This window comes from Lotus japonicus, chromosome 1, assembly GCF_012489685.1.
Source record: "Lotus japonicus ecotype B-129 chromosome 1, LjGifu_v1.2".
In the NCBI taxonomy this organism is placed as follows: domain Eukaryota; kingdom Viridiplantae; phylum Streptophyta; class Magnoliopsida; order Fabales; family Fabaceae; genus Lotus; species Lotus japonicus.
Window position 1 is genome coordinate 96,465,474 of NC_080041.1, and position 60,948 is coordinate 96,526,421.

The following is a 60,948-nucleotide window of genomic DNA, read 5'->3' on the forward strand; positions in this document are numbered from 1 at the left end:
TGAAAGCATGTTTTATTCGTTATCATGCATTAAATGTTATATACAATAGAACTCAAGTAGAAAAACAGCAGCACATCTTGTGAGGTTTGTATTCACGACAGTAGCCTCCTCTATGAAAGCCTAGACTCATGCAATGTTGGCTGCAAATTGTATCATCATCATGATAGCAATACCCATAGCATTCTAGTACAGGAGGAATGTTGATGCCAATATTTGCATGTCCTGCAACCAAAACATGGTAAAAATTTCGTTGCACATACTAAAACCATTAATAACTCATATACCATAAATCACTCAACTTATTATTTTTTTTTGTTACATGGGAAGAAACTCAACTTATTATTAAAATTTTATAAAAATTTTGAAGTTCCTTAAAAACAAGCCTGTTAAGTGAACCCAAGATTTTTTTTCAATCAATGAACTAAGAACACTAGTGTATTGTATTTCATTTGAGTTAGTAAATTTTATATTGGAAATGGAACTCCACAGATAAACTATCATTTTGTCTTCCTTACCTGAAACAAATAGCCAAACCACAGCAATGCAGAAAATCCATGAGAGAAAAGATTGTTGGATGTGTAAAACCATTTTGCAAGATTCCACTTTAGGTTTTCTTTCTTAGCAGATAGAGAGCTAACATATCATATTAACACATATATAGACAAAAAGTTGTGATAAAAATAATAACTGCCCCACTTGTTGACCTCATTCAATTTTTTAAAAGCTAATATAATAAAATATAATAGAAAATAGAAAAAAAGTTGTGATAAACATAATAACTGCCCCACTTGTTGACCACATTAAATTTTTCAAAAGCTAATATAATAAAATATAATATAATATAAAATAATGTAATACAGTACTAGAAAGACAAATAATATCTTTTTACATAGGAAAAGAAGAAGACAAATAATATGACATAGTATACTTACCAAAAATATGACATCGTATAATATATTAATTTATTTTATATTTTAAGATAAATGATAATAATAATAATAATAATAATAATAATAATTCCTTTTTAAAATAAATTTTCAGAAAAAAGGAAGAAAATGTTGAAAGAAATGTAAATAATACGGTTAACTTTTTAAAACATAATATTTGTTTTCTTATTTTACCTTTTTTTTTGAAATTCAAATATATTAATTATGATAAGTAAGAGGTTAAGCTCGAGAATAAGACAGTAAGAATTAAGAAAAAAAAGTCCTGAACTATCCACATAAATACACATTCACTTAACTACTCTAAAAATATAAACAAAAAGGAACCTCCCAAAATAAAAGATAAAAATCAACGGAAGCAAAACCGAAGACCTAAACCAAAACTAAAGATAACACCAAGAGCAATGTCGGCACTTAGGGCAGCGACCACTTCTCCATTTCCTGTGCCAAGCCATTAATAGCCGCCTCATACCCACCGTCAAAAGTACAACCCACAAGCTTGCCAACCACCCATGCCTTCTTGGCTTAAAGTGTGTATTCATCCCTCCTTATTTATTCTTCTCATAGGGCCATTATATGAAAAAATATTAGTTAATGCTCTCTTGAAATTGTAAGTGAATAGTTATTATGAAACAATTTTTTCCTCTCTATTACCCTTAAAAGTGTACTTTCATCCCTTCTTATTTGTTCTTCTCATGGGGGCATTATATGAAAAAATATTAGTTAATGCTCTCTTGAAATTGTAAGTGGATAGTTATTATGAAACAATTTTTCTCACTAAGCGGACAATTATTTTGAAACGAATGGAGTAATAAGTATGTAGTTGACATTGATATATGTATAGAATATATGTTTGCATGTGTGATTGCTAGGTTTGGATTTGGACCAAGTTGGTTATAATTTGAGATGTTTAGAAGTCTGAGCCAATTAAATGAGTTTGGGTTGAGCTGGTTCTGTTTTCTTACTTTTTACTTCTGGACCCAAACCAAACCAACTTGACGTTGAATCAGTGGTTCGGGTTGGGTGGTCGGGTACAGAATTAAACATTATCATTTCAAAATTTGCCTGAAATTTATTTCAAAAACACGTGAAAAGAGAGGTATGGAGAGGGCAGAAGCTTGTGAATGTAGAGAGAAAATGGCTAAAAGTGGAGTGAATATATGGTGGTGATACCCCATCGTGGTTCCAATATGGTGGTGATACTCATTGGTTTGATTCTGGGTTTGGTGGTTTTTGCAAGTGGGGTTTTGTGAAAATTCTGCTGGTTTGATTATGGGTTCTCTTGGTTTGATTCTGGGTTTGGTGGTTTGATTCGGGTTTGGTGCTTTTTGCAGGTGGGATTTGGGTTTAATTGGGGCTGAGATAATTTAATTAAGGATTAATATTGATTTTCAATTAATCATAACATGTGGCATTATTAAGATTTAAAAAAATAAAAAAACCCACGTGGAAAAGGTGACAGTGAAAAAATTAAGACACATGAGCGGCGGCAAACACACTTTGTCCTTAATTGAGTTAAAAAAAAATTGTAAGGACCCAATTTGATGCGAAAGTTTTACAAGGATCAAAGTTGATTCCCGTTACAATTTCAAGAACCAAAAGAGTATTTAAGACTATAAAGTATGTTTTTTTTTCACCCTCTCTTTCTTACCTTTAAAATTAAGGGTATTTACTATTTAGTAAATTAATAAATCAGTACACATGAGGCATATATTGTTTTCCATTTCATTTGGCAAATGTAAAAAATTGTTTGGTTTTTCCATTTTCAACTGTAATTTTATTGGAAGATAACATTTAAGGTAGAAAAACTCGCCAAAAACAGCCATGTGCCCTTCTCATATGGTGATAATGGAAAGTGGTTGAGACTAGCCATTGTGATGGGGGTTTGTTTTCCAGTATAGAGGAAATTTTTAGGTGAATAGATCTTAACAAATACATTTTTGTGTTGAGAATTAAAGCGTGAGTAAGAAGTCACACATTGGATGATTAGGAAAGTGATGAGCACTTTATAAGTAAGATGACTCATATACACCCAAAGCCTTAAAATTTTGGATGAAAGATGTGATGTCCAATCCACTTGTGATGTGCTCTTGTTAGCCCAATGTGATGATCCCCGGAGTTTTATCCTCTTGCAGCCCAACATGGTGATGACTCCTTTTGACAGAAGTCTTCTTAGCAATGGTGGCTAGGTAACATGTTCCATTGATGAGGATCCAACGACGGTGCAAGGATCAGGAGGTTATTGCTTGAGATGGACTCACACTTATGAGGGAGATTGTTGGGAATTCAAGTGTGAGTAAGAAGTTTCACATTTGATGATTAGTGGAGTGATGAACACTTTATAGTGGAGTTGATCGGTGGAGTTGATCGGGGGCGATCCGACCAAACCTACCCAGGAAGGGGTAACGGAGGGGGGAGGACGGAAGATGTTTAATGTCGAGGATGACCGGGGGTGGAGGGAGTTGAAGGGAGAGGGGTGGTGATCTTTACCGGTTCGGGGTGAGCCCAGGAAGGGGTCCTACAAGGCGCTCCAATGCCTAAGTCAGCCTGGGTATCCAGTGATCAAAATTGTTAAGTGTAGAGAGAGTAAAGATTCAATAGTTACCTTGGCTCCTCGCGGTGAGGGGCCTTTTTATATCAGATAGAGAGAGAGGCTAGTGTAGCTCTTAATAGGGGTAATGAGGGCCTAGTATCGGTAGTAGCTCTCCACCGTTGAATCTGCTTGTTGTCTCTGTCAACCTAGGTGATCCTGCGGTCTAGGGATTTTAGTAACTGTTGACTAGGCCTCGAGCCTCGATCTCATGCTTCAGTTCTAGGGCCTAGGGTTCAGGATGTGACAACTGAGTTGATTCGAACCTCACCTGCCTGGTCGCTCAGCGACATCTTCAGTCGTCCCCGACTGCGATGTCCTTAGTCGTCCCACACTGTGACGTCCTCTATCGTCCCACACTGTGATGTCCTTCGTCGTCCCACACTGTGATGCCTTCAGTCGTCTCATATTGTGATGCCTTCATTCGTCTCATACTGTGATGTCCTTGGTCGTCCCACACTATGATGTCCTCAGTCGTCCCACACATCCCGAGTCGTTTCACCCGTCACCTGTCGCCCATGTAATAGTCCTGCGCTCAGCTTCTTGGGGGTGGTCGTCCCGTTCTGGCGCAAAAAGGGGGGCTCAGGTACTTTACCGATTCCCAGAACAGTAGTCCCCTAATTCTGGTCCACTGGGTCAGTGGAGCGAGAACTAATAACATGATCACCCCACTCTGGCGTGAGGAGGGGGGGGGGGGTTGGGTGCTTTACCTATTCCCATAACATGAGTGATGAACAAGCTTTCTTGACTTATATATGTTTTAAAATATCAAATTGCCTTAATTGTAATACAACTCAGACATGATATAGGTTCCAACAACTCAGGGAATAGAATCTGACAGAGGAGGAATTCTTTTGAGAGTAATTCGAATCGAAAGATTTATGTGAAATATTGTGCAAAACCCAAAGCTAGACATTAATTCTAGTAAAATAGAAAAAGGATCATTCATATTAACTAGAAAAGGAAAGGGGCGATGATCAAAGCGTTGCAGGTCCTTGGAGATAACATGACAACAGATAAATCTGCTCAAAGAGGTTGTGGTAGAAATTAAGAATAAGAAATCAATCAGAGTTCTAGCTCGGCCAAAAGAAAGTGTGATTAATAACAGATTGGCTAGAATAATATACTTGCATAAGTCCATTTATCAAATATGCTTATAACTTGGAGGATATATTGTGTATATGTCAATGAGTTTAGTGTGGCTTGGCCAAAACAAAGTGTGATTAAATTAATTGACAATAAATAATGTACTTAACAATTTTACTAAGCGAACGTGCTTAGAACTTGGAAGGGTATGTATATGGCTACCAATTAGAGTCCTTGCTCAGAATAGTTCTAGGAGAATTAAGCACAAAAAACATGCAGTATGGCAATGAGTGATTTGAGTGTATGGCAATGGGTGATTTGAGAGTAATTAGGCTTGTCTTGTCAAAGGGAAAGTCAACCAAAGCCAATGTTGCACAAAAAACAGTATGGAAATGGTTTTTTTTATAAGCTAAAATTGTACTATTAAAAGAAGGTACAAGGGGTACCCAACCACCCTAAATACATACGAGAGTAAAATAAAACTAAAGAGAATACTAGAAACAGGGGAGGAAAATAAGTGAACCAATAGCAAAAGAACCAGCAACAAGATGGTGGGGGCATCAGCTGTCAAATAATCACAAAAATACCAACAGGCAAGTCCACAGAGCAAATACAACCAAGCACGAGAAGGGAAAGGCACTCTAGAGACCATGGATGCAAGACAGTGGGTTAGTGTACCACTCATAAAAGGAATAAGTAAACTCCTTGACATTTGCATTGATCCACGCCCAGGAATGCCTCCTGATGGGGTGATTTCAGAGCAAATGATGAAGTCACATGTTAAGAAAGTGTAACCTCACAATCATGTATAATAATATCCTGAATAAATGTTGCAATACTAATGAGCATGTAATGATAAAATGACTCTTAAATGAAAACAGAGAAGATATGACAAAGCTTATAAGAAGGAAGAAAGACAAGAAATAAAGAGGGATTGTCTTCACTCTAATACAAATTCGGAAGGTCAGGCCTAGTGCTTTTGTGCGTGTTTATATTTCTGTTCAAGCTCGTTAAAAATACATTCACTTCAATGATATAAGAGACCTGAATTGAAAAAAAAACCACATTCAAGTTGCCTTTGAATATGCACAGCCAGCAATAGAAACACACATCTAGTCATTGGAAATTGGGAGAGAACACTTATTAGGAAACTTATCCTATAAAATAACATTCGATCATAATTGCAAATGTACATAGACTACGTTACAAGACATATGAATATCTCAAAATTACAACACATACTCAAATCTTGTAGTAATAATCAAGAGTTGCGAACAATGGCGGTGCGCATCATATCCTTAAACTCAGTGAAATCAACACGGCCGTCATGGTTTGTGTCAACTGAGACAATCATTTTCTGAACGTTATCGATCACGTTTCCTTCAACGAGCCCAAGCTTCCCTAGCACCACTTGCAATTCACTTGCTGAAATGTAACCGTCGCCGTCCTCATCAAACACCTTGAAAGCTTCCCTGAGGTCTGATTCATCCCCTTTCTCTTCTTCGACGAACCCAAAGAATGTGTCGCCTATGGATTCGTGCAATGCCATGAAGTCATCGTATGTGAGTCCCTCGTTGCCGGGTCTTATGTAGGATCTGGTTAGAGTAATTTTCATGTCAATACATATATTTATGAATGTTTACAAAATTTGATTGACATGTCTAATTAAATGACATTCTTTCAAATTAATTTTATTACATATGAAACATATTGTAAATAACATGTACTAAATGTTAGTTGTAAAAAGATAGTTGATGTGTTGATCGATTTTTTATTAATATGGTCCACCTACTAGATATAATTGGTAGGAAATGGTCATTCTAGTCTCTTAAAGTATGACGTTAAATTTGAAAATGAAATTAACATTGTAATTTCTGAAAGATAAATGATAGTCAACTTAATCCTGAAAAATATAGCTACTAAAGATTTTTCATACCAGTTCAAAAAAAAAGATTTTTTATACGGTTAACTAATATGTGTCAATTTGAAAAAGAAAAAAAAACTAATATGTGTCACATTAATTAATTAAATTTAATTATTTTTTTCTCATTTATTTGAAGTAATTGACTGACAATGTAAAATACTATGATTTTACATTTGATTGGTTGAGAATTTCTTACATTGTCTTTTCATGTACATTTTCTCTGAGTGGTGGGCTTAAAAGCCAATGTAGCTTTACTCAAATGTTAAAAGTGATTTTGGATTCAAAGTTAATCTCTTAGACTCTGTTTGTTTGGGTGTATTTTGTATGGATGGAAGTTGGGAGGATGAAAAATGAGTGGAAAACAACGTTTATATATGTTTGGATGGCATGGAAAACGAAGGGGCAAGGAAAATGGATTGACTACAGTGGCTAAAAAGTTTTCAGCCCATGTGAGCGAGGAAAACTGAAAAATGCTGTGCAATGATGTGATATTGTCCTTAAGTCCGTTTTTGTCTTTTGTGTTTTTTATATTATACCTTTATTTTATATATTTATATAAAAAGGTAATGCAGTAAACTTGTAAATACTACTCTCACTTTTCCTTTCATTCTTCCTTCTTTTTCTCTCAATCCAAACAACTTGAAAATCATTTCATTTTCCTTCTTTATTCTTTCCTTTTATATTCTTTCCACTTATATTTCTTCCACTCATTTTCACTTCTACATCTAAACAAAGCATTAAAGCTAAAGCAAACACACTACTAAATACTAATCACTAAAAGATTAAAAAGTTAAATCAATTTTAGTACCTGAAATAAATTGAATGCTTCTTTATCTTTAATAATAAACATAATTATTTGAATCATTCAAGGATTAAGTAATCGATCTCATATCCTATAGAAAGAAAAAAACAACTATTTACTCTATGTATAGTTAATAAAAAATTAAGATAATACAGAATAATGCTACTTGCTATGGAAGAATCTTCTATGGTCAAACTAATAATATTATTGGTAAGAAGAATAAAAATATACAAATTGTTCTTTTCATTAACTTAAACAACTTTTCTCTTGTTCAATAAAATTGTTTTGTTGTAAAAAAAAAACAACTTAAACATTACTCCAGTTACTATATATTGTTATGAATTTCACTTTTCCAGTTACCTTGGTAAGAAAATATGAATGCTCATGAAAATCACTATAGTATAAGCTTAGGCAATTAATTAATTAATTATAATAACTCACCTTATCATGGAGTCTATCTCAGCAACCTCAGCTTCCAACCCCAACAAATTCAGCGCCTGGCTTATTTCCTCAACGGTGATCATACAATCTCCATTTTTATCAAACATGTCAAAGATCCGCCGGAGCCTGAGTGAATTGAGACTAGGAGACCGGAGCCGGAACGAACGTGACGGCGATGTGAGAGTTATTTCCTCTTGCCCCATATGTACCATGCCACAACCTTAACCCCAAACACGATCAACAAGCAGCTAGCTTATTCCGCTTTGCAAACGTGAAGTAGAATAAGCAGCGGCAGGGAAGATAAAGGATGATGGGAAATTGGAAAAATGGTGTGGAGGGTGTTTAGATTGTGGATTAATAGATCTGAGATTGATTGCAAAAGTGGAAAATTTTCTTAATTAACCAGTGTTTGTATCGTACCAATGGCTCTTAAGTTTTGTTTTCTTTCATTGATTGTTGTGTGTTGTGCTATTTTATAAGTGATGCTGCGTGTTTAGTGGCCTGCCAAAGGGGACTGCATATGCTATATTTTATTATGGTCTGCGTTTGTCAATGACCGTTTCTCCAGTCAATACTTTTTCTCTTGTAGATTTGGCTCTTCCTCGTGAAGGGGTGTAATTTTCCTAAGGAAATTAAAAAGTCTAAGAATAGAAAAATTGATGTTCAAGACTTTTACATTTTGAATAAAATATAAATTCTGAAGTTTAAAAGTTTGTCAGTACTAATGGTGGTTAGTTCAAGTATATTATATAATTGAATTTGCTTAAGTAAAGACTTGAGTTCGAGTACTATAGATGAAAAAGTCTTCATTATGAGAATTACCTTTATTATGATGTCGATGTTTTCGCCTCGAAGTAGAGCATGACAAGGAATTAGTTGTACTAAAAAAAAAATTAATTGTAAGTTTAAACTCTCACTTGTCTCATTGAGATGAAGTACATGTAAATCTTTTGTCAATGGTTATTAAAGCTGATAGTTTTCTTTATTTCGGTATTTTTATCCATCACATTCACTAGAGTGTTTACACTTAATTTTATATCATTTTTTAGAGTATCTCCAATGGTAGTATCTAATGTTAAATAGATACTCATATGAGTATCTATTACTATTGTAATACATATTCAATTCCAACATGACAAAGATGAGTATGTGGGAATAGATATTCTACACTAGACTTGAAAAATGAGATTGTATTTATTACAACCACTTACAATGAATATAATTAGATTAAAATGAAGATAGATAATAAAATATACAAATGTGATGTTGATGGTGAGATTCACTATAGAAACTTTTAAGAGTTGTTGGGTTGGAGTAAAAAGTTAGTAAAATAGTGTAGATGATGTGATATTATGGGAAATTGTAAAAAATGAGTGTAGATATTTTAGTGAGTATGATGGATGTAGATGCTCTTACAATTTCTCATAGTGCCACATCATCTAAATCACTTTACTAATTTTATACTCCAACTCAACAACACTTAAAAGTTTTTATAGTAGATCTCACAATCAATAACAAACTATTTTATAATAATAGTAATAACTTTTTTGTTTTTTGTGCACAATTTGAAGAGACATAGTGTCTCCTGTAGACACTAATTTTTACAACATAGAAATTTCATTTGCTCTAATAGTGTGAGACACTCATCTCCTTAGATCTTTTTACTCCAAAGAAATTTTATTTATTACCTCGAGAAAAGATAGAGAAAGGAACTTAATCACATACGGAATCATTATGGTGTTGCTAATTAAAAAGGGGTGGGGGGACCAGCAATATTTTTGGTTTATACCCGAAATTGTAAACTAATCATTTGAGGTTCAGATATCACATTTTGTTATCTGCGTGGATAAGTATTTTCTTACAATTTTTTTATGCCTACTATTTAGAAATCAAATTTTAAACTACACCTTCTTAATTGTTGGTACTTTTGAAAATGTTCACTATATATAGCTAGTGGGTTCTATTATTAATCAGCAATATATGACTTTGAAAGTCTCCTCTTTGTAGATCAAACGAAAAGATTGAGCTAGCTTCAATTAATGGGTCATTGACTTGGAACGTGCGTGAAGCATCGACTTATTCTAGATTCAAGTCATCTGATGAGCTTTCGTCCTTCATGTGCCAACTTTGAATTGCATTTATGTCATTTAAACTTCTTTTTGTAAGGGGGAAATTCTGGACTCTGGAGTGGGACTGGGATTTGGGAGATGAGAATAATAAATGGGGACGGGAAAATTTATTATGGACCATTTTTTAGTGGTGTAAAGTTGCACCACCTCCTTTTGACCCACAATAGCAAGTTTAAAAAAAAAACTTATTTTCTTAATTTTTAATTAATTATCTAAACCTGGTTTACCAAAAATAAAAATAAAGTAATCCCTAAATTAATTCACTCATCTTCATCATCATCTTCTTCAACCCCATATCTACCAAAAAAAAAATCTTCTTCAACCCCACGACCTTTCCGCCATAGAGATTTAGGAGATGCTTCAGCTTCCGAATCAAACCCAACATGAATTAACCTAAAAAGAAACAGCACCCAAGTTCATTTTTTTCTTCACAGCGCATAAAGAAATCAGCCACACCAAGCTTGTACAAAATTCCTCTCCACTCCTCATGGCTTATCATTTTTCCTTTTTTTTCTTCTCCGCTTTTCTTCGCAGCTTCGTGATTTTTAACATGCTACTCTTGTTGTTAATGCTGTTCGAGATGAAAACTGAGTGGTATTGAATATGTTTTTATCATGAAAGTATAAATTTTGAAGATTTGTGTTTGTTGCCTGTGTTTTTGGATCTAGAGTTTGGTGATAGAATCACTACTGTGCCAGAGGTTTGTATGGGTAAATGGAGTAAAGGGAAATCCAGATCTGGAGATGGAAGATTGTGTTGAAGGGAGGTTGTATTTTTGGATCTGTGTTGAAGATGGTGTTGTTAGATCTTGTGGCTTGGGAAGTGGTGGTTGGGGTGGATGATGAGAGGATGAGATTGTGAAAGGTTGAAGATGATCCACTTAGATTTAATCATATTAATTATGGTTTTATTCACTAATTATATTAATTTTTGTGATTAATAAATATGTATTTTTATTTTTATTTTTATTTTTAAACCGGGAAACCTGCACTAGCAGGTCAAAAAGGGGGTGGTGCAACCATTGACCAGAAAAAATTGGTCCATGTTAAACGCGCCCTGATAAATGTTGGTTATTTAAATATAGGCTTAATACATCAGAAGACCCCTGTAATTGTAAGGGGAATCAAATTCAGGGCCTATAAAATTTTTGCATCAAATTGGATCCCTGGAAATTTTTTTTTAATTCAATTAAGGCAAAAGTATGCCAGCCTTCGATTTTATCCCAGTCATCAATTCCACGTGGCTTTTATTATTATTTTTTAATTAGAAAAATAATAAAAAATTATTTTTAATTCCAACTCAATTAAATAATCAGAAAAAAAAATTTAAAAACTTAATAAATAACCTAATCTAATAATTCTTAACTAAACAAACTAATAATCTAACTAATAAACTAATCTAATAATCTAATCTAATAATCCCTATAACCAATCTCAATCTTCCCCCAAATTAAACCCTAACTAAAGAGAGATTAAGAACACAGAGAAGTCTCCCCCTCTCTCCTAGCCGGCGGCCACCATCATCACCATAACCACCATCTCCATTTTCCCTCTGAATCACACCAGCACTGGTCCTTTTCTTCCTAATCACCTTTCTCGTTCCTCTGTTTCTCATGTCCTCAAAGCAACCCATCTATGTTGGAATCAAAGAAGGAATTCTGAGCTAGACTAAACCCAGAACCCACCCACCTCCACGCCACCCAGAACCTACCACCACCATCAACCAGAAACTCAAAAACCACCCACCACCATCACCAACCTCTTCACGCCACCCCAAACCCAGAACCCATCACCCAGAACCCACCACTATCCCTCAGATCCATTGAATCACAAGAAGAGGAACAATGTTGCTTCCAAGCAGCGCTCCCTGAGGGTTTCAAGATCATCGGAACAGTACGAATCAGAGAGAGGAAGAGCGTGATGGGGGCGAGAGAAAAGGACGACGAACCCAGCAAACCCATTCACCACCGCAAGCCACCACAAGCCTAGGACGACCACATATGATTTAGAGAGAGGGAGATGAGGGGCGGTGGTGACAAGGAAGCAGCGGTGGAGCGCGACCCACACAGAGGGTTTGCAGGGTTGGGGGTGGGGGGTTGGGGGTTGGGGTTTCGTTTGGGTTGTGTTGGGCTGGGTTGGGTTGGGGGTGGGGTGAGGTTGAGGGTGGGTATGGTGGGAGAGAAGGGAGGAAGATGAGAACTGAGAAGTTCAATTAGAATGATGAATAATTAATTAAATATTTTTTGAATAATTAAAAAATGAGTTGGAATTAAAAAATTAACTTTTAGAAATTTTCAATTAAAAAATAATTCCAAATGCCACGCGGAAAAGCTGAGTAGGCTAAAATTGAAGCCACTTCAGCATCAGACGCACTTTGTCCTTAATTGAATTAAAAAAAAAACTCCAGGGACCCAATTTGATGCAAAAATTTTCTAGGCCCTGGATTTGATTCTCTTTACAATTACAGGGGCCTTCTGATGTATTAAGCCTTAAATATATGTCGACATGTTATTTTATAATTTAGTACTCCGAAATATAACCACACTTGAAAAGAATTTCATAATTTGGGATTTAGATTCTCTCATGTGTTATTCTCACATGATCATAACATGTGAAGATCTGAGTTTTTAATTAAAAAAGTAATTAAAGTCTACATTTTTCACACGACATGCTTATTAAAAACTGAAAATTAAAGAAATTTATCACATTATATAAAATTTTAACACGTCATCTTTTTCCTAATTTTTTTAAGAGAAAAAGTTTGATGCACCGACGGTGTAAAGTTTTTTTACACCATCAACCAATCAGATTTCAAGGATGTGAGAAAATCTCTCTTTTTGTTTAATTTCATTAATTGACATGACACATCCTTGAAATCTGATTGGTTGACGGCGTAAAAAAACTTTACACCGTCGGTGCATCAAAATTAAACTCTTTTTTTAAAGCAAAAGTTTTATTGATTGAAAAATGTGTTGTGAACAAATCCTACCGACAAAGTATAAAGTACAACGCCAACAACGAAAAATAACCTAAGAAAAACCGCAAATGTGCAAATCCACATACAACATCGAAAGACACCACATGAAGCACAACGCCCTAATTTGGACGTACGAAGGAGCCTATAAAGCGTGATAAGAGAGACAAATTGTCATAACTTTAGGTGTGATAGAACTTCATGACCAACTCCAACAGCAACAACCCCCAGAGGACCACACGCACACTATGATTTGGAAAGACCAACATCTCATATACAATGAGATCAGAGCAAGAGTCATTGCCATCATAACACAAAACAATGCAGTTGGTTAATCTTGTCACAAATACTGGGTGTGCGAGAGACATAGAGGAAACTCAAGGCACAAAACGAGGCGTAAGCAACTGCAAGGGTGGTTACAACACACAAACTGAGATAACGACGATTCGATGATTCCAAATTGTCCAACGTCCTCCATCCTACTCCACTTCTTGTTTGTATCCACAAGTGATTAAAATAGAAAAATTACAGCACGATTTTGAAACAACAATCACGGGTATTTAAATGAAAGGCAAAGAGAAGGTAAAATCAAAGAAAGAAGCACAATGAATTTGGACGACAACGGGGTGTGGTCTAGCGTTGAGTGCGGCAACTGTCAGAAAAGGAGAGGCGCAACTCCTTAATATTAAAATAAATGGTTTCTAATATAGAGGTGAAGGGTCAAGACAACGCTGCCATTCTATTTCGTGTGTGCCCTAAACATAAAGGGTCAGCCATGAGGGGCCATGGAGAAATATATTCCTGAGACTAATATTCTTGAGAGTCTGATTATTTGGAATATTATTCATGTGTAAGACATAAATGTGTGTTTGGTTATGATTTAGGATTCCTAAGAATATTTTAAAATTTTATTTAATTTAAAAGTTCAAAAATTCAAAATGATAAAAAAAGTATGATGAAATTTGTGAGTAGTGGGAAGTTACATTCACTTCCTCATAGCCATGGGAATGCAAGATTCCCAACCCATTTAATGGGAATGCAAGATTCCCAACCCATTTAATTTCATGGGAATCAAATGACGGAAGTTATGTAATTCCTAAGAATATAATTCCCTACATCCATATTCTCGAGGATGTATTTCCCAACCTTGTACCAAATGTCCCTTTAAAGATGTTAAAATTACCTACATTCGCAGTTACCTACAGATAAAAAGTCATTATGGGTAAGATTATCCGCATCCACATATTTATTTAATGGATATTTTCATTATCCATATATTAATGAGGAGTGCAGATATTGAGGTATGGTATCAATGGATACCTACTCAATATATAACTACTAAAATACAACAAATAAAGTTGCATATAGTTTAGCTAGGTTTGAAATCAAGTTTACTATTTCCAATTTTATTGCCGCTAAAGGCAATATTTATTGCGGGCAAAATTGAGTTTTGGATATACTTTCGTACTAGTTTAGAACTAGAGATGGATGTAGGTCAGGCCGTCGACATGGGCCTAACCTACATCAAGCTCATGCCAGTCTAGGACACATTATTAAATAGATAAGACCAATACTTTTTTAAAAGCCTATTTAATTAAAAATGTCAGTTTGAGCCACACAAAAAGCCTTACAAGCCTAACAGACCAGCCCTTTTTTCATTAGATTTTTATTATAAATATTTTAAAATTATATACTTGTTGAACTATTTATATGTTTAAACTTTAAATATGTGAGACTATATAATGATTTAACTATATAAACCTCTTGGACCATATAATCATATTATTGTATTTTAACTCATTAGTTTATAAGTTTGTTCACATGCTCACAAGTAAAATTTTCACCCTACTTGAATGTATTAGAATGAAACAGACTTTTAAATAGGCTATCAGGTCAGACTAGGCTTCTAACTAGATCAGGCTCAGGCCTATAAAAAGCCTTTTAACAGGCTACAGGTCAGGCTCATGCCTTAAATATTTTAAGCAGACTCGACCTATTTAAGCAAAGTCTAGTAAAGCCCAGCCTACTTCCACTAGAATTCAGGCTTGGCCTTTCTCTACCCTTAGACTTACACAACATTTATATGAACTATTTTCCCAATATCTCTTGTCAATTTAGAATTTTAACACTTCTAATTATCAATGCTTCAATCCAAATAACTCTTGTGTGAAGGATAGTATTAGAGATAAAACCATTCACATGCCATCAACTAACAATTAAGTTTTAGCAAAGATAGTGTGCAGGTAAAGATCAATTGCACCTTTGTTATCAAACGAATGAAAGTTCAAAGTGCAATTAGCTATAGATTTATTTTTTTTTTGGTTAAAAATTAGCTAAGATTAAAGCGCAAGGAAATAAGAACAACTTATTTATCGGCATATATACATGAATTGACAGATAATACATCGGGAAAACCATATATTTTTATGGTAAAACGAACTGATAATTGAAATAAAAATTTGACTTTATTAAATTCTGATGATAAAAACCAAATTATTAGAACATGTACTTAATTTCAAAGTTGAGTTGAAATCAAGCTTTAAGAGTAAATCATGAAATTGGCAATATTGAAGTTGTTTGGAATTCTAACATAATCCAATTTATGATCTTTTTGGCTATAGTGGAGCAATGCTTGCGCCATCAGGACCTCCCCATTCTCAAACATCCACGTAAGAAACCGCATGGTAAAGCAAACTTTTTGAAGATTGTCACCACAAATGGAGAGCACTTTAGTCCAAGAGCCATTGACTCCGAACTCATGGGTTTTCATGTCCTCATCAGAAACACATAGGCACTCACTCAAAATCCCCAGATTTAAATAACGCATATAGCCAGAGACACACATATATATAAGGCAGTGATATTTCTACCGGCTTCTCAATATTATTTAAATCAAATGAGAAAATTTTGTCATCGGAGCACGGGTTATTATTACTAGAGGCTAACCAGTTAAGACTCCCATTCATATGAACACCTAGGCGAACTCTAACATGATTGATATGAAGAAGGCGTGGGTGAAAGCTAGTTTCTCTCCAATTGGTATCACCCATGCTAAAAACTTTTATTTTCTGGTTAAGTCTCCGATGATCTGGGATTACTAGCTCCTTATAAGTGTCACTTACATGATCATAGCCAAACCCATAAAAGTCATTGATGTCGTTGTGGCTACGGACGCCGGCACAATCCACAAAAGTAACTTTAGGAGACTTGTGAGACATTGACCTTCGTGGGATTCAAGAAACAGAATGAAGATTCTTTTTTAGAATCGTAAGAATAAGTTTCAAGCAAGCAGACCAACCCATTGCAGGTATGATACGGTGATTGCTTTCCAACGTGCATATCAAATCAGATTCATCCGTATTGGTGAGGAAGGATTTCACAGGAACAGATGAGACGTTGAAGGGTGGGAAATTTGATATGGAGAGCAAGCGCGGGACGTTGGCAGCAGAGCGTCGACGAAGGGTGTCAGAGATGAGATAGGTCCATGACTTGCACACCAACCCGAGAGAATCTCTGGGATGAGATGTTTGTTATGCTTGGGATGCATGGTGTGGCGATGAATTAAAGTAGCAGTTTCCATGTTTATGAATTTATGTAAATAAGCTATTAATAGTTTATACAGATTATCAATTTATATTTATAAGCTAATCAAAATAATTTAATATTATATAAACTAGAAAAAGTACTCATTCAAGAGAGAAACCTCAATTTATGATAATACAGTGCTTTTTAACACCAATTTAACATATAGGAATTTATAATTGATTTGTATTTTATCACCCTTATGTTAACTTATATTAATTGACATGAGTTGTTCTATCTTGCAAGCATATCAGATTCGAGTCTATGTGAAGGTTCACTACCCGGCTCGATAAAAAAATTGAAAGTATGTGTGAAAATAGGCCCAGGTTAGGCTTTCCATAACCCAAACCTAATATAGAATGTAATTTTGTGGCCCGAACATGATCTGTGATCAGTTATGGGCCAGCTTTTAAGGTTATAGGTCTAACCTAGCCCACTAGCTTGTTTAAGGGATTAATTAACATACCAGTTTTGTGAATTTGCAACAAATTACACAACAGTATCTTATCTTTTTGTGGTTACACTATTGCAATGGAAATTACACAATAGTATCTTCTCTACTAGTTTTTATTTATTTATTTGGACCTTCTCAGTCTTCTCCTCTGGCTATAAAGCATGAGCTTAGTCTCATAGTTTGTAGGGCTGATAAAGGGGGACTCAGTAAATCAAGTTACACCTACTACCGCCCGGAATGGTTTTTTCGCCTCTAATCGACTATTGGTGGACCCCGCGTTATTTGGAGGCTCATCTGGTAGCATGTATGGGCCGCATCTTGATCTTCCCCCACAGAGATGAGTCGTCGTTATCTGTCGGAAACTTGAGCGTGAGCCTCTCTATTGATATTCAAGCATCAAATACATTCAGTAAGGGTTGGTCTAAGATTGCATTGTATGAGGTTGTGCATCCACTACAAGAGTCAGTTGGGCCTCATAATAGCAAATGGGAGCGATATGCAGAACTCCTCCAGGCACAGTTGCAGGTTAAAGGTGATGGGGCAAATGCCCCCACATAAATTCCAAAAAATAGGCTAATAGTATGGTAAAATAATAGGATACTACATTACTACTGTATATTTGCCCCACACTATATAAAATGCCCCCACTATCATATCCATTAGGTAATACACTCTTTTACTTTCATTAATTTCCATTTGATAGTATCCATTGAATCACTCATATTCTTCTCTAACAATACAACACCATGTCCATCACTTCAGCCCTCTTCCATTTTTCTCATCCAGTATCACCCCTTCTTATTCCTTTTGAAATTTGTCTCATGTATCTAAATGCACCCATAAACTAAAACAAAGGCCAAAAAACTAAAACAAAGGCCAAAGAACTGCTCTTTCAAGTTCCTAACTCTTGCTTTTTTTTTTTGGGTCACACAGTTCCTAACCCTTGTTAATGACTATAAGTTATTAAGTTAACATCAAAAGCATAAACATTCATTCACACAATGTGAGAGATAAGAAGAGACGGTGGAGAAATGAGAGATATGATAAATAATGTGATAGGAAAAGAAGAGAAAGATATGAAAAGAAATTGAGTCAAAATGAAATGAAAAAGAAAATGATGGGTTTTCTTTATAGGCAAATGTTAGTTGTTAGTAATTAGTAATGTTAGTCCTCCTTAGGGTTCGAACCCTGGACCCTTCACCCTCTCAAACCCTTATATCTCCTAACTCTAACCACTTCAGCTAACCTTCGGGGACGAGAAAGTGATGTGTGAATAAATCAAAACACAACATAGAAAACAACTAAAAATTGATCCGCTCGTTGTTTCTAAATGCGATGAATACATCAAAGGGATTTTGGTTCTTGGATTGAATCAGTGGGAAAGGGGGGGGGGGGGGGTTTGCAACTTCTTCCTGAGGGGCTTCTTCCATCCTGTAGTTGAAGGTCCTCTACTTGCGAATCAGCCTGCAATGACCAACGTCTCTCTCTCTCTCTCTCTTTGAGGATGCTTGGTTTCCTAATCCTTCCCTCTTCGCGTCAGGTGGCCAACAAGAACAAGGGCTTTGTTGCCTGCCGCTCGTCGCGCACACAATCGAGAATTAAATCTATTGATTGTCGTATCACAAAAGGTAGGTTTCATTCCATGGGAGGAAATACTCTATTTCTACTACCTTCTTGTGTTTCCCACAATAGAGATAGATGGGAATACAATTTATCAGTTTTTTCATAAACGATACCAATGTTTTGACAAGGGAGCACCGAACACATGCATTTGCTCATCTTTCATGTTGGCCTTGAATGTGATGGATTATCTTTCAACATGCAGTCAAGAATTGATAGTAATATAGTAGGAAAAAAATCAAATACCATAAAAAAGCAGCAAATTAAAAATCTATATGTGCGTGCTCCCCCTACAAGTTGTTTATGGATGCGTTGCCAGTGTGTTCTAGGTGCAACCTGTACCCTGAAACGGTTATGCATTGTCTTAGCGATTGCTGGTTTGCGCACAGGGTTTGGCTACGTCTACGGCTTTCTCTGAGACATGGCTCTTTTAGCGTGTTGGCTCCGTGTGACTGGTTCAAGCAATTTCTTGGTGAGGCTGAGGCGACGACGTTAGCTTCTATTTGGGAGATTTGGACAGCGCGGAACAGGGCGATGTTTGATCAAACTGTGTTGCCGGAGGACCGCCTCGTACAGAACATTCTTGAGTTCAAGCGGCTGATTCTTCATGCTTGGCCTGTGGAGCAACATCCTTCTCAGCCGAGAATGGTGTCATGGATAGCGCCTAGTGCTTATGAGATTGACGTTAACTGCGATGGTAGCTCGCTTGGGGTCCCGGTTCGATCTTGTTTCGGTGGCTGTCTTAGGGATGAGCGAGGTAGTTGGCTTGCTGGCTTTATGGGCTATCGCGGGCAAGCATCGGTGTTGCATATGGAGCTGCTAGCCATATTTCATGGTTTGGAGCTCACTTGGTGTTGTAATAATTACTCAAGTAGTAATAATTACATAGTGTTCCAAAATGACAAGTGTGTTGATTTTGCATTGAATGGATTTGAAACAAGTCCCACATAGAAAGTGGAGCAACTTTTCAAAGCATTTATATATCATTAAATGTCAACCATTCAACAAAGAGACAAAGAGAGGATATAGTGTCACATGTGCATGGTTTGGTGGTCCCAAACTTTTATGTCACATGTTCCACTCACACCACCCCTCGCTGGTGTCGCCACCGGCGTGGGCGTGGGTGTAGAGGCGCTAGTGGCGGCTTGTAGACGGCACGACACTTGAGCACTTAAGAACTTAGACACGACGCAACGGCAACGCGATTGCCGTAACGTCCGTTTGTACTTCGCTTCATTTCGAGTTTTCATTAGTCTTGTGCAAACTCGAAACAAGGCTGATTATCCTGGGTATTCTTGCATCAAAACTCTAAGACAAAATTCAAAGAGTGCTTGAAATACTTTAAGGAAAGTGATTTCATCATGATCAAGTCTGTTCATTTCCAACAATCTTAAAGTATATTCAAATGGCTACTGATGCTTCTGTCTCTAGTATCAAAGTTATGAACCAGGATCTTGTTAAACTTGATCGCTTCGATGGAACGAATTTCACTCGCTGGCAAGACAAGATGATTTTTCTCTTGACTGCACTGAAAATATATTATGTGTTAGACCCTGATCTAACACCAATTGCTGAACCACAAGATGATGATTCTGATGAACTTAAGACCGAAAGAAAGAAGCGCAGAGAGGATGAGTTGTTGTGCCGTAGACATATTCTGAACACTCTCTCCGACCGCCTCTATAATCTGTACACAGACACTCAATCCGCAGTGGAAATATGGAAAGCATTGGAATTCAAATTCAAGGCTGAGATTGTTGGAAATGTATCAATTGAACCAAGGCTAGAAAGGGCTTAACTGCGATTCTCGAAAAAACTGTGTTGTTTCTGACCTCTAATTTGATGGCGATTTTTGTGTTACATGTTTACAACTCTTAACAAAAACCTTCAGCATGCTAGCTAATGGTACAAGTTTCAGTGTTATGACCAACGTTTTAATTCAAGGTCCACCATAGATGAAGTCACGATTCTATTCTCCGTTATTTGAATTAAGAGGGATCTTCATCCTCTACGAATTTAGATTCTCTGGCCATATGCAACATTATGCCACCAATCTATTGTGACAAAGGCAGAGCAAGCAAAGTAATTAAAATTCTCAAAATTAAATTAGCAAAATTTCAAAACTTGAACCAACTTCTAATAGATAAATCATACCATGAAGAAATATGCAAATACTAGTAGCGCTCATACACATGTATCATAAACTCCCCAAGTAATCAAATGTAAAGTGTGAACCTGACCACATATATATCCTACAAATCTACTCTATCCTGAATTAGTTCATAACTTGGCCTTATTCTTACAAACTTGACTCTTGATCTTCAAATCAGGAAAACCAAAAGTAAACTGACACCTAGACTTAGCAACAATATGCTTCTTAATAATTCCAAGGAAAGTCACTCTCCCAGGAACCTGAGTAACAGCCTCCATAGAAATCTCCCCTCCCATTAAATCCCCAATAAGACCAGTCACATTAGAAGCCAATTTATCCGCCTGCAGGGTGAGCCTGCAAGGAAGAGTAGCCGAACCCCTCGCCGGAATCAACCCCGGAAAAATCTCCGTCTCTCCAACCTCCTTCCCTTCATAGAGCAGAAAACTAGTCCCTTCTTGGTGCTTGAACTTGGCGTAGTTTCTGTTCTCAACAAGAATCTTGAGGTCAAGAGTAACGTTGAGTTGTATGTTAATTGCAGGAAATGTAACACGTGGTGAGATTCCCTCCAATGAAGCTGAAACAAGCTTTGTTCTTGGATCTTTGGTCTTGAACACGGTCAGGGCTAGAACTAGTGAAACTGTGACTAGTACCACAAGAAGTAACAGCACTATGGCAGTGGAAATGACACAGCAGTGTCTTCTTTTTTTGTTTGGAATCAACACCACTTGCTCTTGGTCATGCTTTTGTTCTTGTGACTCTGTCATGGCTCTGTGTTTTGGTGCAGACATTAACACAATTGAGGTAGGAAAATTAGAGAAGGTTAAGTATCTGGAAATGAGATTTGATAGCAATGTATGGTTTATATAGGAATTCCAACCATAATATTAATGTAATATCCAAAGGTAGTTGGTAGTTGTGGGGGTCCAATTGGTGTATTAAAGTATGTAGACTTAACATTATTGCGCGGCTAGCAATTGTCGCGTTCCAATTGCCAGTAAACACCTCTTTCTTTTAAATCCATGAAATTGGCATTTATTCAATAGAAGGCATTAATTAGGTTTTACGGTATATATTCCATGCAATTGCAAAATATTTACACGTGGCATTGAAAATAATTGGTCGCTTTGCACAGCCCAAGCCTTAGCTCCATTCTATTTTCACGGCCTAAGTGATATTAAGGTTTGATCTGGCATCTTAAATGGTCTGGCTTGCCATACTAATTTGTTTAAAAGACAATTTAACCGAAAGTGCTCTTTTAAAGAGGTCAATAAACCTTTCTACATTAACGGATACTCCCTCCATTCTTTATTATAAGTCACTTTCTAATATTTAAGAGACATTAAATATATTTTTTTCAAATTCACCATCATATTTAATATGAAAGAGACAATGAACTTTTAGAATATTAACTTGGAGAGAGAAAATCATGGGAAAGTAAATAAAAGTAATCTATGAAAGTTAATCATTTTCTTTACAAATTTATTACTAGTTACTAAATTTCTTAATCTAAGAGAATTCGTTATTTATGACTTATATACGATAACAGAGGGAGCATTTCATTTATGTTATATTATTAATTAATTAATGAAAATAATATTATGTAAACAGACTAACCTATCAGATTAAATATGTTTTTTTATAACATGAGTTCAGTCTTTTTAGTTAATCAAACTTAAAAAGTATGTGCTTGACATTTGTAACAAATGAGTCAGGCCAGATCAAACTTTGACGGTTATGTTATGGTCTCTGATGTGTCGTCTGACCTACTTTCACACCTTACTATAAAAATAAAAAAATAGTTTGAAATCTTTTTTGTTATTAACATCACAATAATAATGTAGAAAATTCTATCATCTACAATGCAACCATTTTCTGATAGACACCTGAACTGCCACAAATTGCATATAGGGGTTACTTTTTCTAGTAAACTCTGCAAAACTGTTACAAATTGCAGGTATTTAAGTATCTCTCAAAAACTGTTCAAAAAAAAGTATATATCAAAAAGAGGTAATACAGAAATTATTTTTCAGAAAGTCAGAAGTTTATCTAAACATCATTTTCAAGCAATAAAATAAAAGTGTTTAATCTAATAAATGAAGTCTAACTACTAAGTACAAACCAAGCTAATACGATTTGACAAATTATAACTAAACTCATAATTATATAAATTAATTAATTAAAGAGGTCTAAATCCGATTTTAAGGTTATACAAGAAATTAAACTCGTGCGTTGCACATGTTTGTTTTTAAGTTACGTGTCAATTATTTGTAAAAATAAATTACATAATATGAAAAATTATTGAATAGTAGATAATTAATAATATGATTAACATATGTAATGTAATTACATTAATGAAGTTCAATAAAAAAATTATTGTACACTAACTTTTTAATATTTTTTTTTGTATAAACATTCGGTATTGGTCACCCTTTGGATATACCGACAGATTCGAGATTTAGTCACATTTAAGGCTCCTCATCCCTCCTCCAGAGTGTATTGTGTGGGGATCAAACCCGAGAGCTCTTCACACGCACACACTCAGCCTGCGTTGTCAACTGAGCTACCCCTCTTGGGTTAATTTTTTAGTATATTAAAGTACATATTTTATATTTTATGTTTCTTTAATACAAATTATTTACAATTTATTTGGTGGTTATATGTTTAAATAGTAATGCGCTCTCAATATTAAGTAAAATGAAGAAAATACATAATTAGAGCTGGATAATTTAGTCCGTGTTTGTGTAAAATCATCTATAAAAGTAAAAAGACTTTTATAAAGTGGTATTTATCTCTTGCTTTCATGTTTTGGCCATGAAAGTAGTGTTTTTAGTTGAAACTTTATGGGAAGTGTGCTAATGAAAGTTTAATGTCGAAACATATTCTTAATCACACATATAAAAGTTATATTATTTATTTCATAATGAGTATTTAATTAGTTAATATGCAATTTGTAAGAGCATATATTTTTTAACTTAATTATAAATTGCTCTCTAAAAAAACTTAATTATAAATTAAGATAATAATTTATCTTATTCGATAAATTTTTATAGTTTTATAGAAAGTAAAAAATTATAAAACCTCATAAGACAATTTGCAAACACAAATCGCTCAACCTAATAAATGTCTATTACAGTGGTTAAAATGAACTCTTTTGGATACCTGAGATTCCGTCCTTAAGGAATTCATTTTATGATAGACCTTTAACTTTCACTACACTTGAGTAGAACATGATTCCCTCAGTAGACGATATATATGGGTAGCACAAATAAATTATAAGGACTTAGTTAATAATATTCTTAAACTCGTGTACCATAATAATGTGCAAAAGTGAAAGTTGGTTAAGAATGATTGTTATTTTTTATCAATGAAGAAATATTGTAGCTATATCAAATATAATTTCATTTAGGAAGTTTATTAAATACTTCATTGTATACTACATTTTTAGTCTATTGTAGATGAGTGCAACAATGATAAACCTCATAGGAGGTTATAAACTCATACTAAATATTATTAGAAAACATATTTTAAATCAAAATTATAACTATTATGTGGCCAATTTTTTTTTAAATTAAACTATTTTGATAGATAAATTTAATTAAATTATTCTATTATTTTTTATAACTAACATGACATACATAACATATTTAATATATATCTCCTAATTTAATAACTTATTTTTTAATATATTTAATTTATTTATCATCATATATGTAGTTAAATAGAAAAATTACTCTATGATAATTTTAACTATCAATAATTATTTAATAACAAATATTTATTAATTTTAAATCTATTTTATATAAATTAATTAATTAAAAATATTATTTATAATTAATTAATTTTAATATATTCTTAATATTTGTCAACTCAAGTTTTTTTTTTTTAAATTAGAACTATTATTATTTAATATAGGTATTTTTGTGAATATTTAATGTAGGAAGTTGAATAGTTTTTGACAATACAGTTTTTTTACTTCAGTTTTTAATCTTATTAGTTAATATATTTATTACAAAGATAATTTGTTATTACTTAATGCATTATAATACTTGCAATCTTTATTAATGTATATTTAATGTAATGGTTCAAGTGTGCTTTACTTATATATATAGAAGATATAGATTTTGAAGTTGCGGAAACCAAATTAAAAGAAAATGAACGTAATAGAATGGAAGAAGCTCACTTAAGAGGTTAATAAGTTTCCTATCTTAAAAATCCTCCAATGAAAAATTTAACAACTCGTTTGGATATCGGTTAGAAAATACTCCAAATTACTTGTTAGCTGTTTGTTTTCACATTATATAATGGATTCTGATGCATTCCTTTTAAAGCAACAATTTGCTACTTTAACAAATAGTGTATAAGAACGTGTTTTTTTTCTCTCCATATTTTCTAATGGCTATCCAAATGACTTGTTAGCTGTAGTTTCCATATGATGCACATAATACTCTTCTCTTTAAGTCTCTCCTTCCATAAAAAATCTTTCCTTTTCACAAATAGGCTCTAAATGATTGTTTTTCATTCTTTCTGTTTTGTTTTTTTCTTTTAGAAAATTGTTTGTTCAAACTCAAACACGTACACTCAATAGAGAGATAGGAATAGAAGATAGAAAAAATATGAGATATGATATGCGATGTGATAGAAAAAAATAGAGAAAGTTGTTGTGTGTCAAAGTTGCCTTTCTTTCCGTTCTCCGTATCCTAGCACAAAAATCAACATCAAATCTTACTCTTGTAGTGGCACATCTTCTCCACAACTGTTTTATCGTTAAGATTGATGCTAAAATCACAAGATGAGAAAGATTCCACATGAAACTTGATGAAGCCTAAGATGCTAACTTCACCAGCAATTTTGGTCACGGTGTTGAGGGGCAATGTACCCGATTTAGCATCCGAGAAATACTGAGGATTGTTGAAAAAACGATCAGCCATAACAGTGAGTGTCAAGTTCATGCCTTTACTCTCCCCAGAAGATATTTCACCACTAGGGATAGGAGCTTCACCAATCTTCTCCCCTCTATAACTAACTTCTGCAGTGCCATTCGAGTACTTGAATCCAAACTTGTTCGGGTTCTTCACGGTCACGTCTGCGTGCAATGTCACGTTCAAATCTATCCTCATTCTGAACATGTCAAAGTTCATGTCCATGTCCTGAAGCTGGATTGAGTCCACCTTGGTAATGGGGTGTTGTGGTTTGAACACTGTTAGTGCTAAGATCACAACTAGCAACACAATTGTGACCACAACACCACCTGTTACTGCCAGGCACACATTCCTCCTTTTCCCTGAATTTTCTTTCATTCTGAATTTTCTTCTTGTTTTGGATCTGCATCATCATGTAAATAGCATGTCAATTACCTGCTAAGTTTCACATACATAGAACTTCAAAGAATCATCATTTTCAGTAATGTGGATTGAGAAACTTTTGCACCTATGCAATGTACAAGAATAACAGAATTTGAGAAATGAAGTCAGTGCAAATCAGATCACGAATGTGAATTCGAACTAATTAAGAATAGTAACTAAATATATTGTCCATGTTTACAGAAAAATAAAACATTTATGCAAACCAGATTCACAATCCTAGCTTTTATAAAAGAAAGGATAAGGCATCATTGCTGTTTGACTCGATCGCGGCTCACTCTGGTCCTTGGATCACGTTTGGGTACGGATTAAAGAACACTTATTGGAGCTTGTCTACTAGAAAAAACATTGGATAAACTTCAATAAAAGCTCTTTGATCCGCATCTAAACAAGCTCGTCTGATATGTTTTTATTTTGGGCAAGTCTAACCAAAGTTCTAGAGATTCAACAGTCTATTCTCTTGTCCATCAATTATACTAGAAACATATGTACTGTATATATATAATGTATTTATATTGTGATATAATGGATAACAGATACTGAGGAAAAAACTGTACAGACTTTAATATCTTCCTAGGCTAACAATTTTGTCTTTCACCCTATGCTTTGCCATTTTTTTTCCTTGTTTAAGAAGAATCAGAGTCGTTATTCCCTTTAGTGCTAGCTCTGTTTCTCTTGTCTATCAAGTTTCAGGGAAAGCAAATATATCATGTTATTCCAAACGGCTGAAAATTGATATTATCCTGTAAACAAAAACGTGTATAATATGGTAGCTGCTATATATATTAGGTAAAATAGATAAAGGTAGTAAAACCACATTGAAATGATGATGTTTGGATAACCATTAATTGACACCGGTGCAAACGGATGTTAATACTAAGTAACTTCGAGATAAAAGGTGAACGAAACTCTTCCAACGGATGTTGATACTAACTTCAAGACAAAAGGTGAACGAAACTCTTCCACTCAACTATTATCTAAACACACTAAATAAATGCAACCGTTCACCAAAATTAAGTGATCTGATGTGTTTGATATCTGGCTTACCTACACAGCTAATGTTCTCTGAGGAAGTTTAGTTGTCAAAAGCTCCACTTGACAACTTCTCACCCAATGGTGTCTGGAAATTAACATGAAACATAACATATTAGGAGGTTAAAATAAAATTGTATCAGTATATAACCCTTAGTTTATATATATTAAATAACTCATTTACATACTGTTAAAAAGTATGAAGAGAGAAGAAAATAACACGTCACGATACACTTTTTGTTGAAGTAGGAAATAGGTACTTCACCAAAAAGTGCTATGGGATTGTGTCAATTTTTAGTTTTCATACTTTCTAACGTTAAAGTAAATGCACCGTTAATACGTTAATATGTATGTGTGTTTTGAAGTACAATCGTGTAAGGAAAAGGAAACAAAATTTAAAAGGAGTGAGATCCAAATTTATTTTGACTTGACACAAAACTCAGCCTAAGATTGCTTATGGATCAGACAAGAAAATAGAAAAATCCTTGATTGAGATTTTAGTATTCTGATTAATAACAATTAACACTTGCAAAGAAAATGAATTTGTCAAAGTTTTCTGAAGAGGAAATATACCTACCTGGCTACCTCTTCCAATTAATCAACTATGACAATGCAACTGAAAAGGATATGCTATTTGCTTTGCCTCTGATAATATAAATTTATCTGGAACAAGTCCCCACATTGATTATGTTTCCTGATAGCATGATGCATAGTCTCAGATCATAGCCTCAAATCACATAAATGTAAATATTCTTATTCCACCTTATAAAAGCATGTTAATTACAAATTCTTAGTGTTTATTCCAAACATGGTCACATGCATTGAACAAATTGCTCAAACCAAATTCAAAATTAGCATACATAGCTCTGAAATGAACAGAATAAGCTTTATGATAAATGTGAAATCCAAATCAAAAGAAAGGGGAAAAACAACATGACAACAATGATTATAAGGGTATATGTATGTACCTGCCAATTGAAGCTTGTCAATTGGATCCTCGTTCAATCAAAGGTTTCAAATCCCTCAAAATGCAATCAATTTTGAAATTAAAAACGTTGTAAAACAAATTTGACAAACCCTAACAAACCTTCAAAGGTTTGGTTTGCCAAATGCTTCAACAACGGCTATTCTTGGCTAATAAGTAAATGTGGTGGTATCCACTACTAACCAATAAAAATGGTTGCTAAAAACCCTGTGTTATAGGCTGTTTTCTATTCTATGTCTGGAAAGACCTATACTTTGTCTTAAAACATCAAATCCTATGTTGTAGGATTGTACCTGTCACCAGGAGGGAACGGGAATTAGATTTCCCACCCCCTGTTTTAGAATTGCCACCCTAGCCTTTTTTAAAAAATGTCGGGACTACCCTCCGGGACTTAAACCTCCATACCAGTCCAGAGGTTGATGTTCTGGACTAGTCCGAGAGTTAAAAGTTCGGATTCTTTAGTTACAGTTAAAATAACATGATCGGTGTCGTGGCCGTCTTGGAGGACTTGCCTAACGAATTGTTGGGTTGAAATGTTTGGTTTGTAATTGTGGTGGTGGTTGAGATTGTAATTGATGAATATGCCTTTTGGTTTGGTCTTAACTTACTGCATTCTGCTGCTTGGTAAGAGTTATCCAGGACTTTAAGTTTCGAATCTATCCAGGACTTTAAGTTTCGGATCAATCCAGGACTTTAAGTTTCGGATCAATCCAGGACTATAAGTTTCGGACTGCTTCATAATTAAATTTACCACCCCCCTTTTTTAGACGTCCGAGAGTTGAAAAACCGGATTAATATGAAACTTCAAGATTCGGATCTTTCAAATCAGATACTGTCACAAAGACAGAAACGTGAAAATGCAGTGACAATAATATGGGACAAACAGACCTCGTTACAATACTGAAAGAAAATATTCTTGCTAATAATATGGTTACAGACATGGTTACAGACATGGTTACAACATTACAAACATGAATCATATTATCAATCTTCTGTTATGTCTGTTAAATCAAAGTTGGTAATAACACGAGGACCAATCCAAACAGTGTGTTCAGCCATAAATGGGGGGTGGTTGGGTGGTTGAGGAGTTTATGCAGGCCATAATGGTGGTGAGGTAGGTGAAGCTATGGAGTAATGGTGCTGAAAAATGTGGTAGAATCTGTCAGAGGTGTCCAGAAGTTGAAGTTTCATACTAATCCGAAGGATGAAGTTTCGTACTGATCCGAAGGTTGAAGTTTCGGACTAAAACACGGAGGGGCAATATTGGTTTTTCCCCACTTTTAAATGGGGTGGGAAATCTAAAACAGGGGGTGGGAAATCTAATTCCCGGAGGGAACCGGGTGAGAAAAGGAAACACACAAACCATTGTTGCAAATGGTAATGGTTTTAGATATATAAACGCAAAGAAATTTTGTAGGTCCTAAATATATTGCCACAAATTTAAAGCTAAGTAAGAACATTCTTTCGTTTTTCAAAAAAGAAAAAAAAAAGAACATTCTTATACGATTTTTTACAACTATAATATTGTATCTTTGTACCAAAAAACTGTAATGTTGTATCTATTCTTCAATCTGGCGGACCTAGAGGCAATGTAAAAGTTGATAATTAATAGCTAATATAATTAATAAAATAACATAGTTATCAATAACTTATTACTCCCTCTATTCCTAAATAACTGACACTATTTTTATATGAATTTTGTTCCTAATTATCTGCCACTTTACAAAGTTCAAGAGAGCATTAATTATACTTTACCAATTGTACCCTTTATTTATTGGTGGTAGGAAAATTGAAAAGTTAGAATTAATAAGAGAGATAAAGGGTATAGTATGAAGTTAGATTGAAATTTTAATAAAACAAAAACATTAATTGCTATTTCTTAATACTTGTGTAATAACCTTAAAGTGTCAGTTATATAGGAACGGAGAGAGTATTATATCAACAAGCTCTAGCACAATTGGTAGATATAGCTTAGTTCCTTAGGCATGTAGTACAAGGTTCAAGCTCTGAGTGGTGCGTATGGGAGAAGAATTCGTTAAAAGGACCTGCACACTTAATGTAATCTTCGAGTCTTGAGAGGATTAGTCGCATAACTACCGACTATGAGAATACTTAGGAAACCAAAAGAAACTTATTACTTTACTCACATATAATACCCGCGCGTTAAACAATTTTTTATAATATTTTATAACTATATTTTTTATGTAAAATAAATAATTATAATTAAATATATATATATATATATATATATAGAAAAAATAAGTTTCACTATAAAATATAGTGAGATAAAATGTAATTATATTAAGATAAATTTCAATTTTTTTATTAAGTTAAAAAATTGTATTGTGGTACGAAATACTTAATATATTATATAATATAATACTTAAATTATTTTTTTGAACTTTTTCTAATTTATAATTTATATTTCACATAATTTTAATATTTAATATTTTAACGGTCACTTCCTAAATTAGGAAAATTGGATGGAAGGAACTTTGCTCGGGTTTCTTTCCTAGGGGCGCTAGTGAAACGTTTCAGAACATTGCAGTGGAGGCTGAAGTTCAAGGGTGTCGGTGAGTGGCGTAGGGTAAGTGAGAACAAGATGAGATGGGGTGATGAGAGGGGAAGAGAGCAAGTTTATTGACGAGGTCATTCTCAGCTTTTATTGATGTCTGGGAGAGATGAAGTGATGAAGATGATGAATTAATAAGGGGTTTTTGAATTACATACGATGTGCCACGCGAGCTTTTCCGGCCACTAGGCAATGTCATCGGAGCTAGGGTTGGCAAAATGGGTTTGGCCCGCTGGGCCAGCCCGTTTTGCCCACTATTTTTGGCGGGTTTGGTTGGGATTTTGAATCCAAATTTTAAAAGTGGGTCAGCCCAACCCAACCCGCATTTTGGCGGGTTAATGATGGGTTGGGTTGGGTTAGCCCGCCAACCCGTTTTTCACTTTTTTTTTGAATATTTTTTTATACTTTTATTCTTTAAGTAGATTATTGTAAGGCACGCATAGATTATGGCAGACCTAAACTAAAAAATAAAAACTATTTTGAAAACTAGTCAATGATGAACTTCCATGGATTAACCTATATAAGTTGCGGCTCTTATTTGTAGGTTATGTTTTGTCTAAAACTTTCATGACTACTCGACATTATCTTTTATAATTGTTGGTTAACTATTATTGACTAAAGTAAACTCTTGTTGATGATTGTAAAACATATCTATTGTTGTTAAGTAATATTAAGTGAGTGAATATCAAAGAAAAATGACATTTATCAATGATTTGATAAAGGTTATTGACACTTACACTTGATAGTTGCTAGTGAGGTTACAATTTAACAACTTTTAATAACCACGCATGATAAATATTTTCTTAGTATTACTATTGGTGAGACTTTCTAGTTGAAATCATAACATTTAAAGATAAAGAACAAGTATAATTCTAATTTTTTCATGTGTCAACGTATGAAAAGTGAAAGATTTCTTAAAATTCCTCATTGCACATTTTTTTCATTATACTACATTTTCTAAGTGGGCTAGCCCGCCAACCCGCAATCCCGCCAAAATATGGGTTGGGTTGAGACTTTGAACCCAAATACCAAAAGTGGGCTAGCCCAACCCAACCCGTATTTCGGCGGGTTAGTAACGGCCTGACGGGTTGGGCCTGGCCCGGCCCGCCAACCCATATTGCCACCCCTAATCGGAGCAGCGGAGCTCCACCCTCCGACGAATACTGCTACATTTTCGTATATAGGACATAAATAATTTTTTCTCAGAGGACGTAAGTCAAACTTTGCTACATTTACAAGGACCAAAATGATATTTAACCCAATTTTATTATTTAATGTTTATTCTCCTCACTCCTCAGCCAACAAAACAAGCAAGGAACACACCTTCACTTCCAAACCCAACCAAACCCCCAGTCTTCGCACTCAGAATTTCAGTTGCAAAACTGTTCAATCACCTTCCCACTCCTCACAATCCACTTAACCACCAACCACCACCGTCCACCGCCGGAAATGGAATCGTCAGAGTGGAACAATCAAGTGGAGGAAGGAGTATTACGGCGGGCGAAGCAGTGGCAGCAACGGAGCGAGCCACCGTCGGCATGGGTGACGGAATTGGTCGAATATCTCACCGGCAACGGCGTCGCGCTGCCGAGTCCGGAGTTAGCGGAGCTTCTGGTTTCCCAAATGTGCTTCGAGAAGGATCACCCTTCGATGTGGAAGTTCATGAGCCACGCCCTTTCTTCTCGCCTTGTTTTCCCTCTTCAGATACTCTCGCTGCTTTCTTCGAAGGTTATTCCTCGGCGACGCTCTCATCCTCATGCCTATGCTCTCTTTCTTCCGCTTCTGGACCAGCATGTGTTTTCATTTCAACCTACTGGTTCAGTTTCGTGCAATCTCAGGTTTGCCCTAACCTATGCTCACTGTAATCGCTGATTAATATGAGTGATTAGGTTGATTTATGATGTGTTTGAAAGAGTTGCGTGAATGCTTAAGCAGATGCTATGTATGGGAAATTTTGAGCTTATTTCTCAAATAAGTTTATGAACATGTATGTGAGAAATGCTTATGGATGTAAGTAATGGTTTATGGTTACGTCGTCGTGATTCTTGATATAGCGGGAAATTACGGACATATGTGGTTGATGTGGCTGCAGTTGTCGTCGCGATGTGGTTGCGGATTGCAATTTAAAACCGTGCTTAAGTTTCTGATTAAACTGATTACTGAAACCCATTTTAAGTGTATTTTAATTGCGGTCACGGTAACAGTCAGTCAATTGCTGTTGTGGTGTGGTTGCGGATTGCAATTTAAGACCGTGCTTAAGTTTCTAATTAAACTGATTATTCAAACCGATTTTAAGTGTATTTAAATTGCTGTCACGGTAACGGTCCTAGTCGCGTCATGGCTGCGTTGCGGTCCTTCGTATTTCAGGAAATATTGTGAATTATAAATGTGGCTGTTGCGGCCGAAATCACGGTCGCGTTGCGGTTTTGGAAACCTTCAATACCTTGATGTTGCGGTCAAATTCAGGGTCGCGACCTTGATTTACAACCAGATTAAAGCTGTTGCACTTACAGAGCTTATTCATTGTTTGCCACTAATGGCTCCCTTTGGGAGAAGTTGAGAGGAAATTTTATAGCAATGTGCAAGATGTGATATTATTTGGTGCATTTGGTTGGAGCATAACTGCCACTCATATTTTTAGTTACATTTCATCCGCTTAGCAGCTGATTTGGGTCTTGGGATGAGATTTTTTGTTTGGTTTCTATATGGTATTTAGTACATGGTTATTTGAAGAGGTTTTCCTTATGGATGGGGAAGCTATGCTCAGTTGATGTTTTTCCCTCTATTTTTCTTTGTTATTTTATTTTCTCTTTTACTCATTTATATATTTATTTTTGCATGCGAGATCCTTTATCCTCCAAGTTCCTTGCACTTTTATTCTTTTTGCCTGAATAAGTTTCTTCTTTTGGGAAAAATATACTAATAAAATTGCTATTATTGTCTTCTTGTTGGACAGTTGGTAACACAGGGCCACTACCCAAACATATTGGTGAATGGTCCCTTGAACTGTAGTTAATATGATAATAAGCTCTGTTATCATTTTTTTTTCCTTTTGTGATGGCAAATGGAGACTTGAATTAGTCTGAGGTGACAAATCCAAATGCTAATGTCTACTCCGTTGGTGATTTCTGTTCTGATTATGTGTTCTTGTTTCTAGTCCTAGTTGATATTTTACTTATTATACATGATAATACCTGAAAATTCTTTGATCAAACAGATCGGTGTGAATGGTCCCTTCAAACTGTTGTTAATATGGTAATAAGTTCTATTATTTATTTTCCTTTCTTGGTGGCTAATGGAGACTTGAATATGTTTGAGGTGAAAAATCCAAATGCTAATGTCTACTCCATTGGCGATTTCTGTCCTGATTATGTTTCCTAGTTTCTATTCCTGAAAATTCCTTGATCAACGGTGCCTAATTCTAAAAGTAACGTTTCTGTTTTGCAGGATAATAAGTTCTGTTGACTCTTCACTCCAGCTTTCTGAAACATATAAAATTCATGATCTGGAGCTAGGGCATGTATTTGTGCTGTTCTTTTTCAACATTATCATTGCTTTGATTGATAGCACATTGGATGACTGGGGATTACAAGTGACCTTCGATGAAAGATCGTGTTTAGTCCCTACTGGTGACCAGTATATGGAAATTGATCACAATGTGACGCACAATTTTAAAAAAAGTGAATATCATGAGCAGATAAGGAAGAGAAATTCTTTCACGGCCTTAGAGGTATTGGAAAGATTAACTGCAAGCAGAAAAGCAACTATTCTTCTGCAGTCTGTTCTCTTGAACATGTATTGTCTCCTACTTCTATATATATATATATATATATATATATATTGTCTTTCATGTATATGTCTTGAAAGTTTAGTTCAATATGTTATAATTAATTGCCTCCGAGTCCATTGCTATTATTATCTCTTGACATATTTACCATCCAAATAATCTAGCTGCTGAAATAATCTTTTAGCCTAATTCATTGAGCTCCAAAAAAATGATAGTTTAAGTTCCGCCATTGCCTGACAGAATAATGCAGTAACAAGGATTGAGGATCCATGCAGATCTTAAATCTTACAGTCTGTATGATGTATTACTTATAGAATACATCTCTACTCTGATGTGTCGACATTGATTGTGCTATTGATAGAAGCATTTATCTTTAGCTTAGAATATTTTCCCTCTACAAAAAGAAAATGATTCTTGCATTGTACATGCAACAGTACTTGAGACAAATCATCTATAGAAGCAATTTCCTTGTATTGTGAGTTGTAAATGCCAATAATAGTCCACATTAGTACAAAATTCCTATCTAAGAAAATATGAGAAAGATACACCACTTTATATGCTAGATCATGCCAAAATGAAAATTGAAAAGTCATTCCATGTTCCTTATTCCTTTTCACAATTTTGTCTTGCATCAATTGGTCTAAGAGCCAAATACATTCCAATTGGCAGTGGTCGATATATTGAGGATTGGATCTATTGATGTATGCTTGGAAGTTTCTCACATGCAATCATGGTTTGAAACAACAGCATCATGTGAGAGCCTAATTCTTCCATTCGTAGTTCAGATTGCAACCACAGTCCTATAGGCATTTTTGAAGTTAGTATAGGGCAAAAATCATTGTTGATTTGAGTTCTCCTCCAATCTCTGATATCCTCTTGATGAATGAATGCTGATTCTTGAATAATTCAAAAAAGAAAAAACTGTTTAGTTGATCAATAAAAAAAATCCTTCAAGTTGAAGATTTTGTAATATATTTAAAGAATTACCGAAAGTTATTCCTATTTCCCTCCTTTTACCTTGTGGCTTCTGTTAGGGTTTTCTAAATCCTAACAGCTTTCCTTGCCTGCTGATAGATTAGGTGGGACATAAATTGATTCCATTAACCGATGGGTTGGGAATTTTTTTTTATCCAACAGCGCTTATGAATATGCCTTAATTCCTAGAAACCCCAGCTCTTCTGTGGATTACGAACTTCTGTTCTTGAAGTATTCTAGTTTTCTTTATACAAAGTTACAAACTAGCCAACCTTTAAATCTAAGGCATTGGAAGTCAAGGAAATCCAAGATCTCACTAGACTAAGATCTTTGAGGCCTTGACAGAAAGCTAAGTTTCTACCCATTTTCAAGTTGGCATTGCAATCCTGCAGGGGTGTTTGAATCTCTATTATTGACTTATCTTGCATATCATGGTTATTTTGCTCCTTGGAGAGGTGCTGCATTTAATGTTTTGAGATGTTTCTCGGGTTTGGCTGCAGTAGGAGTGTATTTCAGTCCGTGCAGTACCTTTTTTTGTGTGTACAGAAGTGCTTCTTTAGATCTTGTGGCAGAGAAGAATTGAAAAGTTGCTGGGCATGTCCTAGATAACAGGTTATTGGGCCACATGTTAAAGTGGAAAGATCTACTATGGGATAATTGATGTGTCCATATTACTGGGTTATTGTGTAGTGGGTATTGGGTAGTGGCTATAGCCTAAACGACAGTAAAGGCTGAATGGAATAGTTAAATGAGTTTTCTTGTGTTATTTACCTTTGCTACAAGGTTAAAGCAGTAGAGGGGATAGAGATTTTTTATGTTTGATCTGTTACTCAAGACGTCTCTTTTGTGTTAGAAATAATGTAAATAAATGGGGATATCTTGTCATCATTATACTTGGGTAGCGTAATCATTATAAATAAGGAAACGATGATATCATGTATTTATTGTGTCTACTATATATAATATACTCCGTTGTGTATTTTAATACAAGGATTCAATCCAATGCATCTTAAATCTTGATTTCTTCTCATTCAACAGTAAGGTTTAGAATACACTTCTTTTGCTTATTAAAAAACATGTTGAATAAATTTATTGTATGCATATGTTAACTTGCTCTCTAGGATTTGTGCTCAGAAATTGACTTGAGTTCCCCATTTGTGTTTCATCATGTATGATAGGCCTGAAAAATTCAATTGCCTCCGGCAGAGGCTTCAATTTCTTGAATCCCTTGAATTAGGATCATCAGAGTTAAAATTAGTGAACCCAGTCCTCACAAAAATGTCTGCAAACATCCGTGGAGTTTCTAATTTTGATTACTGCCTCAATAAGCATCAGCTGGTTGGGAAGCTTGTTGATGTTGGACCCTGCAAGACATTGTTGAGATACAGCTATAGATCTTTTCAGTCTCCTTGTTGGGTTCCTTTAGATATTTATATGGAGAATGCTATGGATTCTAGACAAATTCCTATCAAATCTTCAATTGATGTGCTTACAGGTAAATCCTCTTAGAGAATTTTCATTGTACATTTTTTGCTTGCCGCTATTACTTAATATGTATTAAATGTTTATTTTTAGAACTGCTATGAAGATTCAGGAATTTCCTAATATTCGTGACCTGTTTGCAGAACAAATCAAGACCCTTCAAATAATTAACCAGGCTAGCTGGCAAGAAACTTTTCTAGCTCTTTGGCTTTCAGCCCTTCGGCTTGTGCAGCGAGTTGAGATTGATCCATGTTAATCTTTTGTTTTCATGGATGTATTGATCAAATGATTAATCCCCCCCTCCCCACCATGATTTTGCAGGAGCGTGATCCTCCTGAAGGTCCGATTCCTCATCTTGAGGCCCGTCTATGCGTGCTTTTATCTATTGTTCCCTTGGCAATTGTGAATGTTCTAAAGGAAGACTCCAAACACAATCCGTCTTCTGTTCAAATGTCTATGGAATCAGGATACAGTCATGAAATGAAGAATGATGGTTCTGGGAAACTTGGACTGATTTCATCGGTTGAAGTCCTTGGACACTTTTCTAGCCTCCTATGCCCTCCTGCATTAGTTGTTGATCCAGCCAACCAGGCAGCTAGAAAAGCAGCGAGATTCATTTATAATTCAACAAACAAAAATGGTGAACCTGTAACTGGAATTCATGCTAATTCTAATACAAAAGCAGGTTGATTTGTGGAACTTAATCTTTCGTTCCATGATTACATCTACATTATTTACAGTGATTACGGATTACTATCGTATGCTTACAATTTCATATTTATTTTGTTTGCATATATCTATGATACTTATAAAATAATTGATATCTTTCAGGCGGGAACTTGAGGCATCTAATAGTGGAAGCTTGTATAGCAAGGAATTTAATGGACACATCAGTGTACTTCTGGCCTGGTTATGTGTCTACATCTGTTATGTCTTCGTCAGATTCATCATCACTTGAAAAATCTCCATGGTTAACATTTATGGAAGGAACACCATTGAACAACTCCCTTATAAATTCCCTTACGGTGACGCCTGCCTCAAGGTTTATTTTTGTGTCAAATTGAGATTCAATTCTCGTGTTATCTCAACTGCTGATGATTGCTCTTCACAATTTTTCTTCTGTCCTAGCCTGGCGGAGATTGAGAAGTTATACTTTATTGCATTAAATGGAACAGAGGTGGAAAGGCCTGCAGCCGCTAAGATTCTGTGCAGTGCATCCCTCAGTCGTGGATGGTATATCCAGGTGATAAATCCTATTCCTAGCTGAAATATTGGACACTGGAAGTCTTCTCACTACACAGTTTCTTAAACGTGCTTCAATTATTTCCCTGGATGTATATTTCTAATATTATGTAGCCTAAATCTTGCTTTCATGCTAAAGCTCAAAAATCTTGTTGCTACAGAAGAGGGTAAAATCATAAATTTAGGATTGTTTATTTTCTATAATATAAATATTAGAATTTAGAACATGTTTGGGCTAACACAGCCCCTAAAATTAGCACAAGGGGGAGTACTTTCTAGGTCATTATAAAGGGTATTTTGACTATATACCTGTTAGTCTGTAGTTGAGGGAGTTAGAGTTAGTCAGGATTGAGGTAGTTAGAGAGGTAGGCTATGTTGTGTATAAGTAATAGAAAGGGATGTCAGAGAGACTACCCAGTCATTTGTGAGAGAATTGGGGCCTTAGGACTGGATTTGCAGACCCTTGAAGCTCTGCAATGTCTTATCTGTAACAGGGGGGCTTTTCCCTATTCTTTCATCTAAATTACCAAGTCCTTAACAATAATATTATTATCTCAGCTAGGAGCTCCTATACATTCAACTAAAATAATTGTGGGTGGTTTGGAATCTGCAGGATCTATTGCCATGGAGTTGATTGAAGGAGTCAATTATTATTGTAATATTAGGCATTTCATTTATTTCCAACTATAGTTTAAATTATTGTATCATTCCACTCTTGGCCTTCCCTAGCCCAAATAATACAAATGCACAATGGAGCATGCAAACACATGGAGTAGTTGTAGTTCAGACCACTAATTTTAATTTAGTGTTAAATATTGATAGAAATGTAATATAAAACCATTTATGTGTTTTCACCCATTAGCTTGAGCTTTTGAGATAGTTGATTCATGACATGGTATCTCTATGACTAAGTGGTCCAGAGTTTGGTCCTTGTTGCCCTAATTATTCTGGTAAAAAGTAGAATTCCAGCACATAGTAGGTGTGCCTGTGGCTTGTGCTTTGTCCATGCTTCAAGCCCAATGGACTCTTGCATGAGGGGGCATGTTAGAAATATATTATGAACCATTCATGTGTCTTCACACTACAATAATAATGCATGGACCTGGATTGTGAATTTTACTGATGCTGCACCCACTTCTGTTTCTCCTCTTTTCTGAACTGGGAAAATTTTATCATGCTTCTGTTCTTTGTTGTGATGACATTCGGAACGTAGCATTATGTGTCTAAACTTGCATTTACTCTGCTTCCTTCAGATAATTGTTCTGTCCTCTGTTCTACTTGCTTATGGATTAATAAGTGAATACTTCAGTTCTTGCTTCTGCATAGTTAATGCTGTGCCAAACTTTGTCTCATTGACAGGAACACGTGGTTCACTATGTGGTCAAGCTTCTTGCTTCTCCGGTGCCTCTTGGTCATTCTGGATCTTGGAGCCTCTTGGTTGATAATATGTCCATGCTTAGTGCTGTTCTCCGTGGAGCTTCCAGTGTTGATACTGTTCATATACTTTCTTTACACGGTGTAGTAAGTGAATCACTTTTATAATTTGTTAGATGGCTGTATGGATACAATAAGCATTTTAGATTCTGTCACAATTTATGAGAACTGAATATTTTTGGATTTGCTTGGCAGTTGGAAGCGGTTGTCTATATTAAACTATGTTCAATGCCTGTCATTATCTTCGAATTCAACCTTGGAATTAGATTTGGACTATTAAATCCCTAATTTCATGTTTAGCATGCCTTTCCGAATGGGTAAATCCAGTTCCTTATAAAATTCCAAGGTTGGAAAACAATTCAGTGAAGACCTTTCCAATTCTTTACCTAGACGCTGAAAACTCCTATTCCCAGATATAATTTGAGAGATGCAATCATGCAACTATATCTCACTTCGCTTCCCATTCTTGTGTAATTCAAACATTTCTTTAAAGTTCTTCAGACAATTGGAATTGAAATTATAATTCTAGACTTCGGTTTCAATTTTTTTTTTTTTACAAAGTGTGAAGAGAATTTTTATAGAGATAGAAATGAAGGTGGACATGATAATTATACAGAGATGGATACAACATTGAAAGGCTGTTGGTTCAATGCTGTGTGTTACCCCTGTCTACACCTTAAGTATGAGGAAGTGGAGGAATAAAACATGCTTATTATGACAATTAGTTAATCATCACCCGTGTAATTGAAAACATTTAATCACTCTATATTTACTTGAATATAGCTGTCAAAAGTCAACTTTCCTAAACTTTTTTTAATAGTTGTCTACATTTCAGGTTCCGTTCCGAAGCTATTAGGCACAAACTTCATTCTCATGCTTAATTTATTTTCCAGTCACATTTTAATGTCAAACCTTTTAATCAAAGTTCTTTTTGTAGGTCCCCACAGTTGCTGCATCTTTATTGCCCCTTTGTGAGGCATTTGGCTCAATTACACCGAATTCAATTAACACAGGAGATGAGCCTTCAACATCAACATACATGGCGTACATGGCTTTTTCTCTAGCATTTCTTTTCCTTATTCGTTTGTGGAAATTCTGTAGACCCCCTCTTGACCAAGGCATCACCGAAGAAGGAATTGCGGTTGGAGGTTTGGAGTATCTTTTGTCATTGCACAATAATCGTGTCATGTCTTCCCAAGACAAGTTAGAAAGCAATCAAAGTCTCTTTGAGTCTGCATCTGTGAAACCAGTATGTATTGATTCATTTCCAAAATTACGGGCCTTGTATTGTCAATACAAATCTTGTGTTGCTTCAGCCCTTTCTGGTCTTTCTACGGGAAATTCCATTCATCAAACTGCTACTTTGATCTTAAGCATGATTTACCAGAAGTTGACTAAAGGTGGTATTCCATCCAGTAATTCTTCATCACCAACTAGCAGTAATGCATGTAGCTCCCTCATAAATTCTGGTGAGGAGGCTTTTCAAAGGCCTGTGCTTCCTGCATGGGAAGTAATGGAAGCTATTCCTTTTGTCCTGGAAGCGATTTTAACTGCTTGTGTTCATGGGAGGCTGTCATCACGTGACTTGACAACAGGTTTGCTAGATGGTAGCATTAGTTATCTATGAATCAAGCTTTTCTTTGTTTTCATCAAATTGAGCCCACCTATCGTGTGCTTAATATATGATAACCAAATCATGAAATTTAAAGGGTCTCGTCGATTTCAATTCTTTGTTGTGGATATGTCAAAGTTTTGCTCAATTTGTAGACGCCATTATGATAAGTCATATCTAGTCCAACTCCGACTAAGATATCGTTAGTTTTGTTGGGGTCTCCCATTTACTAGAGATATAGCCAAAGAAGCTCTTATAAAGTATTAGAGTATATGCTATGGAGTTAGTTACTCTAGTAGTTAGTTATCTTAGCTGTCAAGTCTAGTAGTTAGTTATCTTAGCTGTCATGCTTAGCTGTCAAAGCTGAGCTGGCATAACAGAATTGGTTAGCTTCTTATGCAAGCTTGTAACTCTCTATAAATAGAGAGATCAGCAATTGTACTCTTTAGTTTTACAATCAATACAATTCAGTTAAACATTTTCAATATGGTATCAAGAGCAAGGTACGGTCCTTGAGGATTTTCTCTCAGATTTTTCTTAGGTTTTTCTTCTTCTTCTTCATCACCATGGCTGATGAAGCTTCTGCTCCTGCAACTCCTATACCTACTCCAGCACCAGTTTCAGTGGCTCTGTCACAATCGAGTGCATCTACACTGGTTCACAAGCTCACGCTGAAGCTTGATGATTCCAATTTCCTCTCATGGAAGCAACATGTTGAAGGAATTGTCAGGTCTCATCGCTTGCAGAGTTTTCTTGTAGATCCAGAGATTCCACTGCGTTTTCTCAGTGAACAGGATCGTATCAATGCTATTGAGAATCCTGCATATCAACTCTGGGAGCAACAGGATTCTGCTTTGTTCACATGGCTTCTTTCTTCTCTATCGCCTTCTGTGCTTCCTACCGTTGTGAATTGCAAGCACGCGTGGGAGGTTTGGCAAGCTGTTCTTGATTTCTTTCAAGCTCAGTCACTCGCGCAATCTACACAATTGCGATCTGAGCTTCGCACCATCACCAAAGGATCGAAGAGTACTTCGGATTTTCTCAAGCGTGTGAAGTCGATCGTGAATGCGCTCATCACGATTGGCGATCCGATCTCTTATCGTGAACATCTGGAAGCGATCTTCGATGGTCTTCCTGATGACTATAGTCCTCTGATGACGATTGTTTACAATCGGAGTGAGCAGTGCTCGATCTCGCATGTTGAGGCGATGATCATCGCGCATGAAGCGCGTTTGGATCGATCGCGCGCACGACAACTTCAAGCTTCTGCACCGGCGGCGCTTCTCGCTCACGCGACTGCACCACCGCCGTCGCCGGTGGTTTCTCCGTCTCCGGCGACACCTACTGCACCGTCTCCGGTGACCGTCGCGCCTCCGTTACCGGTACACACTGAAGTCAACTATGCCTCGAGCAACGTTGACTCTTCCTCAGCATCTGATGATCGTGGTAGATCTGGCGATTCTCGTGGCTCTGGTGATCGCGGTGGCTACAACAATTATGGTGCACGCGGTGGCAGATCAAATCGTGGTGGTCGTGGCTCTGTTCAGTGCCAAATCTGTCATAAATTTGGTCATGATGCTAGCATCTGCTATCATCGAGGAAATTCTTCTTCCTCTGGTTCTCAGAGTCAACCTACTATGTCTTCACAAGCTGCTGTTTCTTCTCTTCTTGGCTTGCTTCCACAGTTTGGTTACACACCTTTTCGTGGATTTCAGCCTTTTGGCTCTCCTGCACAATTTGGTGTGCCTTTTGCTGGCTCAGGCTATGGTCCTAACCTTCCTTTACAACAAGGTGCTATGTTTGCGTCTCCTGGCTATGGTTACACTGCTCCTGCACCTTCTGGCTTTGGATTTGGTTTATTTCCTCGAGCTCCAGCACAGCACTCTCGTGCACCTCAGGCTATGATTGCTTCTGCACCACAGGCTATGGTAGCTTCTGCTCCTTCCACTCTTGGCAGTTGGTTCCCTGACTCAGGAGCTACACATCATGTTACTCATGATGCCTCAGTTCTTTCAGATAGCATGTCAGTTACTGGCAATGATCAAGTGTTCCTGGGTAATGGACAAGGTTTGCCTATAAAGTCTATTGGTTCAGCCTCCTTTTCTTCTCCATTACACACACACACCACTCTAAAACTTCACAATCTTTTGCTAGTTCCTAATATTACTAAAAATCTTGTCAGTGTTAGTAAATTTGCCAGGGATAATGGTGTTTTCTTTGAGTTTCATCCTTACCATTGCACTGTTAAATCTCAGGACAATTCTAGGACTCTCCTTCGTGGCTCTCTTGGTCAAGATGGCTTATACACCTTTGATGGCATGCACTCCTCAACATTCCTCAAGGGACTTTCTTCTGCTTCTGTCCCCTCTACCTTTTCAGTGACCAAGTCTTCTCCTGCTGATGTTAATAATACAGTTTCTGTTTTAAATAATGTCCCTAATGTACCAAGCCACACATCATATGAATTGTGGCATTCTAGACTAGGGCATCCTCATCATGAGGCTCTGCAATCTGCTCTTTCCATATGTCAAATACCAATACCACATAAATCAAAGTTTTCAGTTTGTCAAGCTTGTTGTGTTGCTAAATCTCATAGATTACCTTCCTCTTCTTCTACTACAGTTTATACTTCACCTTTAGAATTAATATTTGCAGATTTATGGGGTCCTGCCTCCATTGAATCTTCTGCTGGTTATTTTTATTTTCTTACTTGTGTTGATGCCTTCTCCAGGTTCACCTGGATTTATCCTATTAAAAGAAAATCTGATACTTGTTCTGTGTTTCTTCAATTTCAAGCAATGGCTGAATTGAAATTTGGTCTTAAAATAAAATCAGTTCAAACTGATGGTGTCACAGAATTCAAACCTCTAGTTCCTTATTTTACCAAGCTAGGTATAGACCATAGACTGACTTGTCCTCACACACACCATCAAAATGGTAGTGTTGAGAGGAAACATCGCCATATAGTTGAAACTGGTTTGTCTCTCTTGGCCTATGCTCACATGCCTAATTCTTATTGGGACCATGCTTTTCTTACTGCTGTTTTTCTCATAAACAGGCTTCCCACTCCAGTTCTTGATAACATTAGTCCTTATCACAAACTCTTCAAAGTTCCAGCAGATTATAGTATCCTTAGGGTGTTTGGAAGTGCATGCTATCCCCATCTCAGACCTTACATTTCATCTAAATTGTCCTTCAGGTCTAGAGAGTGTGTTTTTCTTGGCTATTCTTCCTCTCACCAAGGTTACAAGTGTCTATCTAGTGATGGAAAAATCTACATCTCCAAAGATGTGAGGTTTAATGAGTTTAAATTTCCATATTCCACTTTGTTTAGTTCTGATGCTGTGATGTCTAGCTGTTCAGGAATCTCTTCTACTATTCCTGTTATTGCTTCAGTTCCTCTTGAGCAGCAACCTCTCTTTGCAGCAGCTCCTGCATCTCCTGCAGCTACTGGTTCTTCTCACCCTCTACAAGAGGCTTCTGCAGAAGCAGTTGCAGCTACTGGTTCTTCTCTTGGGCATGAAGGATCTTCAGTTCCTCATTCTCCTAATGAAGCAGTTACACCTAATGCTTCTCCTCCAGCATCTGATTCCTCTGCTGTGCCTCCAGTAATTAATGCTCATCCAATGCAGACTAGGTCTAAGTCTGGTATTGTTATGCCAAGACTTTTTCCAACTCTATTACTTGCACAAACTGAGCCTACCACTACGAGGAATGCTTTAAAGGATCCTAAGTGGTTAGCAGCAATGAAGTCAGAATATGAAGCACTCATGGCCAACAATACTTGGACTCTGGTTTCTCTTCCAAAGGGGAGACATCCTATAGGGTGTAAATGGGTGTTTAGGATTAAGGAAAATCCTGATGGATCAGTCAATAGATACAAAGCTCGCCTTGTGGCTAAAGGATATCATCAAGTAAAGGGGTTTGATTATGCTGAAACTTTTTCCCCTGTGGTAAAACCAATCACTATTAGGTTGATCCTTAGTTTGGCTGTCTCTAAACAGTGGCATATACATCAGCTAGATGTGAACAATGCTTTTCTTCATGGTGCTTTGCAAGAAGAGGTGTACATGCAACAGCCTACTGGTTTTCAGAATTCAGACAAGTCTCTTGTGTGCAAGCTTAATAAAGCTTTATATGGACTCAAGCAGGCTCCTCGAGCTTGGTTTGATAGATTGAAGGCAGCTTTGGTTAAGTATGGTTTTAAGGCTAGTTGCTGTGATCCTTCCTTATTTACCTTTCACAACAAGTCCAATGTGATCTATATTCTTGTCTATGTTGATGACATAATCATCACAGGAAATTTCTTGCCTTTTATTCAAGAGGTAGTACAGAAACTTAATTCTGAGTTTGCTTTGAAGCAGTTGGGCCAATTGGACTATTTTCTAGGGGTTCAAGTACACCACTTGCAAGACAGATCACTCCTCTTAACTCAGTCCAAGTACATAGGAGATCTCCTTGAGAGGGCTGATATGGCTGAGGCTAAGGGAATTTCTACACCTATGGTTAGTAATTCAAAATTGAGCAAACATGGGGGTGACTACTTTGAAGATCCTACACTCTACAGGTCCATTGTGGGGGCTTTGCAATATGCACCTCTCACTAGACCTGAAATTAGTTTTGCTGTCAATAAAGTGTGTCAATTTCTCAGCCAACCTCTACAAGATCATTGGAAGGCTGTCAAAAGGATACTTAGGTATCTAAAGGGAACCATTCATTATGGCCTGCTAATTAAGCCTTGTTCTTTGCATACTCCAGTGCCATTGACTGCATATTGTGATGCAGATTGGGGCTCTGACCCTGATGATAGAAGGTCGACCTCAGGTTCCTGTGTTTTCTTTGGACCAAATCTTGTCTCCTGGACATCTAAAAAGCAAACACTGGTTGCCAGATCCAGTACTGAAGCTGAGTACAGAAGTCTGGCCAATACTTCTGCTGAGTTGCTATGGATTCAATCACTGCTTCATGAGCTTCATGTTCCATTCATGACTCCAAGAATCTTATGTGATAATATGGGGGCAGTTGCTTTGACCCATAATCCAGTGCTTCACACTAGGACAAAGCACATGGAACTAGACATTTTCTTTGTTAGGGAAAAGGTTCTGAATCAGTCTCTTTTTGTTCATCATGTACCTTCAGTTGATCAGCTTGCAGATATATTCACCAAAGCCCTCTCTCCTACTCGGTTTGAAGCACTTAGAACCAAACTCAATGTGGCTGAGAAACTTGTTTCTCACCCACCTTGAGTTTGAGGGGGTATATTAGAGTATATGCTATGGAGTTAGTTACTCTAGTAGTTAGTTATCTTAGCTGTCAAGTCTAGTAGTTAGTTATCTTAGCTGTCATGCTTAGCTGTCAAAGCTGAGCTGGCATAACAGAATTGGTTAGCTTCTTATGCAAGCTTGTAACTCTCTATAAATAGAGAGATCATCAATTGTACTCTTTAGTTTTACAATCAATACAATTCAGTTAAACATTTTCAATATAAAGAAAAGTTGGTTTTTGGAATCAGACAAAAGTTGATGGTACTTCATTTTATCGCCGTAACTCTTGTGCCGTTTACTTGCAGGTCTGAGAAACCTTGTGGATTTTCTTCCAGCATCGCTTGCTACCATTATTGATTATTTTACATCAGAAGTTACTCGTGGTGTTTGGAAACTAGTTCCAATGAATGGAATAGATTGGCCTAGTCCAGCAGCGGTTCTTCAATCAGTTGAGTCAGAAATAAAAGCTATATTAACTCATGTTGGCGTTGATGTTCCAAAATATTCTTCTGGTACTTTGCTGGTTCATTATTCTAATATACCTGTTCAATGTTATTATTTACTATTTCCATCGAGTCCTACCAAAAATATATCATATGATATTTATTGCATTTGCATTGCTTACAAGTCCAGTCTTTGTTGTTTGCTAGGAGGTTCACAAGTAATGCTTCCTCTACCAATGGCAGCTCTTGTCAGTTTATCGATTACTTTTAAACTGGACAAGAGCCTGGAATACATCCATGCAATTACTGGAGCTGCTTTGGAAAATTGTGCATCAGGTTGCCCTTGGCCTAGCATGCCAATAATTGGCTCTCTGTGGGCCCAAAAGGTCCGCCGCTGGCACAACTTCATTGTTGTATCGGGTTCCCGTTCTGTGTTCAGACACAACAATGAATCTGTTGCTCAGCTGTTGAGAAGTTGCTTCACCTCATACCTTGGAACATTGTGCGTTTCGAACTCAAAGCTTACTGCTGAGTGTAATGTGAATGGCCTGTTGGGTAGTTCCATCACTGCTCCTGGTGCCTGTCCTTATGTCGCTCCCGGATTCCTTTTTCTTCGATCCTGTCGCAATATACACAATGTGCTGTATCTAAATGATGTACTTGTGGGTCTTGTGACAGAGTATTCTAATGAATTAGCTGGCAGAAGGGCCGGTCCTGGCTCTCGCCACCTAAAATCCACTGGAGCATCACTGTCCCTAGCTGCTCAAAGTGCAAAAGAGGTAGCAATGCTTGGTTCATGTCTCTTATGTGCAGCAGGTGGTATCCAACTGGTTCAGGAATTGTATAAGGAGACTATTCCTACCTGGCTGCTGTCGTCAAGGGACACAAAGCAGAATAATGATAGTGTTGTGTCTTATATTCTTGAGGGTTATGCTATGGCATATCTGTTGATAATGACAGGGTCAATGATATGGGGTGTTGGTACCAAGTTACCATCATCGACATCCACGAGAAGGAATCGCATCATTAGGGTCCACTTGGACTTCTTGGCAGAAGTCATGGAGAGGAAAATTTCAATCAGCTGCAATCCAATTACATGGAAAACTTATGTCTGCTGTTTAGTGAGATTAATGGTTAGTCTTGCACCAGCATGGGTTCAAGATGTGAAGGTGGACACTTTGAGGAAATTGGCGCGCGGATTAAGCAGATGGAATGAACATGAACTGGCACTTTCTCTGCTACAAAGAGGGAGGACAGCTGCCATGGGAGCTCTTGCTGAACTTGTCAATATGATTTAGTTTGAACATAGGATTTGTAACATTAATGGCAAAATTGCTTCATAGAAAATTGTAAGTTTACTTAGGACCACCTACAAGTGAAATGGGGCTTGCTATTTTCTCTCATTGCTGGTAGTGTGGACATTTTAGTCCTAATCATAATGTGATGCACCCTAATTCTAGTCTCATTTAATGTTCATGAAAGTTATTTATGCCTGATTTAGATTGTGATATTTGTTAAGTCATTGACGTATTACTTAAATAGCACCAATTTCATGCTTGGTGACAAAAAGAAAAGAGTAAGAAGTTGTAAACAGTGCATGTGGGTTAACTCACATGCGGTTGATCTCGAAGGTTTGATGTTTGAGCCTTGTGTATGTAGCTGCATAAAATAAGAACTTTCTTATCCCCAATGATCCCACCCGTCTCAGGTAGATGATACTTGTGGTCTAGGTTGAAAAAAAGTAACTCGTAAGTTACAAGACGTGTTAACCTCTTCTTGCTCACTCACCAACTCTCTCACAAACCCCACCTCGAAAACCCTCCCACTCCTCCCCTTTTGCTTCACCATCCGTGCTTCAATGACCCTTGTCCTGATCCCCATGATGTTGTGCCGCCGCAAACCAACCCCCTCCCTCTTCGCCAACTCTCACAAACCTCAAGAATGCAAGGTAATCATGACGTTTACTAATCTCAAGCGACTCTTGTGATAACGTCGACGAGCGTTATGTTAACCAAACACTAGGCCTTTGAAGTCGATAAGGTGAAGACTTTCCTTAAGCACATACCACAAATCATTGAGGTAGAGATTTGAGTTGACGTACATACAAAATATGGGTTGGCTAAATGACTCATGATGATTACTTTTTTTATGAGCACTCATGAGGGTTACTTAACCCCACCTCAATTGACCAATATGATTATTTATAAATGAATTAAGAAATAAAATATGAAAATTTTATTCTGCCTATCTTAAATGTGACTGGTCCACCTAGAACGATTGATAAATTTTGCACACATTTTAAAAGTAAAATAGAGTTAAAAAGACTATTTTCATGCGGTACGTCTAATATGTGTGTGTGTTTATAAGTGAATAAAATTTTGAAGCACAAAGATTTCTTTCTGTTACCCAATGGAGATGGATTAGATATTATATTTTCATTACATCTTTCTCATAATTGCAATTGAACCCGCCTGTTCTCTTAAAAGGGCGCGAGAATAAAGAGCGCGAAATCCGCCTTGACCATTTGGCATGGAACAATGATGAGTGAACATACATAACTCTTTGACACCCTTTTAACAAGCATGTAATCGGTAATGTTTGCGGAGGTTTAAAACTACCACAAATTTGTATGTCAGATTTTGATTGAAAAAACTCAATTTAACCATGAATATGCAAAAGTCAAACTCTATCTCGCTTCGATGTAATAATTAAATAATTTGAATTAAAACTGATATATTTTACCGAAAATATAATTTAACTTCCTATAAATTATTTGAATATAAAGTGCAAGATTTCTTTCCGTTGCTCAATGAAAATGAATTAGATATCACAATCTTATCTCACTTTTCTCATAATTTCGCGTGAACCCGTCCTTTCTTAATAGGCACGGGAATAAAAGAGCGCGAAATCCGCCAAAACTACTTATCATGGAATAACAATAGGTGGTCACACAAAATTTTGTCAGCACCCTTTCAACATACATATAAGCGGTCATGTTTGCAGAGATGAAATATTGCCGCCAATGTATATGTCGGATAAATGACGCGAAAATTCCATATCTTTAGTATCATCACTCTTTGTCATGCCAACATAAAACACAATTAAGAAGGTTAAAGAGACATAATGAAATCACCATATAATTTTTTTATGACATGATTGTTTATATTACACTTTCCATGTAAAATTATTAATCAAATTAAAAAAACTTGAGTTGGGGGTATATATAAGTCGAATTGCAATTTGCATCAACAAAGGAGAGCATGATTTGGTGTTGAAGTGAAGAGTGCCGCCGTGGTGAGAAGAAGAAGAATGGAAGGAAGGAGGCGCGGTGGTTGGTGTGGTCGGCGCATAGTCGCAACCAGAAGAGGAACTTCCGGCGCCACCGTCAGCAATGGCTTCCGTCTCAACAGCACCACCAGCAACGATGACAGTGTCGTCAAGAAGCTCTTCGGCCGCGAGATTTGTTCCAAGCCTCACCGTGCTTTCGCCGCCACCACCGCTTCTCACAGATTCCGCACCATGCGTTTGACTCAACAGTACGACACTCACGATCCGAAGGGACCCTCTTCTCCTTCTCCTCTTCTGCCCTTTCTGATGAAGAGGACTAAGGTTGTTGAGATCGTCGCTGCTAAAGATATAGTGTTTGCTCTTGCTCATTCTGGTCTCTGTGCTGCTTTTAGTAGAGGTGAGGGTTACCCATCGATTCATCACTGTTGTTTGTGTGGTTTTGTGTGTGAATTGAAATTTCCCATCATTACCCTTTTGTTAATTGTTTTCATATATGGATAAAAACCATAGGTTTTGATTTCTGATGCATGAATTTTTAGTACCCATATATGAATCAGTCTATTTTGTAGGAAAAACCCTGGCTTTTGATTTTGATAATTTTATGTATGAATTGCTGTTTCTCATTATCAATCATTGTCATGTTTTTGTGTAAATTTCATGGCTTTTGATGTTTTATGTGTTCATGAATATTTGACTGGTCAGTATGTGGAGTAGTTGTTAACTGATGTATTTTGTTGAGGTCCTTATTGATGTAATTGTTTAGGGTTGCTTCGCCTTTAAGACCGATGTACTTGTTTAGGCTCTTGTTGATGTACTTGTTTAGGCCTGCTTCGCTTGTAAGGCTCAGGCCTCCAGGACTGTGTGCCCTCATGGACGGCTGACCATATGATTCTCGTAAGTGGTCGTCGATAATTGCTCTTAGGGATGAGGTCTATCATAACAGATTTGCAAGTCCGACTGACTAGTAAGCGGTGTTATCAAAGACTGGCGCCATGGCAGAATCTCAATAGCTCATGGCGGGTTTTTGGCTCTCCACCATGGCATGATATCCCACCATCATTAACAACAGTCTTAGTAAGAGAATACAAAGGAACAGATAGGATAGCAATTCCTTTAGGATCCCGAGCGTTTAACCCACATTAATGGAGATGTTTCGTATTCAAACAGAATCTCAAAGGAGCAGATAGGATCACAATTCCGTTAGGATCCCGATCATTTAACCCACATTAATGGAGACGAATCTCATCTTCACACGTCATATCCTTGGGCAGAGCTTAGGTCTTGCTGTGATCTATCTCAACGTCTTGGGGTTTTTTTTTTGTGTGAACAAAATCATTGTTTTGTATAATAAACATGTTATATTTATTTATGTATGAATTTCCATTACCCTTTTGGGCCTTAGTTTTGGTACCATCCTTATAGATTTTCTCACCACCCCAATCTACCGCAGTTATGTTTGCGGGAACCAATTACACACCGCATTTAAGATTGCAGAACAGCGGAATACAAGTTATACATTATGCAATGAAAAATGCCAAAAAGGGGATGGTATGAGAATGTAAAGGGGTAGTACCAATAACAATGCCCTACCCATTTTTTCCCATTTATTAGTCATTGTCATATTTGTATGCAAAACCTTGACTTTTGGTTTTATATATTAATTGTCAGTACCATTTCCCATTAGTTAATCTTTGTCTAATGTTTGTATCAAAACCACGAGATTGGGTTTTTCTTATGTATGAATTCTGTGCAGAAACAAATGAGAGGATTTGTTTATTGAATGTCTGCCCTGATGAAGTCATCCGCAGCCTCTTCTACAATAAGAACAATGACTCGCTTATTACAGTGTCTGTTTATGCTTCTGAGAGCTTCAGCTCTTTGAAATGCAGATCGACAAGGATTGAGTATGTGCATTCTGCAGCTGTACATTTAATTTTTTTGATTAGATGTTTACATCTATTTTTGCTTATATGCTCATTCATTCCTGCTTCTAGATACATACGGAGGGCCAAGCCGGATGCTGGCTTTCCTCTTTTCCAGTCGGAGTCTTTAAAATGGCCTGGATTTGTGGAATTTGATGATGTTAACGGAAAGGTCCTAACTTACTCTGCACAGGATAGGTACCTTCCTCATTCTCTCCTCTTTTTATTCCGTTGCTACTTCTGTGCTTGTTATCTGTATGCACCTCCCATTGGTTATTCGATCTAACCCATTTTCATCCCATGGTAACAGTATATACAAGGTGTTTGATCTTAAAAACTACACCATGCTTTACTCGATTTCAGATAGGAATGTTCAAGAAATCAAGATCAGGTACTTTCTCCTTTTCGGATTCACTTTCTGCTTCACTGTTCTGGTGTCTGCAGATACCCCCATTTTTCCTAAATAAATTCTGTCAAAGACATGAGCATGGTCATCTTGTTGATACAATCTTGTTTGTTTTTACTTTTTGCTACATAGGTACCGTTATTAGTATTCACTTGTCAAAATTATGTGGGTTGTTATATTTTGACTGACAGGTGGATCTATATAATCTAGCAAAACCATGTGATTATGTGAACATCCACTTAGCTAATTAAAATACTTAGGTTTCTGTTTCTGGTCCTCATCATTAAGTTCTGTGATAAGTTATGCTTTGCATCGCGCACACACACACATATTTATTACTTGAAAGATGAAAGCCTTAAAGAAATTGAGGGGCTATATAAGTGGGTTATGGATGGATTTTTCGCAACTGAATGTTACAGAAAATTTCCCTGTTAAATGATTTTGAGGAGGCTTTGTTGAAAGAGAAACCAAATTGGAGACAAAAGAGTGATGACTAAGGTGAAATGGGCTAAAGATGGGGATGTAAATTTTTTACTTTTTTCATACGGTGGCTATACGGAGAAAGAGAGAAAGTTTGGTTAAGAAGTTGAGAATCGCAATCGGGAAACTTGTTTGAGATAGTGAAGTTTTTGCCAAGGAACTTACTGGGTTCCTTACGGAATTGTAGAGTAAGGAGAGTTTGCCTGCACCTTTTTTTGAGAATTCAGATTGGTGATCTATAATTAACTCTTTACAAGGCTTCTTTCATGGAGAGAACCTTTGAAGATGAACTGATGAAATGCTGAGGGCTATTTGGAGCATAGATGCAGATAAGGCTCTGGGTCCTGATGGCCCTTCTCTTGGGTTTTCTTTTTCCATGGTTGTTTATCATTATAGGTCATCTTTTGAAGGTGTTTTCTAAATTACATAACAATGGAAAATCTAGGGATAATATGGTACTTTTATTTCTTTGATCCCTGAGGGTGTGGATCTGATCTGTTAGAGATTGCTTAACCATCAGAATTTTCTCCAGTTTGTATAAAGATTTATGATGATTATTCTATTTGTGTGAATGGGGTGTTTGAAGAGACTGTCTTAGAATCAGAACTTTTCATGCTGGTAGATTGATCTTCAATACTGCCAGTGTTGCATATTATTTTGTAATCAACGCAATTAGGAAAAGTAGAGATCTTATTTTTATGACATGTAGTATATATAATTCACTTCTCCGTGCAATTCAGACTCGCATATTAATCTTATGTCTATTGTTTCTCTTTCTCAACACCTCTGAATTTGAGACAAGCTTGGTCTACTTAACTTAGTTCTTTCGTCATAGCGTCTAGATGAAAGGATTTTGTCTCCTGATCTTTCAAGGTTGTTTTCATTCAAATCTGTTTTCAACTCCAAGCTCATTCAATGAATATAGTGTCATCTTAATCTATTTGGAAGTCTAAAGCCTCTTAGGTTAAGTCTTGTACTTGCTCAGTGGTGCTTAACAGAACTAATACCAATAGTAAGGTATAGGTTTGTAGGCCATTAGGCTATTTCTCCTGATATGTATGTTATATTTGTTGCTAGCTTAGAATAGCTATTTTGCTGTAGAATATTTTGTCTAGCATTTTTGGAGAAGGTTGGGTGTGGCCTAGGTCGTTGGACCAGTTTTTTTTGTTGACTTGCTTTACTGGTTTTCATTGTAGTTAAGAGCCATGTTTTTGTGGCAATGTGTAACATATTCTACATTTTGGTGCATATGATCGGGAGCATAACACCCTCATCTTTAAGGAGATTTGGCTTCTACTTGGTGTAGGGCACTTGGTCTCCTTAAAGGGATTTCTCTTTTCCCTTGGTTGTTTTCCTTTTTTCAAGGACTAGAACCTCTTATCTTTCTATCTCTTTATTATCTTCTCTTTGTTTTAATGAATTTCATTTTTTGTTACTTGGTATCTTCCTAATATATTGATTAATTGATGGTTTTTTACAGTCCAGGCATCATGTTGTTAATCTTCAATAGAACCAGTGGCTATATTCCCCTTAAGATTATATCCATTGAAGATGGCACAGTTCTCAAAACATTTAATCATCTACTTCATCGGAATAAGAAGGTGGACTTCATAGAGCAATTCAATGAAAAGCTTCTTGTCAAGCAAGAAAATGAGAACCTTCAGATACTTGATGTAAGCCTCGTTTTTCCTTTTCCAAAACTAATTTTATTTCTGTATATGTAATTTCATTTGTGTCTTTTCTTTTAGGCAAATGCTAACCAAGACGCTAGTTAAGGAATTAAAATTTGGAAGTATTCATTAAAATGTAGTTACCAATGCATGAAATGTTGCACTTTTCGATAAACATTTTCCATTTTTATTCTTAACTAGTGCCGTGAGGGCCACTTGTTTGCAATACATTTTTTTTTTTCAAAATATGATTCTCATGTCTATTTGTGTAATTCCTTTTGTTCATAGGTTCGAAATGCTGAGCTAATGGAAGTAAGCAAAACTGAGTTCATGACCCCATCAGCATTTATCTTTCTGTACGAGAATCAGTTGTTCCTTACATTCAGAAACCGAACAGTTGCTGTTTGGAACTTCCGTGGGGAGCTTGTTACTTCATTTGAGGATCACCTGTTATGGCATCCAGACTGCAACACAAATAACATATACATAACAAGTGATCAGGATCTAATCATCTCATACTGCAAGGCTGATTCTGAAGATCAATGGATGGAAGGCAATGGTAATTATATTTGAGCTTATCTGTTCTTCGATTTTTGAATGAATTAATCACAATTAGCTTTGAATTTGTTAAAAGTGATTTGATACAATCATGTAATCATAACATGCTTCTTGATGCAGCGGGTTCAATTAATATCAGCAATATCTTAACGGGAAAATGCGTGGCTAAAATTAATGCTGCAAATACCTGCACGAAGGTGGACGAGTGCAGCTGCACTGCTTGCAGCTGCAAGCAGACTCATTCATCCCAAATAAGGAGCTCGGTTGCAGAGGCTTTGGAAGACATAACTGCCCTCTTTTATGACGAAGATCGAAACGAGATATACACCGGTAACAGGCATGGTCTTGTTCATGTATGGTCCAACTGATGAAAAGGCTTTTCCTTTTAATTCTGGCTTGGATTTTCTGATGGGAATGATTCTGATTCAGCATTGGATGCCTCTGAACTGCCTCAGCATTGTACAATATCTGTCATTTGATATGAAATGGTTATCTAGCACAATGTTGTTGTGTGTTTCATAGTTTATGCTGAGATAACCAGTTATAGGGTGAATATTTACCTGTTCAGGAAGTATTTTGTATCTATGCTTTTCTTGTACTTTGAGTTTTAGGTCCTTTTAGAGGTTTGTCTTTATAGTTTCTGTATAGCGCAATGACTTCTGGATATTTTGAGGCCGATGAGACATCTTGTATTATTAGTTTATCTTGGAAACTAAAGGGGATAATGTGGGATGGATGCAAAATGGGCAGAGTACATGGGTTTTTATCCCTTATCTGTATCATTGGTGTAAATCACACAATTAATCTGAAAAACAATTCGGTTTAGTTGCAATATGTTCTTGCATTGCAGTCAAGTAGCGTTCATCGGGAAGCTGCGGATCTCAGTGGCATGATCACTTAGAGATTTCAGCCATTCAAAATATATTTTATTTTTCTTTTGATGTATTTTGAATGGTTAAGATCTTTTTTCAGGTCATGTTATTGAGAGGATCCAAGTCCATGCCGCCACTATTTCTTACATAAATGCTAGTATTGTTATCACAATGGATGTGCTTGCGTATGTACTTATATGATTTTACTATTTTTCCCACTGAAAACTCTCATTCTCTTTTTTTTTTTTTCCAAGTTTTTTCCCACAAATTGAATCAATTTAGTCATTTTAGACGTTCTACTCATCACATGTGACGCATACGTTAAGCTAGCCGTATAAACAAGAATCTTGAGCAGTTTTTCATCTTCATATGCATAATTATTGGGAATCAAAGATCGAATCACTCTCGGCTATCTCTATCAAGGGACAAATGTTTGGTAGAGTGGTTGGAGAACTACTAACGCACATGACACAGTGGGTTTCATATCTATTAATTTAATTTAATTTAATTACACCATGATCTCAACAATAAAACTTTCAAGTGGATCCACTTACTTTCTAATTTCACAAATAAAATTAGAAACATTTCCCCCGGATCTATAGTTTGATCAGTTCATTTTTCTATAGAATCTAATCTAATTATATACATAAGAACTTCATTTGCATTTGGTTTAACTCGACCAGAAAATTTCAGAATTATGGTGGTGAGAGGAGAGAAAAAGGGTGAAACATTAATTAATCAATTCGGTTGAGAGGGCCAATTACAACTTCACTTGATTCAACATTATTCAACACAATAAAAGAAAGCTAAAAGAAAGTAACTGCAATCAACGACTTATTAATTAAATATATACTGTTTAGTGTTGACTGTTCTATCAACTAGAGACCGATACTAACCACAATTCATGAGAACAAAGGTCCCAAAATATATATAGAGTTAAAACAATGTCTTATGAGAAAAAAAATGCATTACTATTTATATATAGTGTAATTAATCTGAAAATTATAAAATAACAATATGAAAATTACAAAATAAAAATCATAGTTTTTTTTAAACAGGGAGCAATGTCTATGATTTGTTGTGTTTGTATGTAGGGGTTAAAAAAATAAAGAAAATAAGATGTAAAAAAAAGCAATAGAAAGAAAATGAGATAATATTATACTTGTTTTGTATTGAGAGAAAGAAAGGAAGAAAGTGGTAGGAAAGGATAATAAACATTTCGAGTGGTGCATCTATAGATCTGGTCTTGGTAGAACACAAGGTGAAAATACTAGAGAAAAAGGGTAGCAATGCCTTCTAACTAGGTCTTGGAAACTGAGTGACGAGGTTCTTGCAGCAGTGGAGGGTCTTTCTTCACTTCCTCCTTCGATTCACAACGTTGATGATGCCGTCTTCATCTTCAATCGCTTGCTCCGAACTCATCCTACCCCATCCATCATCGAATTTGGTAAGATTTTAACTTCCCTGGTGAAGATGAAGCATTACCCCACTGCAATTTCCCTTTCTCACCAAATGGAATCTAGTGGAATTATCTCTAACATGGTCACTTCCAGCATCTTGATCAATTGTTACTGCCACCTAGGTCAAATCCCTTTCGCATTTTCCGTACTCGCTAAAATTCTCAAGAAGGGTTATCAGCCCGACACCATCACCTTCACTACACTTATCAAAGGCCTCTGTCTTAATGCTCAGGTTCAGAGAGCACTGCAATTTCATGATCAACGGGTTATGTAAGATGGGGCAAACAAAACCTGCATTGCAGTTGCTGAGAAAAATTGAAGGGAAATTGGTTCAGCCTGATGTCGTAATGTACACCACTATCATTGATAGCCTCTGCAAAGATAAACTTGTGACTGATGCGTTCAATTTATATTCTGAAATGGTTAGCAAGAGAATTTTACCTAATGTTTTCACTTACACTGCTTTAATATATGGCTTTTGCATTGTGGGTCAATTGAAGGAAGCAACTGAGTTGTTAGATGAAATGGTGACAAAAAACATTGACCCGGATGCTTATACTTTTAGTATACTGGTCGATGGTTTATGTAAGGAAGGAAAGGTGAAAGGAGCTAAAAATGTGTTAGGTGTCATGATGAAACAAGGTGTGAAACCGAATGTTGTTACTTATAATTCTTTAATGGATGGGCATTGCCTAGTTAGTGAAGTAAACAAGGCCAAAGACATATTGAACTCCATGCCTCAAAGGGGAGTTACTCCTGATGTCCAGAGCTACAATATTATCATTAATGGATTATGTAAGATTAAAATGGTGGATGAAGCTTTGAATCTCCTTGCAGAAATGGACTGCAAAAACATTATTCCTAATACAGTAACATACAGTTCCCTTATTGACGGTTTATGCAAATCAGGGAGAATCTCTCATGCTTGGAAGCTTGTTGATGAGATGCATGTTAAAGGTCAACCAGCCAATATAATCACCTACAATTCTTTATTGGATGCTTTATGCAAAAGTCATCATGTTGACAAGGCAATTGCTTTAATCAAGAAAATTAATGACCAGGGCATTCAGCCAAATGTCAACACATACAATATACTTATGGATGGACTATGCAAAGAAGGAAGACTCAAGAATGCACAAGAGGTTTTCCAGGATCTTTTAGTTAAAGGCTATCATGTAACGGTCCCAACATATAATATTATGATCAATGGGCTTTGTAAAGAGGGTTTGTTTGATGAAGCGTTGGCGTTGCTGTCAAAAATGGAAGACAACGATTGCATTCCTGATGCTATAACTTTTGAAACAATCATTGTTGCTCTCTTTGAGAAAGGTGAGAATTATAAGGCAGAGAAACTTCTACATGAAATGATGGCAAGAGGTCTACTGGAAAAGTAAGACTAGGTGAGATGCTTTATAGTTACACATTATGTTATTTTCAATTTCAATGATGACCATTCCTATCTTTAGGTAATCACCAAAAGGAGATGGACTACACAATGGACTCTCTATCACTTCACATGCATAAAAAGTCATTTGCTGCTAGGTTCATTTAATATTGTAATCCTATTCTTAACAGTGGTTTGTTCTTCCTCAGAACAGTGGTTCTTTCTGCATCATTGCACTCAAATTTTCTTGACTCTTTTAGCGTATCAAGGGTATATTTCCTTTGAAATGAAAATACCTTTCTTACTCCTTGCCATTTCTATTCCAAGAAAGTGCTTCAAGTGTCTAAGGTGGGAACTAGCACTAGACATTCAAGACAATTTTGCTCATTTGATAAGTGTGCATTAGACAAGTATGTTAAGCACAATCATAGGAGAGAATTAATTGAATGTAACTGACTTTAATAGAAGGGAAGTGATTGAATGTCACTAAACTAACTTTTATTTAGTTAGTAGGTAGCTGCTATAAATAGAGGAATCATAGCCTCAGTTAGGAATCTTTTGGAGATTAGGAATTGGTTGGCCTGATTTATTGAGAACTAGAGTCTTATACATTTGTATACCTGAGAAATAAAATATTACTACCTCTATTTCCAGGGTCACATTGATTCTGGGGTTGGGTACTTTTTCTTCTTCCTCTACTTTCTTCTGTTGATATTTGATACTAATGGTTCTAACAGTCATGAAAAGCTATGTTTTTGCCAGGAAGGAATATTAGAAGCACAAAAAGAAAATTTAGACAAAATGAATATTTGATTTTGATGTACACCCTTGAAACTCATCAACTGAAGAAATTTATATTATCATTGTTGCCTAATAAGTGGCATCTTTGCTTACTTTCTTTTTTACAGGCCATTCATGATCACTGCAATCAAACAAGGCAGATGACAGCAAGATTCCTCAACTAGTCACCTGTGTTTAATTGATAAAATGGTTACTGTATATATTTAGACCTTTCTTTTATAATCAAAGAAATGTTTATTGTATATTTTTAGGGACATTGTGAGGGAATGTTCAATGAAACTAATGGTGTTGGGTGTTACAATCTTTGAGCTATTGTCAGAAGCTCTTGGCCTTAATCCTTCTTATCATAAAGAAGTGGACTGTGCTGAGTCAGTTTTTTATTATGGGTAATACTATCCACCATGCCCTGACCCGAATTAACTACGGGCCCTACAAAGTGCAAAGCACACTGATGGTGACTTCATGACAGTACTTCAGCAAGAACAGATGGGTGGGCTTCAAGTTCTTCATCAGAATCAGTGGGTTAATGTTCGCCCTGTGGTGCTTATCATAAACAATTTAGATGTTTTACAGGTGATTGCTGTAGGGAGTGTTTGTATTGTTGTTTTCCATCTGCAACCAGCATTTGTTTTATTAAGATTCGAGGGATGAGTACAACTTCATATTTGTCCCTAATTTACCTTTACCTGCATGTATAATGTATAACACGATGGTTGATAGCATAGCTGTGACATTCATTGTTTGGAACTTTTTCATTCTTGTGACATTGATTTTATGATACACCTTTCTTAATAACTGAAAGATACAATATTAATCATATTGGCATTGCGTTGTTTTGTTTTTGTGATATTCATGATCACTCTTGTTTTCTTTGAAATGCAAACTGATAACTGAACTATACTGCTAGAAATTTTAATGGAAATAGGCTGTCAATCCTTGACCTGCAAAATTTAGCAAAAGAAAGCCATGTATTGAGACCAAGCCTTTACTTTTATACGGACCATATGTCACTGATTATTCTTTTAAGAGTGATGATACTTGCCTATACTATGATATCTTAAAATCCTCTGATTTAAGGTGGTCTGATTTTGACCATTCTAAAATTAGATATAGAACCAACGGATTGCTTTGGGATTATATGAGAAGTTGTGATATATTTTTATCTTTACAATTGCAAGCAAGTGTCATTTTCCATCCAAACATATTGTCTCAAACTACTTCT

At 36.3% G+C, this 60,948-nt stretch overlaps 6 protein-coding genes across 9 annotated transcripts; 3 read left to right on the forward strand and 3 right to left on the reverse strand.

The window, feature by feature from the left end:
- Positions 1-5,760: 5,760 nt before the first annotated feature.
- Positions 5,761-8,242, reverse strand: LOC130728119 (calcium-binding protein CAST-like). The gene is made up of 2 exons (XM_057579469.1): positions 7,788-8,242; positions 5,761-6,215 (listed from the first exon to the last, which is right to left on the reverse strand). The coding sequence occupies exons 1-2, from the start codon at positions 7,997-7,999 to the stop codon at positions 5,882-5,884; spliced, it is 546 nt and encodes a 181-aa protein (XP_057435452.1). The 5' UTR covers positions 8,000-8,242; the 3' UTR covers positions 5,761-5,881.
- A 12,418-nt stretch (positions 8,243-20,660) lies between these two features.
- On the reverse strand, positions 20,661-21,537 carry LOC130732286 (uncharacterized). The gene has a single exon (XM_057584365.1). The coding sequence runs from the start codon at positions 21,483-21,485 to the stop codon at positions 20,826-20,828; it is 660 nt and encodes a 219-aa protein (XP_057440348.1). The 5' UTR covers positions 21,486-21,537; the 3' UTR covers positions 20,661-20,825.
- Positions 21,538-25,198: 3,661 nt separating this feature from the next.
- LOC130732287 (uncharacterized) lies at positions 25,199-28,261 on the reverse strand. Of its 3 annotated transcripts, none has more exons than XM_057584367.1 (4): positions 28,058-28,261; positions 27,663-27,783; positions 27,105-27,177; positions 25,199-26,019 (listed from the first exon to the last, which is right to left on the reverse strand). In XM_057584367.1, exon 4 carries the CDS (start codon positions 25,992-25,994, stop codon positions 25,413-25,415), a length of 582 nt encoding a protein of 193 aa, XP_057440350.1. In that variant the 5' UTR covers positions 25,995-26,019; positions 27,105-27,177; positions 27,663-27,783; positions 28,058-28,261; the 3' UTR covers positions 25,199-25,412. The 3 variants fall into 3 exon arrangements, with proteins under 3 accessions (XP_057440350.1, XP_057440351.1, XP_057440349.1); XM_057584366.1 differs by having other exon boundaries at positions 25,200-26,019; positions 27,667-27,783; XM_057584368.1 differs by lacking the exon at positions 27,663-27,783.
- A 3,688-nt stretch (positions 28,262-31,949) lies between these two features.
- LOC130728120 (mediator of RNA polymerase II transcription subunit 33A-like) lies at positions 31,950-48,381 on the forward strand. Its single transcript, XM_057579471.1, has 11 exons — positions 31,950-32,484; positions 34,094-34,441; positions 36,587-36,903; positions 37,034-37,125; positions 37,212-37,575; positions 37,722-37,932; positions 38,019-38,133; positions 39,492-39,653; positions 40,504-41,161; positions 46,748-46,954; positions 47,093-48,381. Exons 1-11 carry the CDS (start codon positions 32,096-32,098, stop codon positions 48,181-48,183), a joined length of 3,954 nt encoding a protein of 1,317 aa, XP_057435454.1. The 5' UTR covers positions 31,950-32,095; the 3' UTR covers positions 48,184-48,381.
- Positions 48,382-50,117: 1,736 nt separating this feature from the next.
- Positions 50,118-56,041, forward strand: LOC130728121 (uncharacterized). Its single transcript, XM_057579472.1, has 7 exons — positions 50,118-50,570; positions 51,927-52,077; positions 52,168-52,293; positions 52,406-52,486; positions 54,462-54,654; positions 54,940-55,210; positions 55,330-56,041. Exons 1-7 carry the CDS (start codon positions 50,195-50,197, stop codon positions 55,575-55,577), a joined length of 1,446 nt encoding a protein of 481 aa, XP_057435455.1. The 5' UTR covers positions 50,118-50,194; the 3' UTR covers positions 55,578-56,041.
- Positions 56,042-57,252: 1,211 nt separating this feature from the next.
- On the forward strand, positions 57,253-60,475 carry LOC130728122 (pentatricopeptide repeat-containing protein At1g62670, mitochondrial-like). 2 transcript variants are annotated; one of them, XM_057579473.1, is made up of 3 exons: positions 57,253-57,528; positions 57,664-58,941; positions 59,834-60,475. In XM_057579473.1, exons 1-2 carry the CDS (start codon positions 57,463-57,465, stop codon positions 58,933-58,935), a joined length of 1,338 nt encoding a protein of 445 aa, XP_057435456.1. In that variant the 5' UTR covers positions 57,253-57,462; the 3' UTR covers positions 58,936-58,941; positions 59,834-60,475. The 2 variants fall into 2 exon arrangements, with proteins under 2 accessions (XP_057435456.1, XP_057435457.1); XM_057579474.1 differs by lacking the exon at positions 57,253-57,528 and adding an exon at positions 57,538-57,663 and having other exon boundaries at positions 57,774-58,941.
- Positions 60,476-60,948: the final 473 nt, after the last annotated feature.

Bases quoted from the DNA above. Each gene is read 5' to 3' on its own strand.
- LOC130728120 (XM_057579471.1), top strand. From the start codon at position 32,096: ATGGAATCGTCAGAGTGGAACAATCAAGTGGAGGAAGGAGTATTACGG. The intron at 36,904-37,033 runs GTAAATCCTCTT...ACCTGTTTGCAG, and splicing joins TTCAATTGATGTGCTTACAG to AACAAATCAAGACCCTTCAA. The intron at 46,955-47,092 runs GTACTTTGCTGG...GTTGTTTGCTAG, and splicing joins TGTTCCAAAATATTCTTCTG to GAGGTTCACAAGTAATGCTT.
- LOC130728119 (XM_057579469.1), bottom strand. From the start codon at position 7,999: ATGGTACATATGGGGCAAGAGGAAATAACTCTCACATCGCCGTCACGT. The intron at 6,216-7,787 runs GTGAGTTATTAT...TACTCTAACCAG, and splicing joins GAGATAGACTCCATGATAAG to ATCCTACATAAGACCCGGCA.
- LOC130732287 (XM_057584368.1), bottom strand. From the start codon at position 25,994: ATGAAAGAAAATTCAGGGAAAAGGAGGAATGTGTGCCTGGCAGTAACA.
- LOC130728122 (XM_057579473.1), top strand. From the start codon at position 57,463: ATGATGCCGTCTTCATCTTCAATCGCTTGCTCCGAACTCATCCTACCC. The intron at 57,529-57,663 runs GTAAGATTTTAA...ACTGCCACCTAG, and splicing joins CCCATCCATCATCGAATTTG to GTCAAATCCCTTTCGCATTT.
- LOC130728121 (XM_057579472.1), top strand. From the start codon at position 50,195: ATGGAAGGAAGGAGGCGCGGTGGTTGGTGTGGTCGGCGCATAGTCGCA. The intron at 52,078-52,167 runs GTATGTGCATTC...TCCTGCTTCTAG, and splicing joins TGCAGATCGACAAGGATTGA to ATACATACGGAGGGCCAAGC. The intron at 52,487-54,461 runs GTACTTTCTCCT...GGTTTTTTACAG, and splicing joins GTTCAAGAAATCAAGATCAG to TCCAGGCATCATGTTGTTAA.
- LOC130732286 (XM_057584365.1), bottom strand. From the start codon at position 21,485: ATGTCTGCACCAAAACACAGAGCCATGACAGAGTCACAAGAACAAAAG.